General features: G+C 32.6%; 3 protein-coding genes across 3 annotated transcripts in view; 2 read left to right on the forward strand and 1 right to left on the reverse strand.

The window, feature by feature from the left end:
* LOC127736393 (C-type lectin domain family 4 member F-like) overlaps positions 1–8,566 on the forward strand; it is a 12,447-nt gene extending 3,881 nt beyond the window's left edge. The window contains exons 2-4 of the mRNA XM_052246911.1: positions 3,434–3,531; positions 4,395–4,485; positions 8,253–8,566. Coding sequence (XP_052102871.1) covers positions 3,434–3,531; positions 4,395–4,485; positions 8,253–8,485 — 422 coding nt within the window. The 3' untranslated portion in view covers positions 8,486–8,566. The remainder of the gene's footprint in view (positions 1–3,433; positions 3,532–4,394; positions 4,486–8,252) is intronic.
* A 12,524-nt stretch (positions 8,567–21,090) lies between these two features.
* On the forward strand, positions 21,091–34,866 carry LOC127736428 (endoglucanase G-like). Its single transcript, XM_052246973.1, has 10 exons — positions 21,091–21,289; positions 22,481–22,651; positions 23,776–23,960; positions 26,254–26,413; positions 28,350–28,461; positions 28,802–28,952; positions 31,169–31,325; positions 31,893–32,058; positions 33,520–33,710; positions 34,797–34,866. The coding sequence occupies exons 1-10, from the start codon at positions 21,091–21,093 to the stop codon at positions 34,835–34,837; spliced, it is 1,533 nt and encodes a 510-aa protein (XP_052102933.1). The 3' UTR covers positions 34,838–34,866.
* A 5,300-nt stretch (positions 34,867–40,166) lies between these two features.
* Positions 40,167–53,378, reverse strand: LOC127736394 (endoglucanase E-4-like). Its single transcript, XM_052246912.1, has 11 exons — positions 53,197–53,378; positions 51,171–51,375; positions 50,281–50,451; positions 48,857–49,041; positions 47,276–47,435; positions 46,138–46,249; positions 43,872–44,022; positions 42,979–43,135; positions 41,719–41,884; positions 41,030–41,220; positions 40,167–40,207 (listed from the first exon to the last, which is right to left on the reverse strand). Exons 1-11 carry the CDS (start codon positions 53,305–53,307, stop codon positions 40,167–40,169), a joined length of 1,650 nt encoding a protein of 549 aa, XP_052102872.1. The 5' UTR covers positions 53,308–53,378.
* Positions 53,379–72,089: the final 18,711 nt, after the last annotated feature.

Here is a 72,089-nt window from a genome sequence, read left to right on the forward strand (position 1 = left end):
CGCTCGCCTCGACAGTAATCCCTCAAGGGTGATCGGGGAATAGAAAAATGGTCATTATTGGTCTTGTTCCGATTCGCAGTTAAACCATTACAAAAGTGGGTAGTCCGTTAGGCTGTGCGGGATGTACAAGTATGCAGTCCAGTCCGGTCAGAATGGGGACGTTAAATCCGATGCCTCTTGTAGAGAGAATGCCACGCTCTCAACACGTTAGTTATACATTAAAATATTTGCAACTGTACGTTAAGCAACCAACTATCAATCAATCGACAGTAGCGTAACTTGAATTTTATTTCTGGCGAGGCAAATGATTTGAATCTTGGCAGTCAAAGCCTCATCTTGGTTTAAAGACCAAAAGGGAGTGAACGGTTTATTGAAAATATGAATTGAAAAATAGGTGTAGGTGATCATACTGTTGATAGTCACACACACTAGCAAAAAGATCATGTCTATGAAAAATCCAGATTTGTTGAATTTTATCATGAAATAATATTTCTAGTGCGCATTAAGGTGGTACCCAACACCTTGACTAATATTAATTTGGCTCGTTTAATTTTCCTAAAATTTTGACAAAATGTTTACTTTGACCCTTTGACAAAAATATAAAAATTTCAAATAATTTGAACCAACCACTTTATCAGAAAAATTTCACTGGTTATATAGCAGTTTGACAAACACTAATTTTGATCACTGAGAAGCTTAATATTTCCTTAACAATACAACGTGATTAAAACGTTTAATTGATTTTTACAGAGTTATCTCCCTGTAGTGTTAGGTACCACCTTAAATCAATATATTTCAATGAAACTGCTGTTTGAAGGTTTAAGTATCAGTATTCAGTTACAGACAGGTCCTGATCAAAACAAAAATAATTGACAAAAATTATATGTTTGACCTCCTCTAAAATGCTTTTGAAAGATTTGGGAATATTGAATTTAAGATCCACTATGTCTTAACTTAATACGCTTAGCTTTTGTCAAAATGTATGGATGATAATAACTGGGTGAACTATGAAGTCTTGCTTATATTAACCAAGGTAGAAGAGTACTACATAGAATGTAGGAATGCCATGTGTCTACCAAAAGTTCGTTGTCAAAAAAGAAAAAAAAAAAAAAACACATTATATCAGTTTCACATTTATGACCTCTTGTTTGAATCAGTTTTTTGCGAGGTATACTTTGTTACTTAAAAATGATATTTGCCAATTCCTTGTTTATTTTATTAAAGAAAGTTTTCAAGACGTTAATAATGAGAAATGAGTGAGTAAAGAGTAAAACAGTCAGCGTTTTGAACTGTCGTCACTCAGTATAATTTATACTATGAGATACACGGTATATAATTATTTATCTCGCTTTTTTAAAGGTTATTAATTTACGTCAATGAATGCTACACCACTGCTCGAGTGCGGGACGTCTCTGGCTCGATCCTCGCTCGTTTCAAATCGAAGATTAGCTGCCTTTCTGCCAAGCACGCAATATCTAGGAGCTAGAGCAAAGATTGGTCGGTCCGGAGTCAAAATAATGTGTCCGATAGGATCACATGTCTTCCTGCGGTAAAACATAAAGTCTGGTTCATACTCATCTACTCGTCCTAAATATTCATATGTAAAATACATGCAGCGAACACTTATATTTATGGCCCTACATCCTGTTAATACTTATATTTTATTTTCTACTTCTAATGTGCCTATATCCCCTCGATTTTCAAAATCCTAGATCCGCATCTGGCAACACCATCTTATTATATCATGTTGTTCAATGTTACTTACCTTACACATTTCCGTTAATGATTTATCCGGTAAAATGAATTTGGTGACCCCCTTTTAACTGTTAATCAATAAAATGGATAAATACTATAAGTTATTTTACTTCAAGGGATATACAAAAAAACATTGCCTGGATATGTCTTTTGTATTTGGACTATAAACGATAGCATTCCCGTTAAACAAAACAATACAGAACAATCCCTAATCAAACACACCTTCTAAAAAACAACCTTTATCGGGATTTTTTATATCAATACATTTTATTATAAATGAAAAATATTTTTTTGTTCAGAAATTAAATGGAAGCGATAGTTTTATCACAAATTTCAACTTTTATAAAGAGACAGATTCTGACAAACTATGGTTTTGATATTTCTGAAGTTGTCAGAAAAATGTCTTTCTAAATAATTTCCCGCAACAAATATAATAAAAAGATAGATAAAGAAAGACAGAAAAAAAGTATAATGGGGCGTTCATCTGCAAAGTATATTGAAAAATAATTTTCATAATCAAAACCATGTAAGATAACTCAAATTGTACGTATGATAGGTATGGGATACGTGTGATTATACTTGATCTTATTACAGTGAAAAGAAAGGCGGGAATCTGGAAAACCACGTAAAAATATAAATTATATTTTTTATGGACGAAAATTCCAGTGTGTGATTTAAGAAGTCTTGGAATACTTTGTTTAAACTTGAGCGATGTATTTAATCAAATTCAATTGTTGGCAATAACCAGTCCCATTAGGTCCGTACGTCGAGTTACGTACGCATGTCATTTTGTTGGAAATCTCTATTAACACGAACGATACGTAACCAATTGTGCTGCATCAGATTCGCTTTTTTACAACTGATGATATTCCAGTGATGCTCATGGCCAAAGCATTCAAAACTATGTACAAATAATGCAGAGATGATAAAAGGAAAAAAAGGACCTAGGAATAGCAAAACTCTGGTCAAGGAATAAAAGTACATGGTAGTCATCTTTCTTTAAGATAAGTCAAGGTACATCAATATCAAAGCATTGATTACCGGTTGGATGGTTTCCTGGAAATATTATAAAGCTGTGCCGTCCATGATAGAGCATGAAGGATATCAATGGTTAAGAAGCATTTTCCGGCAAAGTTTCCATTAAGAAAGCGTCGAGAACTAAAAGTGTTGGTAACAAAATACTGAAAATGTTTGTGAGCATGAAAGCTAAATGTCTCCAAACAATGCTGTATCAATTACGTGACGAGACCTATGGTATTTGGTGCGTCTGGTATTTGCATGCATGATGTACATAATACAATTACGGAATACTCACAAATCTGAATTTATTTCATGTTTTTATTCAAAATACAATCTAAAGGTTGACAAATATATCTACCAAAATTACCAAAATAATATATTTCTGATGAACCAGCTCTCTAGCAAATTTCATTCAACAGTCTAACTGCCTAGAACTCGTAAATCAGAGTTATTTTTTAATTTCATTATCTATTGACGTGTTTATTCGAGATTTAACGCAAAATACAAAAAAAAAAAAACGCGTATATACATGAAATTCAATTTAAGCAAAGACTGGTCTATTGATTTAATATTAAATTTAAACACAAAATATACTAACCATACATTTTTCTAATTAAACAATTTGTTTTTTTTTTTGTGTTTTTCATTATACATACAGGTGATGAACAAGAATGCCCTTTGGATTGGATAAGACGTGTCGACTTTGGTGCATGTTATTTCTTTAGTAATGAAAGTATGTCTTGGAACGATTCACAGGTGATTATGGAAGAGCTCATGTTCAGTATTTTCATCATATGTCATTAGAGCTTTAAATCTATTAGTAGCAGACCTGATGTCTGTCCATTCTTATGTTACAAATCATGATGGTGAAGGTCAATTTGTATATTTAACTCTACACACTATAAATTGACCTTCCAAAATGTATCTATATTCGCTCATATTTAGAATACCATGTGTAGCTGAAAAAATATTGTTTTGATAAATCGTTCCCACCACTAGAATGAGCAGCCAATAACGTTGAGATCTGTCACGGTTATAGTTATTGTTATACACCGTAAATGTTATAGACTCTAGTTTAATGATAACCAAAAGAAAGAAAAAATTAAATTTGAGTGTACAATTTATTCCGTGGATTGTGAGAACATCATGAAGTTATATGACTATATTCTGTTAATTTTTCACAGCATCCAAAACTCTATCTTTGACGTCACAATCAGAAGCAGTTTTCGATACTTTGCATGCGAATGTCGTATTCCTTTTGTTCTTCTTATAAAATTGGTCATGTCTAGGTCCGCTTATTTTTTTTTATTTTTTTGAAGATAACATACTTTTCAAAAGTCGAGTATGAAGAAAATAATAACACTGTTAAAGGCACAAGTTTTTGGGAAAGTCTTTACTCCAAACTTATAAGTGCACCAGACTCACTTTTCATCTAAATGAGACTTATCAGTGTTGGTCAAATCAAAACAGTTGAAAGGTCAAATCAATAAAAAAAATTAGAAAGCATTTACTATGAGACTTTCAAAACACGAGGGGGAATAACTAAGCTCAATGATATTTTACGTCAGCAAGATGCACCCAAATAAAGTCTCAAAATTTAAATAATCAATGTTTTGAAGAGGCAATGCAGAAAACATAACGGATCCCTTACAGATATCTATTCTGAAAATGAAGCCGTGTGGCTGGCTGAATACAGTCGTAATCATACAGGTTTGTATTTATAAAGCACTCTTTATCCAATATACATCAAGAAAGAAATATTCAACTTATCTTTAAATTACGAAATTTCATGCAATCTTGTAGTATATTAACGACCTACCAATCAATTAATTGTCTATCTACTTTAATAATTACACACACACATATTTGTAACAAAATCGATGCCAGTTAAGCGATCATTACGTCAGGACTACGTTTAGAAATTTTCTAAAGAAATTTAAAAATGTGATTTGCGTTCTACTAGTCAAATGTTAGTCACGACATTTCAAATCAAATGTCATGAACTGAATATGTAAATATTAGCACGGACGGAGATACAACATGTAAATAAAACATGCCACTCTATTAATTTAAGAAAGGGTGGCAACATTGATTAAGTCATTGCAAGTTCTCTGGTATGCCACGTTAGACAATATATGATTCTAAGAGTTTAACATGAAACAAAAACCATATTTCTTACATATTTACATGTTGTATAACAAATGATGTCGGCGATCAAAAAGCCATGTTTCTGGATTAGAAATTAAAGTAGTGCATACAGAGTCGACAGGGTATATAAGCGTTTACTGCTATCCACATATCTCGCCATTCGAATCCACATTCAAATTGACATAGTTAATAAATTTTAAATCAAAAGATTTCGTTAGATTTTGTACATAATCATAAACGTGGGTAGGACACACTCAAAGACCGCGAAAAACATTTTGCACGTGAGTTGAGACACGGACACAATCGCATTGATTAACCATGGCGATGGGGGCGTGCCCGGGTAGTCTTAATTATTCATCCACAGTGGCCATTAGCCTGTCGTTGGTGAGGTTGCAAGTTCGAGCTCCACTAGCGGAAAGGTGCGTTCGAAACCAATGTTAATTGATTAGGATATCAAGTTGTTCTGCCAATGGCTGCTAGTTCTCTCCATGTACTCCTGCTTCCCACCAATCAAAACTGGCCGCCATGATATAACAAAGATTTTTGAAAGTGGCACCAACAATAAATTGATCTATTGTGATGGTGACCATGAAGCGTATGTAATATCGACCTCAGTTGTGCCTCCTGATAGCTCAGTTGGAGCATTGTATGTGTCAGCACCACAATCCTGTTAATGATATTCTTATACTGCGAATATGCACGATCGTGTTGAATCAATTGAGAAAGCTTTGTTAGTGTGATGCCATTGGCAGATGATATGGTACTGTTTAGAATAGGGAAGTTGCTGATTTGAGAGTTGAATACACACGTATGGCAAAAGTTCCAGTTTTAATTTGTTAATATCAAGGAATCGATGGAGATATGGAGTGTATCTCCTAGTTTTTGTTGTATCCTTAGTTAAAGTTCTCTATGCAATATTTAATGCAAGTTATCACTGATAAGTGTTTTATTGAGTGATAAGACATCATCAACATATCTGAAAGTGAAATAAAAAAAAAATTGGCATGACTCTTGGTTTCATATGAGAATAAAAATGTAATGGTCAATTGTTGAATACAATAAATATCCATTTATACACTGACTGTTTGTTGAAATATCAATCAACCTTACTCAACAAGATGTTTTCGATCAAAGGGTCCGGTATTTTGATATTATCTTCTGTAAATTTGTTGCTTGAATTAGTACGTTTCTTCACAAAATAACTTTAAACAAGGATTTTTTTTATTCCAATTTAAAAACAAAGTTCTGTTTAATGAGGCAATGTAGACGATCTATAAATTGTGCACTGGGAACACTATATATATATATATAGTGTCTAAAAATAGCAACAATCAACATTCAATCGATCTAGGCGTGGATCAGTTTGTAAATAAACTGATGCAGTTACTACATTCTTCTTCTTCTTCCATATACTGCCCACATTCAACTTTCTGAATATACTGGCAAATTGGTTCTGCATGGTTAAAAACAGGATAAAAAAAAATGTTCATCTTATTTTGTAAGGTTGGTCATTTGAGATTTGAATGTCTCAAATGACTGTGCTGTGGCGATCTCCGGGGGAAGCTTGTTCCAGTCTTTGGTGGTGTTCACAAAGAAGGACCATTTCCTGCAGTCTTTGGTTGCTGTTTGTACCATGTATCCATGCTGTTGTGTATGTCTGGATACTCTGGTTGGTCTTTGGAGGTACATGTCTTTGTTGATGGCTACTTTGTCGTTGACGATCTTGTACATCATTGTGAGCCTGGCCTCTCTGCGTCGTTCTTGGAGACTTTTCCAACCCAATTCATTGATCATGTCCGTGATACTTGATCTGTTTCTGTGGCGCTTGGTGACGTATCGCGCAGCCCTCCTTTGAACTTTTTCAATTTGGTCAATATGTTTCTGATGATATGGGTCCCATACTGTTGTGGCATATTCTAGTTGGGGCCTTACTAGAGTTTTGTAAGCTTGCTCTTTGATGTTTTTAGAGCCGATGTGTAGATTTCTGTGGAGGAAACCAAGGCTTCTGCTGGCTTTGCTGGTAATGTTGTTGATGTGTTCTCCCCAGTCTAGTTTGTTTGTGATGGTGCAGCCCAGGTACTTAATTGATGTTTCATGTTTTAGTACATGATCATGTAATACATAGTCCCATTTGATTTATTGATGTTCTATAAAAAATATATGTTTGTAAATTGTCTTGAAAAATATTTTTGCCGCTTATTGTACATAGCAATTCTTAAATCAAAACAAATAGTTGTTTTAGTTAAATAGAATAAAGTTCAGGATTTATTCCTTTGGTTTTGGGTAGAACTGTTTTTCATCTCTCTCATTAAGTCCATCAGGTTCAAGAGTACGTAGCTGATGCATCCAGAACCTTTCTCTCTGTTTTCTCCTTTGGGAGTCCCAATTTTGGTTTACCTCAATTATTTGAAAGGTGATATTTTCAAAAGTATGCCCTGTTCTTAAGAGGTGTCTCGTAATTGGACAGTTTCTTCCTTTTGTATAAAAAGACCGGTGATTGTTAAGTCTGATGTTGAATTTCGTTTCTGTTTCACCAACATACTGCAGCTTGCAAGTTCCACAAGTAAGAATATAAATACTTTTTTCCGTTTTGCAATTAGATGTAACATAGATGTTGTATCGCTGCTTTGTTACTGTGCTGCTGAAAGAGTGGTCAGTGTTGGCGACTTTACAGCACTTACAATTGGTTCTTCCGCATTGTTTGTAACACCCAATTATAGAAGTCTCTTGTTTCTTTACTTTAGATGTGACAAGTATGCCTTTGAGATTTTTGGGTCTGCGATAGGCAATAACAGGAGGTGATGGGAAAATTTCTTTTAAGGAAGAGTCATTTTCGATAAGACGCCAGTGCTTGCGATTGTCGTCACTACAATATCGTCCTCCTTTTCCGCGAATTTGACCTACTGAATTAGACTTAACACAACGGGTGTAACATGTGGTTCCAGCTCTGCTTACCCTTCTGGAGCACATGAGGTTACACGCCGTTTTTTGGTGGGTTCGTATTGCGCAGATTTCTATGTTGTGTTTTGTGTACTGTTGTTTGTCTTTTGGTCTTTATTTTTTTTGTCATGGTGCCATATTTTCGACTTCTTAGTTGTGTTAGAATGTCCCTTTGGTTTCTTTTGCCTTTCTTTAACTGTAGAACGAATGATCGTTAGAACATGTAGAACTTTAGAAAGATGACTTACATATCGACGACTCCTGTTTTAGGTTTAATAAGCTTTTGAGGTTAAGACAATTAGCTTACTGTAGGTCTTCTGTCAAAATCCGTACAAAAAATGTAAATTATGAAATTATTGTTTAAAGTGCCTTGCTCTTTTTTGTTGCAGCAACAATTTTCTGGATCGGTGGGAAAACTGACCATGGAGTATTTAAATGGTTTACTTCCGATGGAGAAACCAAACATATGAATTACACACGTTGGGGAATAGGAGGTTCATGGTCAAAATCTCAAACTAATCGTTGTGCCTTCCTAATAGAGTATCTTCAGTATGAATGGTATGCATACGATTGTGATTTAAATTATCATTTTATCTGCAAAACTATCGAAAACAACATATGATTAATAAGGATAGGAGGAGTAACAAACGGCATGGCACAGAAAAAAGGAAGTAAAAAAGCATTAAATGTATACCAAAACTTCTGTGAATTTTGTAATTATGTCTTTTTTGTGATAACCCAATTTTTCCATGCATAAATTTGAGTCATGGTGTATATATCTCTCGGTTGCTACAATATTTCAGGGATTGCCTTCATTATCATTATTCGTTGAAAAAGGGTAACTGCTTCAAGGAAATTATTACATCAAGGGTTCCACGTGAAAAATCGAAGTCATCCCTTCGGAAGTGTTATGCCACCATGCTTTGATTGTCCGTTATGAAATATTTGTGTCACAGATAACCCTAGATATGTACCACTTATCTTATTTACCATCCGATCCTTTTTCATCGATTCTGAATTAACCAAAAGTGACTTATCACTTTATTTTTTACTTGTTTTAGAACACAAAACGGGAGCCATATATGGATCAGACATTGTGTATCCTTCAGGAGCACGTGAGATTTACACACGGTTTTGGTGGGGCTCGTACTGCACAACATGTCCCCACACGGGACAATAATATTAAAGCTATAATAATGGGAGAGAAAAGGACAATCGGATTTTTTGCTACCAACACCGAGCACCACCCAATGTCTATATAAATAAACTCATCAAAGATACCAGGCTTATGATTTTGTATGATAGACGCGCGTTCCGTCTTCAAAAGACTCACAAGTGACACTCGAATCAATAAAGTTAAAAATTCAAATCAAGTTCGAAGTTGAAGAGCATTAAGGACCCACAAATTCCAGAATATTTGCCAAATACAGCTAAGGTAATCTATTCCTTGAGGTAGACAATCCTTAGTTCTCGAAAAATTCAAAGTTTTGTTAACTGTTGATTTATAATATACATGTATGACCAAATCAATTATATGTTATGTCAACACATAGGTGCTGACTACTAGGCTGGTGATACCCTCTGGGGAGAAAAAACCCATAAGCAGTGGCATCGACCCAGTGGTTGTAACAAAACTCATCAAAGATACCAGGCTTATAATTGTGTACGCCAGACGCGCGTTTTGTCAACAAAAGAATCACCAGTGACGCTGGAATCAATAATTTTAAAAAGCCAAATCAAGAGTGAAGTTAAATAGCATTGAGGACCATACCTTTACCGATGTGAATTTGACAATTGCGTAAACAATGACTGACTTAGAAAAATCCGGTTCCAGCTGTTACACACATATGAAGATTTCCAGAACATAGGCCTGTGCTAGTTTTTTGCACTCTCTAAATCTAACAAGCCATACCATATAGTGGGCATTAAATGGCCCCAACATAAACAATGTGAACAATTCAAATGAGAAAACTAACGGCCTAATTCATAACAAAACAATTTACGAAAAACAAATATGACAGACATGAACTAACGACAACCACTGCACAATCTCAATTATAAATAAGAAGATGTGGTATGAGTGCCAATGAGACAACTAACAATCCAAGTCACAATATTTAAGTAAACAATTATAGGTCAAAGTACGGCTTTCAACACGGAGCCTTGGCTCACACCGAACAGCAAGATATAAAGGGCCCAAAAAAAGACTAGTGTAAAACAATTCAAACAGGAAAACCAACGATCTAATCTATATAAAAAATGAGAAACGAGAAACACTTATGAACCACACCAACAAACGACAAACACTGAACAACAGGCTCCTGACTTAGGACAGGTGCATAAAAATGCAGCGGGTTTAAACGTTTTAACAGGCGCCAACCTTTACCCTAACCTGAAACAGTGGTATAACATTACAACATAAAAAGAAACACAATAAAATATCAATTGAAATGGCTTAACTCGATCAAAAAAGACAATAAACAAAAACAAGTAAATATACACTGAACGAATAAGTTTGATCTATGACACAATGTAAATAAAAAAGATGTTTCAATGTCAAAAAGACAACTTTAACCTAGGACAAAATGGATTACCTTAAGACCTATATTGGACATGTCTGAAGTTGTAATTCAATGAAATTGAAATTGTTTAATTCATTGTGTCGCATTTTACCCGAACAAGTACTAACAACAGATTTTGTTGTACAATGTATATTGAAACGGCCATTTTGTTCTAAACTGCTCTTGTAAGACTGAACATTGCAAGTAAGTTATTTCCGTCTTTCAGTCAATTTCTAAGCTTATTCATCTGATAAATTCAATAATGTTTAGACCATTCGCATGCAGTAAATTAAGATCTGGCCACCGTTTCACAAAGCCTTCTTAACTTATGATCATCGTATCATTTTACGATCCTTTTACGTGTGGTTCTACGTTCCCGTTACGTGTGTTTCACAAAGGCATCGTAAAGGACTACTAAATTGATCGCAAGTTACGCACTGTGTATCATCGTAAGTGTGTCGTAAAAAGGAACTCTCTAAACAGGAGGTGTGAATCGTAGTTTATTTACATCGGAATATGGCGCACTCTTCTTTCACAGTGACAGGAATATTGCAGACCATCATCTGCGCGTGTAAGTATTCATTAGAATAAGCTGGAAAAATGGAGAAGATTAAAAAAGAGGGACAGCCTAACTTTACACATGAGGAAACAGTTCAATGACCAGATATGGAGTTGACTTGAATTATATGATTTGCATGACTCACAAACTGTTATACTATGGTGTGGTGCTGTCGACACTGGTGTCATTTTCTGTCTCTACTTGAATATATGTGTGTTAATTATTGATCTTTTTGATGCACCAGAATGAAGTTTGAAATGATTTCAAACTTTTGGTTCAAACATCAAAAAGACTTTTAACAATACATGGATAAAAATGATTACTCATATTGATATGTACCATTAGTTTAAGAAAATCTGTTTTGAATTAAACTTCGTCCTGTCATCAAACCATCACCTAGTGGTCCATTATATAAATGTTCCTGTTGATTAGCATCTTCCTCCTCCATTTCTACATCCTCAGCCATAGGAAGACCCTTATTAATGCATAAGTTGTGAAGAATACATGTTGCAGTAATCACTTGGTAGCATTTTCCAGGCGAGAACATCATACAACCAGTTGATTTATGTAGGCACCTACAGGTATATAAAACATTCTTTTTAATGTGTCACCTTGCGCAGATACCACAAATTCATGTATCAATGTTTTGATTGTTGCCATAGTTTTGACTATTTGAGTATTAGTACATTAAAGTTATATGAAACGAGTTACTGGAGAAAAACAATTGCTCAACAAAAACATGTATATATATATATATATACGCCTCTAACAAGAAATTTGTTTTGCGTCCACACGTATAAAAATTGCGGTTTTTATCCAACGCAATCATAGTTTTAAACCGCATTTTTTATACGTGTGCATGCAAAACAAATTTCTTGGTAGAGGGGTCTAAATACAGCACAAACAACATTTTCCAAAAGACCAAAAATGTGAAAAAGTATATTTCAACAAAACGCATTTGACTACCAGGTCGAACAACTGATGTTCTTAAACCCTGCTGACTGCCATTGGCGATTGCCAAATAAACGGATCACAAGATGTAACAAAATGGATCTTGTTATTAATTTATTACCAAACAGAAAACAATAAACTTGCGGACAAGATGGTATACCGCAAACATGAGGTGCAAACATTTGTACACCATATCCGGATTTCGACAATTAATGTCTCTTCAGTGATGTTTGGAATCGAAATGGTATTTGGAAGGTCATATAGTTTACCTCAAATTAGGATACCTTCAAGAGTCTATCCAAATACCGTTTCGTTTCCTAACATCACTGAAGAAACCACATATTCATATTTATAATGTTCAGAAGTATTTATAATTATTTGTGAATTTTTTTTCAAACTTATTTCAAATTATATATACATGTGCGAACTAATACAGTAGGGTTTAAGTGTGGCATGAATATAGGAGAATGATACCTTTTTATAAATTAACGATAACGGTGTTCGAATCCATTTCGCAATACCATAAATGGGAAAATTTTGAATAAATAAAGGAAATGAGACTTCTCAATCCCTGAATAAATTTGCCAAAAATCAAGGTCGCCAAACGTCATATCATTATCGGACTAGGAATAGCCTAATGATTTGTTTTCCTTAAAAATGTTAATTCGATTTTTCAGTATTATAATGATCCCTATCAATACTCCCAGTTCACAAATTCCCGGATTTAATTAAATTTTACCCCGAAATCCAGAAGTTTACTTTTGTAAATGGCACGACTATTCCAAGAGCAAAGAAAGTTTGACCTAAATTTCTAGGAAAGCTGTTATACTCATTTCACCTTAAATGTATTCTTATATTAAAGAAAGTACCTCGGCCAGCGACGTTTTATTAATGTATTTCATAATCGTTATATTAAAAAATAGAAGTGTGCCTGTCCATAGGATTTGGATTTTTTGGTACTAGCTGCATAAAGAGGGCTTAATTTCTCCTCTTACAGTTTTTAAACTACAGCTTTAATATTCTGTAGGTTGTTAATACACATAATAGGGGCATGCCTGTCCACAAGAGTTAAAAAAACATATATATATAGAAAATGATAGGTAGTTTGACTAGCTCATTTTTTTCATTCAAGCTGCATAAGGTAAGTTAACTTCCTTTTGTTAAAGCTTCGAAGAACAACATAATGGCATACTTTATAGCATTAATCAACTATGGCAGGGGATCAAACCTGAGGTGTCTTACGTGTATACACAATCAGTTTACGTTTTACTTTTGTATTACTGTTTGTTAAATATAATGTATGCAAACCTATCTTCATGCATGTAGACGGGCCACGGGGGCATATTCAATATGTACTTTTTATTTAATTTTCTCTGCTGTAGATGAGTGCCAAAGACGAAGTTATTTACTTCCAAAAAAGTAGATACAAAAAATATTATCTACAAGTGTAGTTTTAATTTTTGAAAACTGCGGCGTTTTAATGTATATACTATTGTAGCTTTGTATATTATTTTGGTGTATTATTTGTAAAAAATAATGATATAGAATCTACATTGTATTAATATGTTCATTGTGAGCTCTTTTAATGGGAATAAAACATCCTCCTTTAAACGTTTTGTCGATTACCACAGTGCCTGTAGTGATATAATTATAAATAGATATCAGAACGCGGACGAGATAGAAAGCCTATTTAGTACATTGTTTAGACGGAAGCCGGGAAGAAAATAAGATGAGTTAAAAGTGATTTATACCTAAGATTTGCATCACATACTGCTTGCACATTCAAGGCATGGAACTGCTTGCGACAAACAAATGCTGGCTCGTCATCCTTTAGGGCTATTATTGGTATTAATGTTCCATCTATGGCACCAACAACATTGGGCATTCCAGCAATGTCATGAAACTCTTCCTTAGTTTTTTTGTATTCTTGAACAGGAAAATTTATCAAATGGCCCATCCTCCTGACTATGGAAGTGCTAACGGATGTAATGCATCTACTAGCACTTGCCCTTCTAACGCCATGTAAGTCGGCCAGTTCTGATAGGAACCCCTCCTTTAGCGTAGTAGAGCAAAACTAACAAAATCTGCGTTTCAGGAGTAAGTGCATGGGACCTATTTGTATCATGTTTTATATCTGGTTCTATTGCCAATGATATTTTATTGATACTGTGTCTATCCAGTCTGTATCTGGATATAATATCCGTTTCATTTTCAAAATGATCAAACGAAGAAAGTGTGGTTCTAAGATTCTTCTTTGTCTTCTAACATTTGCGGCATCTTGATCGAGAATAAAGAAAGCTGCATCCATCTTAGATATGGTTTAACTCATATTCACGGAAAAAATTCGATCGAGATACGACTTGGTAAGTTACGCCAGAATTTACGTATTATTTACGATCATCTTTACTTACTACGGCTTTGTGAAACGGCTGTAAAACCTACGATTTATTTACGATGGACGTACGATGACACGTAGACTTCCGAAGGCTTTGTGAAACGGAGGCCTGTTCAGCCTATTTTCCAACTCATCAGTGTTGTGAATTCCATATACAAAATAACAAAATCCATGTACTGAATTGTCGGAAAAGCTAATGAGCCTGTACGTCCTTGGTTCGAATTGTCTAAACAGTATCGAATTTACAATAAAAAAATATCTGTTAACAAACTTAAAATCTTATAGTAGAGTGACATTGACCATACAATTGATATTTTGATACACCCAATAAACACACGGTTTCCATTCGAAAATATATCATCTGTTATATGTTTATGCCCGGTCTACATGAAGGGAAAAACAGAAAATGCATCCAAAATTTATGCAGATCAAGAAATTTAAAGTATTGTTAATAACATAAGTACTTTACTTTCAATAGCTCAGTTTTCATTAAAAAAGAAACATTTATTCAAAATTGAAAAAAACAGTTTATAAACTGTATGCGTCCGAATCACTTTTTTTATTAACCTTCATCGGGAACGCTCATTGACAAATACAATTATTTGTAATACAAGGATGCATAAGAACCGAAATCCGATAAGAGCTATATGACCAAAAAGAAAATACCTTCAGCTTGAAAAAGCTAATTATAGCAGCCAAATTTGTCAATGATTTGACACACTACTGTATTGGTAATATATAGTCGAAAAAATTGAAACAAACTTATTCGACAAAAGAGACTATTTCAACTTTGCCATCAAAGACTTCTTTTCTTTGAAAGGTAAGGAAATACATAAATACATAATTTTTTTTGAAAATCAGCATAGGTGTGCAATATAGCGAATAAAAATGCACTGGGTTGTTACACTATTGATGGCCGATCAGTCCCCGAGGATATATTCAGCTCAGTAGCCAGTACTTCGGTACTGGCATGACTTATAACAAACCTTCTAAAATTGTCCGTTTATAAATGTTCATAATATAAAGAAACTAAGGTTTAAACTCCCTCATGCAAAGTTGACCTTCGATTGATTTTGGCATTTGTTTTAGGTTCTTTTTTGGTCATATATATAGCTCTTCAACTGTTTCGGTTCTTTTACATCTTTGACTTTCAAATATTCGGCTTTCTGATGAAGGTAAATCCCAAAAAAGCGCTTCGGACGCAAGAAATTTATAACGTGTTGTTTTCATCATTTACAGCACTGGGTTGTGACTTTTGCTAGTGGACTATCATTCCACGATAGTATCATCAGCTCATTAGTACCGTGCACTGACATGATTTATAATAAACCTTTCTGAAATTGTCTGTTTACAAATTTAGAAATGATTAAGAAACTAAGGTCCCAAGTCCTTCAGGCAAAGTTGACGTTATACGGATTTGGCTATTTCTTTTTTATGTCCTTTTTTGATCATATAGCTTTACACTAGTTTCGGTTCTTATACATCCTAGGCTTTCGAATATTCGGCTTTGAGCGTTCCTGATGAAGGCAAACCCAGAAAGGAGCTTCAAACAAAACAATTTAAAAACGACATGAAAAAATAAGCAAAGCATAGTTAATACCCATGTGGAAAGAGCACCTCTGAACACTGACTCAGGGTACTAACGAAGCATTCAAATATCACAAAAGTACTAACCAAGCAAAAAGGTTAAGCAAGGACAAGGACGGTGTTTGATACCGTTTCACATGGCATATACATTTCACGACAAGTGTACGGTTTGTTAGAATAAGTTCTAATAAAGTTGATGCATCCACGGCTCCAGTAAAATCCTCAGAAATGCCGTCAGACGTCATAGCAAACTCGGACTAATTCAAAGGTTACGCATGGAGCAACTGACTCTACAAAAAAAACCTTAGTAATTGAAGACATTAAGTTAATGAATAGTTGTTTGATTTAAAATAAAGTTATTTATAACAATGTACTATTCTTTACGAAAAGATCGACAATTCGAATGCTTGTATTTTGCCGCCAGTTTGATATAACAGTGGACAAAGGAAGAAAGTTCTGATAACAATAGAACCTGTATTGAAAAAAAGCCAGAATATGTTAGATATTATACAATTATGGCCCGTAGAAAAGGTGAATATCCAAAATTGTCAACATGAAGAGGTTATTTCACTGAGGGCTGCGCCCTCAGTGAAATAATTTTTTAGGGTTGAAAATTTTGGATATTCGTCGCTTGTTAGGGGCCACACTTGTTTTATTATACCGAACTAACAGTGGTAAGGCCTTTTGAACCATTAAAAAAGTACTTAACTTTAGTAACGAACACAAATTAACGTTCGAAAATAAAGTTGTGTCTTTGAATTTCGCGTATGTACAACAAAGGTAGAATCTTTTTGTAGGATTTGTGGTGTAAATTTTTAGGGTTATTCGTCCTTCCTTGCAATTAAATGAAAATTAACTGAATTATTCCATGTCACGTGATAACGTGTTACCCAATAGAATTGCTTATATCATATGTAAGGTATAATTACAGTAATTATTAATTACACATTACGCATTTAAGGGTCTGGTATAGGTAAATTTGCATACCATACATATGTTATGTACGACTGATGCCTTCTTTGCATCTAAGTTCCTAGCGTGAATAATTGTGACTATTAAAATCGAAGAAAGTTTGTGTCAAATAAGTGTTAAGTATGTGAAAAGATGCAAATTTGAGAACAACATGTACACACTAAACTAATTCTCTTTCAGTTTGAACCTTCGCTCCCAAAAATACGCAAATTTGTTTGATAAGTATTACTAATGGATTTTTCTGGCGATTGACTAGCAATTTTGATACTTACCGGCCTCTTACAAATACTACGGAATGTTGTTTCTGAAGTTTTTCTTGTGTGGGAGTATCCAACCAAAAGTTGAAGCTACCTTTTCTAGCTTTCTATGGTGTCGAGCACATTTTGACCATGTTTTCGAAATAATGGGTTAATTTTTATCTCCTTCAAACTATAGGTGGTTACCCAGTTTGTTGCTGTATTGTGCAAGATTTTTGTTGAGTTTTCTAGATTAACGTCTTTTTATCTGGAATGACAAAGGGGTAAATTTGTGCGGATCTAAAATTGTTTTCACCCCATCATATGTTGTGTTTGTACCCAGTCAGGTTATCTTGACAATGTGTTATCCGATTCGTTTTTGTTAATATTTGTTTGAACGTCTATTGTTTTGGAGTTGGGTTTAAGTAGTTGTTGTCCCATATTGAACTGTCTGGTATTTTTGGTGATATCTGTTATCCTTGTTTTAATTACTAGTATTCAGATCATACCAAAGGCTACCAAAATGCGCAAAGGGTTGTCAATATATCAAATATTTAAAGAATACCAAAGCCAGTAACAGAACGAACAAAATCATCTAAGGTCACCTTTGTTGTTGGGAATTGCAAACTTTTTTAAGCTTTAAACTGAATATTTATCGTTAGAATGTGACATTAAACTCATTCAAGTACTTTTGGGAGCTGACAGTCAACCAGAGTGCAACTGACCTATTGATAGAAATATACAGGTATATACCACTGATAACTAAAATGTGTTTGCTAAAAGATGCAATTGGCACATCCCCATTTAATGTCAATCAACAGTTTTGCCGTGTACATAGAAGTTTTCCTTGCCGTCCCTCAGTTCATAATATATATTGAAAGTAATAATCATAGTATCTGAGACAAGGTCATAGATCGTCTCTTTGAGGACTCTCACGGTATAGATAACAGAATTATGCAGACATGAAGTCAGGTAGTAGCATATGTTACACTTATTTGTTAATTTATTTATTAATATATTTATCGGTATTCTTATTCGATTATTCTATTTTTTTCAATAATGTTAATTTTAAACGTATATATAGGTATATCAGTTGGTACATGTTTTCAAATTTAATGGTATTTTAGACTGTTTAAAAGTTGTTATAACCAGTCAAAATTTGACTTGTGTTTTTCAATCATTTTGCATTTTTTCATGTATTAGTTTTTTGTTTTACTTTCCTTTTATGCATTCTGTTGACTTTTTAAATTAATGAAAACAAATTTAAAAATGTATAATGCATTTAAACGATAACATGAATTACCAAAAACTATTAGACAAGACAACTGACCACACCTACCACCAGACTCTTTCAATACATGATTTTTTAAGGATGTACTTAGGTCAGGTTTAGGAATTTTTGTCAGATGTTCGGACTCCTTGGTTTTTTCCTACGATACAAGGTAAAATATTTTGCCCCATAGCACCCATTTTTCTGTTCATATAAGCCTTCAATAGCTCATAAAAGGTCATTTACCAAAATTTAAGCAGATTCTAGTTTTCTTTTCTTTCGATTTGAGACCCAAATAATACTAATGCAAATATAAGGTAAAAGTCACAGTCAGCCATTTCCCGCCATTTTTTAAAGATTAAATATCTCGAAAAGGAGCAATATTTAAAGCTTATTTTGTTCCTTAACTAATGCTTTTCTGACTTATAGTATCAATTTTAAATTCTAGATTTTTTTAATTTCACCTAAGTACATTCTTAAAATGCGTTACAAGTTAACAATCTATCACCCTATTGTGCTTCTCGATAATGACATTTGTAAAAATTTTAATCCTGGTATCTATGATAAGTTTATCTACAATACGTACCTCTAATTCAAACAACACTATTTACAATATTGGCATTTGGAATATCTTTTAGCTCGCCGTTGTGACATATTTCATATCACCATGCTGGAGCTACTTACATTGCTGATAATTTTGCCGGCTGTTGCAATTGCTGCAGATATATCGGTACCTATGACTCAAATTCGCGACCAAGGTAATGGACAATTCGAAGGTCACTTAACCTTTGCCCTCACGGAAGAAGTAGTGGGATGGGAAGTCGTAGTAACATTTTCTGCTCCAGTCACAGGTCTATCTGTAAGTACCTTGTTAAATCATCATAAATCTTTTGGTAAGGCATAGACCATTCATTTTTGTTATGGTGGGCATCTATTTCCCCCTAATCTGTGATCGAGACAAACTATTTTTTCACATCCCGTCTGAAACAAATTTAAAAAAAATAATATTCAGGAAATTTAGAATCAAACAATGTATTAAATAACAAAATTTGACCCTCGCAAAAGATGAATGAGCGGTGCCTATGTATCATAAAAAGTAAAATAACAAAAATACCGAACTCCAAGGAAAGTTCAAATCGGAAAATCCCTTATCAAGTGGCAAAATCAAAAGCTCAAATACGTCAAACGAATGGAAAACAACTGTCATATTCCTGAATTGGTGCAGGCATTTCCTTATGTAGAAAATGGTGGATAAACCTGGTTTCATTGTTTTACTTTTGTGTGATGAAAGTCGCTAAAGAGTGAGTAATTGGTACTGTTTCCAATGCCAGCGTCGTCAAAAATTGTTTCAGTTATAATAATGTCACATATGTGATAGCATAATTCTGTGTCAACAGTTTATTAAGTCGCATGTCTATATCATGTATATCAGCTTTCTTATTTGGCCAAGGATCAGTTTGAAAATACTAGCTAGTTTCTTCTTTTAAAACAATATTTCAATTGGAAAAACCGTAAAGTTGAATCATCTGAAGATGTTTCATATTATACCTCCACTTTAAAAGTTAATACTATATCGAATTTGTCTTGTTCGTCCGTACATACTTCTGTTCGTCTAACATATATTTCCGTCACACTTTTCTCCAATCCTTCTGAAAAGAAAGATTATAAACAGCTCAAAATGTTGAGTTGTAATCGGTTGGCTCTTTCTCGAACAGTTGGATACATAATTTCTGTTTTCCGATAGTTTGAATACGTATGGATGTATGCTAAGAACGACAACACGTGTATTCTTGTGGATTTAAGTGACGATATTGTGTTTTTTGGGCCAGCATGAATTTCCAATATTCTATTTTGACTACCAACGGAAGTCAAATTTCGAAATGCGACTATGGTTCCTAATATATTAAAGGTAAGATTGGAACTGAAATAATTTGGAGGTTTGGCTTAAAATCTGTGTCATCCAACAGCTTAATTTTTAAAGTTTGTGTACCAAGTTAGGACCAAGACGTTCATTGATTTAAATTTTCAAATAATAACCTTTAGAGGCGATTTTGATTACAAAGATCTGCCAGTATATGACTTTATTTTTATGTACTTTCTACTTTAATAAACTTGTTATTTGCTACTTATTCTATGTCTTATATATTGTTATTTTGTACAGTTCATATAATTGACTTGTTGCTTGCGGTTAAGGCACAGACCATTGGTCATTCGTGGGGGTCATTGGTTTCGTATTCTCAAGAACCAAAATATACTGGTTTGTTAATATCATTGATCGGTCGACTTAGGGAGAAAATAGATAGGTTTGTTATTGTTACATTGTCTATGTAAGAAGGACGGTTAACAAGAAAGCAATCATTTCTACCATCTTAAAATGTTCCGCAAGCACAGTGCTGATATATTTACAAGTAAACAAATCCACTTACAATGATTGCTTTTGTCTAACCAGAACCGGAAACGTAGGAAATGTGAATCATCGTAGCGTATGACAACTATAAAGTAACAAAAAGTTTGATTTGGCGAATTTTTGTCAAATTTAATGGGTATAGTTTCCACCTGATAAAGACCTATATATTAAAGGGTACCGTTTGAGTTTTTCTTCGATAATAGATTGGAGTTGATATTCTTTTACATTTGTATTTTTTTTTTCATATTTCCAAACTTTTTCTCCAGATTAATTTTCGTTTTAGCAATGGATGGGAACGGAAATTCGTCATTCAGCCGACAACAAAGTCCATTACATAGTAAACCTAGATTACAATGGAATTCAACATGCCGGAACTACATTTGATTTAACAGTTCGAGGAACTGCTGCAGGTGGAAGTGCACCTACTGCAACGGCAGTTTTGAAAAATATGGGAATTGATGGGTTTACAGTTCCACCAATAATCAACAGTAAGATACTGAACAAAACCTGTCTACCACTGCATCAACGTCCTTTTCTGGCAGTGAAGATTTGAAATTTAAAGCACGAGCCCTTGCGATTCGTTTAAATATTAAAACATTGCTGTCGAGAGGGGGTATGGTATCACACGAGATACGTTGATGGTTTAATTCTTTCTCTCTTTTGTTTTTTTAGATCATATGTAGGCAAATTTTTATTGTCCTTTTTCAATAACATGCAAAAAAGAGTGTTCTTATTGTTGTGTGTAAACAGAAAATAGATCGAAAATTTATGAATACCTCTCCAAAAGTATCCCCGAGGGTATCATCAGCTCAGTAGTCAGTACTTCGGTACTGACATGATTTGTAACAAACCGTTCTAAAATTGTCCGTTAATAAATTTTGAAATTATTAGAAACTAAGGTTTCAACTCCCTCAGGCAAAGTTGACCTTATATTTAAGTCCTATATGGTAATATAGCTATTCAACTGTTTAGATTCTTATACATCCTTGCCTTTCAAATATTCGGCAGAATTTTGTAATACAATATAAGAAGATACTTCTAGATAGGAAAATGTGGTTACCATACACCACCTCTTGCTACATTACAAAATAGAGATGCTATAACGAAATTTAGATTTCAGATTTAGCTCCCTATAAAAAGAATAGTTTTGATATTTATTGTATCTAATAAGAACATTTTATTTATTTAAAGAACAAAATATTACTTTCAGATAAAATGATATGAAAAATCTAATAAATGCAAATGAATAGATCTCACATGAAACTTACGTTTCGATGACATTCCAATTGCAAAGTCAGAAAAAGGCAAACAAATTCGACATCAAAATTGAATTTACCAAGGAAGAAATGGAAACAACTGACCCACATATTTATCATTCGTGTATTTGGAAAGTTGTTGCAAAACGTATTTCTTTGGTTGTAACTCAGCATTTATTTTATAGGCTAATTGATCGTAGAAGTTAAAAATTGGTTTTAAAAATAGCAAAAAGTAAAATAACAAAAATACCGAACTCCGAGGAAAATTTAAAACGAAAAGTCCCTAATCAGAGAGAGAGAGAGAGAGAGAGAGAATCAAGAAAACCAAAACTCTACACAGAAAACTAAAGATCAGGGGACATTGTATAATATATTACGTTTTATATATATATGTATCTAATTTTCCTTGTTGTGGTATTTCAGGTGACGGAACTCCTTATAATTATGATGAAGTTATCAAAAAATCTATTTTATTCTATGCCGCACAGAGATCTGGAAAACTTCCGGCAGACAACCCTATACCATGGCGAATGGATTCTGCATTACATGACAGTGGAGACAATGGCGAGGATTTAACTGGTGGATGGTATGATGGTATGATCTGTTTATTTATTTACCTACTTTCGGAATTTATTTTTCTTTCAATGCCCCACAATTTCAAATTTGATTTTCATGGCCTTCCAAATGTTTTGATTCGATCACCAATGATGAGTTTTATGAAGACGAATCGTTCATCTGGCGTAACAAATTATATGTCTGGTATTTTTGGTGAATTTTTTTTATTTATTCATTTATTCATTTGTTTATTTATTCATTTTCATTATGATTTATTTATCTATCTATCTTTCTATGTGGAATATGCGTCAGTTAGACTGCAGAAAGTTATATTTCTTATCCGATTTTAATTGATACATAATTATTTTGCTTGTAAATCTCCAGTTCAACATATTGTGTAAGTATGCTAAATCATGGCGACTGTTGATTACCAATGTTCAAAATTCGTTTATCGATTAGAAAAACACACTTCCAGGTAACAAACAAAACTGAGGCAATCGCATGAACTACAAACGGAGCAAGACTGGATGCGTCGACATGGTAAGCATCTCCTGGTATGCATAAATCATGCGCCATGCGCATTCACATGTCAAGAACGGGAATAGGAAACAGTCGTTAAAAGTATATATCAGACGACTATAATTGCATCTAAAAATCAAAGATGCAAACATGTCGCCAGTGAGTTGAGACACCGACACGTCCTTTAGGTCAAACAATTCGTGATGGTGACGGTTACACTTATGTAGTGTCAATTTCAGTCGTTCTTCCTTATAATTCTGTTCGAGAAGTTTTGTGTAAGGGAGAATCTGGCTTTGCAACACCTTCAGCGAAAATTGACCTTAAACGGTATAGTTTGTATTTTTTATGGATCGTTTAGGTTTTATGCACTCAAATGATTTGTATTTTTGACTTTCAAAACCTTTCCCGGGCGAACGTGATAAAGCAGGTAACACGCCCTATGCGCATTCAAATCTTATTAATTATGCCCCCGCCGCTAGATTAAGGAGGCATTAAGTGTTACCCTTGACCTTCCGTCCTTCCGTCATTCCGTCCGTCTTTTTGTCTTTACCTCCGTCCTTCCCAAAAGTATTTTCACATATTATAAGCAAGCTTTAGTGGGGGCATTCATGTCCTCAGACACATTCTTCTTTTATTTATTTTAGCTGGAGATAATGTTAAATTTGGATTTCCAATGGCAGCATCAACCACGTTGCTTTCATGGAGTCTTCTACAATACAAAGATGCTTACCAGGCCAGTGGACAACTTGATGCTATGTACGACTGTATAAGATGGCCTCTAGAATGGTTGATTAAATGTCATACAGGAACAAACGAACTTTATGTTCAGGTATATAAGTTAAAAATTGTAAAATTGATATTTTAAGAAATATGTGAAATATGATATATAATACACTAGCGAGATTTGGAAAAAGAAACTGTTCATTTTGCAATTTAAAAAATATGTTACCAGCTTATACCTTAATAGGTTTATATTTTTGGTAAATTTAAAGAAAGTTTATGTAAGAATGTGTGTTATTCCTTTTTTCAAACCGCGTATACATACGTAATCGTTTATAAACACATGTTACTGTTCCATACGTTGTTCAATCATATTATCAATCAAATAACGCTTCGAATTCGTTCCTCATTCTTTATGACAAATGTTTTCATTTGTTGAACTCAATCAATATCATTTTCGGCCGAGCACTACCGGTATCGCTTGATTTTGACTTCCGGTAACAATAATAATCTGGATTATGTGACGTCACTAGAGTACGTCATTAAAATGAACAATATCCGATGAAACACTAAATAACACATTAACATAAAGACAAAACAATGTTTGGTTATTTGCGCACAGTGTCAGTGAAATAAGCGACAACTGTATAGTATCTTATTGACTGTCGTTTGAGGCACAGTTTTATGAAAGACAGTTTATTTTTCCGTAAATATAAAGCAGTAAAATTTCAGCACGATTTCTGTTTCTTTCTTCTTCTTTGGTAACATTTCGACTCATGCAATTACATTATTGAATGCTTTAATTTATTTATCTGCTGCTGATTGGTTTCGAGTCCATTGCCAATTAAGAAGTTTAATTTCATGTGTGTTTACGAATTTATCTGAAAATATATGAATTTTGTTCTGGTACAAGTTAGACGAAACGTAAGTAAAAATGATCCAACAACCATGGCAAATACCATACAAGTATGTCACAAATTTTTGATCCGTTTATGTATAAAAATAAGAAGATGTGGTATGATTTCCAATGAGACACCTCTCAACTTGAGACCAAGTGATATAGAAGTTAAGAACTATAGGTCACCTTATGACATTCAACAATTAGCAAAACCGCATAGTATGCTCTGAAAGGCCTCGAAATGACAAACGTTAAATCATTCAAACAGGGAAAGCAAAATGTGGCGGGATTAAACATGTTTGCGGGCGCCAAATCCTCCTCTAACCTGGGACTTATGAACAAACAATAAAAATCAGTATTATTTTCATAAACCATTCCGTTAACATTAATATAGTCATTGAAAGTTACTTTTCCATTGGAGGAGTTTCTATGTTACGCAATTGTTTGACAGAGGTTTTATGAAGATCGATTGTACATTGAAGTTTTTTTTAACTATTTTTTTTTAAAACAGTAGTAATCTTAATAAAAACGGAGTATATATCTCCCAATTGATACGATATTCCCGGGCTTGTATTTCCTATCATGATTTCCTTGATAGAGGATTGCTGCTTACAAGGAATCTATTAAACCAAGAGTTCCAAATGGTAAAGTTGAAATCATCCCTTCGTAAATATTACGGACGCCATCACGAGTTGGTTGACCGTTATGGAATAACCGTTTCACAGATGATATCGGATATGTTCCTTATGTCGTAACTACAATACCCTTCCCTTTTCACGAATGTGACCTACCGAAATAGACTATTTACCGGATTTCTAATAACATAAGCAACACGACGGGTGCCACATGTGGAGCAGGATCTGCTTACCCTTCCGGAGCACCTGAGATCATCCCCAGTTTATGGTGGGGTTCGTGTTGCTTAGTCTTTAGTTTTCTATGTTGTGTCACCTGTACTATTATTTGTCTTTTTGTCTTTTTATTTTTGGCCATGGCGTTGTCAGTTCGTTTTCGATCTATGAGTTTGCCTGTCCCTTTGGTATCTTTCGTCCCTATTTAATAAAAAGCTTTTTAAAACGCCTATATTTTACTTTCAACTTATCATGCTTTGCATATGAAGCAGTCCGTTTTTTCCGGTGTACAACCAGTCTACAAGTTATAAAGGGAACAACTTGTGTTTAAACTTTAAAGTGTGTAATAGTAAAATAAAATCTGTAATTGGCAAAATAACTATTGCAGGCAATAGTAACTCGTTAATTATCCTTTTTAGAAAGAGTTATGAAGATAACTACTTATATTGATTTTTAATTCGTCATTCCAGAATCTCAATGAATATGTGTAGTGTCAAAAAAAAAATGTAACGCCACGTCAGTGACTACATTTCAATTCTTAATTAGTTGTTATCAAGTCAAATCATTTCGGTGTATGTTTTTAAAACAAAAATATCAAAAATACATTAGATTCTGAAATGGCAATAATTATCTTACACTGGTATATTTTATTATAGGTAGGAGATGGTCAAAAGGATCATGGCGTTTGGGGCAGACCAGAAGATATGAAAATGGACAGACCAGCTTATAAAATCACCGCAAGCAAACCCGGAAGTGACGCAGCTGGAGAGTATGCTGCTGCTATGGCTGTTGGTTCTATACTGTTTAAAGACAAAGGTTTATATCGTACAAATATATCATTTACATTAGGAGTATTTGCGAGAAAAAAATCAAGTCCTTCTATGATGTCTAAAAGCAAATGTATGTATTAAACATATATATCATGTTCAAGAGGGGTATTTGCGAAAAATGCTAGTCGAAAGAAGGTAAAATACACCTATCGGTTTTTGTCCGTAAGTACTGAACATCCAACAGATTCCATTAAAAGTTTGACGTTATAAAAAACAGGACATTGTTATACGACTTCAATATTTCCAAATAACATTAACAGTTCCAATTTTACTGCACCAAATGCTCATGTCGACAATCAAAAACTAATACAAACATTGAACAGCTGATAAAGGCATTAAGAATCTAAAGTATAGCAAAATAAATCCGGACTAGAAATCAAGAGTTTTGCGTGTATCTCAAACTCACAGGTCAAGTGTCGCAAATTTCATATTGGTGATAAAGTCTGAAACATGAAACGTTAAGCGATGAAAATAGAGAATCCACCACTGCATCAAGTGTGTTACGATATTTTTCCCCTCGAGACAGTTAAATTTTATAATTTTATAATTTAAAGCGCGAGCCTTTGCCGAGCATTTTGAATAATTAGATTAAACTGTTGAGAGTGGAGAAATATTGTAATACACGAGTTATAGTGATGGAATCTGTTTCTCTTATGATTTTTAGACGATATATAAACAAAGTTTATCCTTCCTTTTCAAAGATTTGCAGAAAGTTGTGTTCTTTATATATGACGTCATAAGGCGTGATCGCATTTTTTCATGACGTCACAATAGGAAATTCAGAAGAAACCAAGAAAATTTGACGTCATAATTAAATTTCGACAAATCATTTGCCGTGAACAAAGTTTTCTCAAGAGATGAAAATTATTTTTTCCACACCAATCGAGAAATGTGAAAAAGCATGAAAATTGGAGAAATTGGTATTGTTCACACATGTTCCTCTGCAACACACTATATCTGTTTTACACCAAATATCAATTAAGATGGTTAAGTAAAAATAATCAAAAGTAATTTCATTATTCTTCCGTTATTAGACGATAGTAAAAACAACCGCTCAAAAACAGCACACGAATGACCAAGCGTCACCGTGAAGGGTACAAAAGACAAATCGATTTGGCCAATACCAAAGAAGAGAGAATAAAAAAAAACAAAAACGTTTTTGACATATACATCGGCGATGGTCAAATAGGAACAAAATTCATCTGATGAAGGGAAAATCCATGAAAATACACAAGGTATCACCCAATCAAAATCCAGGGTACTTACCTAACATGTATTTATAACAAAAATTTAAAATCAAAGACACAGAATGAAACAAACTGATCAAAATGAGTTTTACAAATATTTTGAAAAAAGAGGAATACAAAATTTAAACCTGCATGTTGTCTGCTCTATGGTCGGGTTGTTGTCTCTTTGACACATTCCCCATTTCAATTCTCAATTTTATGTATATGTTGGTCCCTAACAAACGATATAAAAATGTTTCCATTTTTTTATTTGAACTTCACAGTATAAAAATACATTTTTCTTAAAATATGTTTAGTAACAGGAAAAATGAACTGTTATGATTTCTTCAAAACCGTTTACTATTTGTGTTTTTCTTTTCTGTTTTCAAGATATTTCATGCTAAAAATATATAAACATACGGTAGGTTTTAAGACAGGTAGATGATCTCGATCGCATGTTGATTCAAAAAAGCAAAACTAAAGTCCACGTACCTTTATGTTGAATGGATAAGTTTGTTATGATTTAAATCTGACAGCTTCAACTAGACCCATATTAATTTATTATCAGAATATTTCCGATATATTCTAATATATTTATGCCCTTTTCCTTCCCTAATCCCCTAGTTTCAAAAATGTAGAAAGAGATGTTTTTGCAGTTCTACATTCAATAATCAGAAAATATCATTATTATTATAGATCCTGCTTTTTCTGCAAAACTCTTAACACACGCAAAACAAATTTATGATTTCGCAAAAACTTACCAAGGAAAATACAGTGTTAGTGTTACTGAAGCAGCTGCTTATTACAGGTAAGTGATACAAATATGCATGATTGAACTTATGATTGCTAAAAAGAACAGGATATAGGTATAAACTTAATTGACGTCGGTTATCTCTAAATTTCTCTGAATATTTTTAGACGAAAGTTTAAAATCGGTATGATATAACAGGATACTTGTGTATGCTATGGCATTGTGATTCTGAGCGATTTTGGCAATTTAAATATTCCTTGATACTGCCACAATTTTTCTAAATGGCACAGAAACCTCAAATCTATTTGAGACAGACAGAAAGACAAAGAAAATTCGCTTACATTGCTTTTTTTTTACATTCGACCTTTATCTATTAATCAGTGTACAATCTTTTTAGTTCCGATAACTTTGCTGATGAATTATCTTGGGCAGCTGTATGGCTTTACATGGCAACCAATGTGTCTCAATACCTGACTGATGCAGAAAGTTTTTACCTGCCAGGACCAGCATGGGGTCAATCATGGGATGACAAAAATGCGGGAAATATGGTAATCGTCCGTATAGTTATAAGCAAAATCTGCTCATCCTTCCGGAGCACCTGATTTCACCACCGATGTTTTGTTGGGAATCGTGTTTCTCAATCTTTGATAGAAAAAAAAATTAAAGGATAGGGGGTATCCATCCATGACACAAAATCAGTGCATGCTCAGCTGACACACATAAGAGAAGTTATCTCAAGAATCAATACACCATAAGTTTAAAAAAAAAAGTTTTCTATGTTGACTTTGTAGACTGTCGTTTGTTCTTCCGACCTTTTTTCGGTTTGCCAAGTCGCTTTCAGTTTCGTTTTCGATTTATTAATTTGAATATTCCTTTCTTGAATGCTGATTCTCTTTTATATTACGTTATTGTCTCTTTCTTCTTCTTCTTCTACGACTGCATGTGCTAAACTTCTAAAACATCAAATGAACAGATATATTGCACTTTCGAGTCTCTCGTATCTTTGATAACTATTGCACGGGACTAGAAATATTTCAAATGTTATACCAGACATATAAGGCAAATCATAGTCACGAATTTTAAATTACTTGATTCTGAAAAAATAAAAATTTGGCACTGGTACTTTTATAATTTGTTTAGTTTACTGATGTGTAAATATGTTCTTCTTCATTGTAGTTCATTACTATATAAGATTTATAGATTACAAAATATTTGATAGAATCATGATAGGTTTAATCTATAGATTACAAAACGTTTAATGAAAGCAAGGTAGGTTTAATATATAGATTACAAAACATTTAATAATATGATGGTAGGTTTAATCAGTAGATTACAAAACATTTAATAAAATCATGCTGGGTTTAATCTACAGATTACAAAATATTTAATAAAATCATGGAAGGTTTAATCTATAGGTTATAAAACATTTCATAAAATTATGGTAGGTTTAATCTATAAATTACAAAACATTTAATAAAATCATGGTAGGTTTAAATGAATTTATTATAATCTCTGAACAAAAGGAAAATCAAGATGGAAATCAGCATGAATGCGTATGTTAATAAGGCAGTAACTCATTTATACCAATAAAAAGCAACATAACACAGACCAAGAGGCCAAGATATCAATTTGAACAGTAATAAAATGTATATAAAACATTGTCAAGATCTCAGTCGCACCGAATCAAGAGTAGTTGTAGAGTATTTAAAGAGACCATCAAAAATCATGGTAGGTTTAATCTACAGGTTACAAAACATTTATTAAAATCCTGGTAGGTTTAATCTATAGATTACAAAACATTTAATAAAATCATGGTAGGTTTAATCTATAGAGTACAAAACATTTAATAAAATCGTGGTAAGTTGAATCAATAGGTTACAAAAAATTTAATCAAATCATGGTAAGTTTACTCTATAAGTTACAAAACATTTAATAAAATCGTGATAAGTTTAGTAAATAGGTTACAAAACATTTATTAAAATCATGGTTGGTTTAAATGAATTTGTCATAATCTATGAACAAAGGGGAAATCAAGATGGAAACTTGCATGAATGCGTATGTTAATAAGGCAGTAACTCATTAATACCAATAAAAAGCAACATAATTCAGACCAAGAGGTCACGATATCAATTTAAACAATAATAAAGTGTATATAAAATATTGTCAAGATCTCAGTCGCACCCAATCAAGATTAGTTGTGGCTTATTTAAAGAGACCATCAAAGATCTGCAATTGACATCCAATTCCCAAAATGTCATAAACATTTAAATATGTTTAAACCACATCGCGAACTATGGTCCTGAATTGGTCAGGGAACATTGACACATGACGATTTTATACTTGTTTCTGTCTGTTCTCAGTTGTCCCTAGTCTTTGCTTTTCTATGTTGTGTTTTGTACACTGTTGGTTGTACTTTGGTTTATTTTAGTTTTTTGTGATGATGTTGTCAGTTTGTTCTCATTCAGATAAGAAACGAAAGTTGCATGATCGTAAAAACCAACTCTTAAAATATTCCTATTTCAGTTAAAATGGAGTGCATGACTTGCAATATATATAATGACTTACATTATTCGAAAATTTAAGCTGTTATTTTATACTTTTGTAACCATATATTTTGGTTAATTACGATTTTTGATTTCGTATGTTCTTTTTTCAAATTTACAAACTTTACTTATTTTTTTTAAGAATATTTCATAATTTCAATATTGCCAATATGATAGCATTTCCTTTCTTTATTAAGAAATAATTGGAATTATTTATTTAGATATTGTTGTATAAAATAACAAGCAAAGACAAATATAAGCACGACATTGAAGCAACATTTACCAATTGGTTACCTGGTGCTACACTAGCAGGACGAATTCCCTACACTGCTAAAGGGCTGGCCTTCAGATCAGTATGGGGATCACTTAGATATGCTTGTAAGATTATATTATCATAATTCAAAAGTTGTCAGTTTAACTATGATCAGAGTCATTTTATTACCTTGAGTTTATTATTGAGGGTATAGATGGGGGTTTACAGAATAGAGAATAATTGGAAAATACTATAAAGAATAGAGAAAAATGGACAAAAAGTCTAAAAAAAATAGAGGAAATTGGCCGAAAAATTTTAAAAAATACAGATATGAAGGACCCCATATCAGTACCCTAAGTATTTAATTCATAATTAGACTTAAGCAGCATTAGAAAACTAAACCATTAAAATACTATTATCTCTTCTTCATTTTGAAAGTTATGAAGTTAATAAAATATATTTCTTTTCAAATTATCTTCACTTCAAAATAATTCATATATATATACGCTTTTAGCAAGTAAATGGTGTTCTTCTCAATGTCTAAATTAGTAGCATCTTACATGTATGTGCAATATTTTTTACAAGACGGTTATAGCCACAAAAGTTAAATTAAATTTTGCAGAAGTGCATTTGATTTTAATAGATTTATATATTATATCTATTATAAAGTTACTCTGTTATATTTTATAAAGCAAATATGGCTTTCATGGCATTGTTGGCTGCTGAAACAGGATTGCATCCAACAGAATATAGAAAATGGGCAAAAAGTCAAATTGGATATGCTCTAGGAGATACTGGAAGAAGTTTTGTAGTTGGGTTTGGTGTAAACCCACCTACACAGCCCCATCATAGAGCAAGGTAAAATTTTCATATACAAAAAACAATAATGTATTCCTTTTAATCTATCAATGTTCAGAAAGTATACAAAAATGCCGAATTTTAGGGTTAATTTAAAAAGTGGAAGTCCTTAAAAGCTGACAAAATCAAACGTTATCAACAAAGGAACTCGGTATAGGCATTTTTCGAAAAAAATCTTTGGTTAAACCTTGTTTTATAGCTAGCTAAACCTTCAAAGTAATCATAGTATGATAAATGTATAGGCCTAATATTGCACTCAAGGTTAAAGTTATTTAAGGATGCTCTCTACTCTGTGTCAAAATAACAAGCTTTTTAAAAGACTGTTATAAATTGATAGTATATAAATAACGGAACTAAAAAAGCAGAAAACAATTAAGAGTCCGTGTCCTTGTTTTCGAGATATAAGCCATGGACAATTTAGCGGGAAATGATTCTCTCTAGATTTTTCATACATTTATCATTGGTACATTTTTTCTTTGAAAAACTATGAAAAAATTACATGAATTTTATAAGATTTTCAAATATGACTTTTTAAACTATATGTTATAAAAATATGAAAAGAAAAGTAGGGGTTAGCGGTCAAAAATTTTAATGGCATTACATAGATAAATCCAGAGGATTCTGAATATCTGACGATAAGTCAAAAACAAGAGGAACAAACATCCTTAAGAAAGAATCTTTCTTTAAATAGCAACAGGGTATGTTGTTGTATACTTCAATGAAACTGTAACCCAGCATCATACAAAGCTAAAGAAATTTTGGTTACATATAGTCTTCAACAATAGACAGATCTCGAAACGTTGTTTCAAGCTCTTAATCGCCCCTTATCTAGAACAGTACCGAATAAGTTAAACAAAGACTATCAATCATTTTGCAATCAACACCAAATTATCCATCACATGTAAGGTACTGATAACTCATAAAGATGTGACAACATATACATGCTTCAATAATTGAAAAAGAGAGGTGAAAGATACCATAGGGACATTCAATCTCATAAGTCGAAAATAAACTGACAACGCCATGACTAGAGAAAATGATCAACAGATAAACAATAGTACACAAAACACAACATAGAAAACTTAAGACTGAGCAACACGAACTCCATTAAAAATTGGGGGTGATCTCAGGTGCTCCGGAAGGGTAAGCAAATTCTCACGCAACAACCCTTTGGTTAAAACAGTTAGGGGTTTATATTCATATTCCTTAACTTTCAGTTCATGTCCAACGATACACATTCAGATATGATACCGAATATATCTTTTATGTAACCAACCGAACTATTACACGTACATATCGATAGAATTGTCGACTGTCCCCTTTTGCTTTTGAAATTTAAAAAAAAATCCGCTATGATTTTGTACGCCAGTCGCACGCTTCGTCTTCATAAAACATATACGAGACGCTCGAATTAAAGGCAAAATAAGGAGTTTAGTAATACAAATCTTATAAAACTTTCAGTTCATGTCCAATGATCCCTGCTCCATGTTCATGGGCTAATCAACAGGAAAAAGGAGCAAATCCACACACATTATATGGCGCTTTGGTTGGTGGTCCTGATCAAAATGACAAGTATACAGATAGCAGGAACAATTATATCAATAACGAAGTGGCGTGTGATTACAATGCCGGTTTCCAGGGTGCTGTTGCAGGTACCAAACTTATCATCTTAGATAAGGATAAGGCTAAGTCTGATTATGTTGGTTTTCCATGAATTCAAATTATAAAAAAAACCTCATCAAATGTACCAAGCGTATAGGTTAAGGTGACCATAGGCGCGATTACTCTTCATAACTACATACGTTATTATTGTGACTTGCATCTTTCTCATTTACAAATAAATACAATTCAACACATACACATACACTCAATACACATCCAGAATACATACTGAATAGGAACTGCATTAAATATCATTCTCATGAGGGCTTACATACAGTACATACAGTTGTCTGTTTCTTAATGTCGATCATTGTTAGCATCCTTTCTGACTTAATAGTCTAGTTATACACACTCACTTGCTGCTACTTTAAATTGCTTGTTTTTAATCATAATGATACTAAATAAATCAATTTTGAAAAATTATTGATTAATCGGTTGTTTGATTGGTCGGGAAATGCAATGTAATACTTTTTACCTTTGTAATGCACAAGTTTCGAGGATAACATTGATTTATAACATTAAAAACTAGAAGACAGCTAAATAAATCAAATGCACAGGAACAATAACACAAAGAGCCTAGATACAATTTAAACAAATCCTTCCTCGTAACTTTTGTTAAAAGTAGTTTCCAATTAATTGAACACACTACATATTCTATGAAAAAGTAAAATAACAAAAATACCGAGCTCGAAGGGAAATTCAAAACGGAAAGTCCTTTATAAAATGGCAAAATCAAAAGCTCAAACACATCTAACGAATGGAAATGTCACATTCTGGTACAGGCATTTCCTTAAATAAATCAATTTTGAAAAATAGAAAATGGTGGATTAAACCTAAACAATTATAATCAAATTTGAAGTGTGTCAGTATCGGACCACAATTTAGTACCCAAAGAATAACAACGGAAAGAAAAAAAAAACAAAAATTTTCAATCTTGTGTCTGTATAAGGTTTGCTTTTCCGAATCCGGTTATACAACAAACAAGAACGCACAAGAATATACTAGTATACAGATATGTATTTGATTAAGTTTTTTTGCATCACTCAACAATTTCATCATGTTCATCTTGTTTTCAGGTCTGAAATCGCTTCATCTGAGGAACATTCTAGACAAATAAGAAATAAAACAATAATAATAGTAAAACAAGTAAACTTTTTATTTCTTTTTATCTTATATAGATATAGGAAGATGTGGTATGAGTGCCAATGAGACAACTCTCCATCCAAGTTACAATTTATAAAAGTAAACCATTATAGGTCAAGGTACGGCCTTCAACACGGAGCATTGGCTCACACCGAACAGCAAGCTATAAAAGGCCCCAAAAAATTACTAGTGTAAAACCATTCAAACGGAAAAACCAACGGTCTAATCTATATAAAAACGAGAAACGAGAAACACGTATGAACTACATAAACAGACGACAACTACTGTAATCAGATTCCTGACTTAGGACAGGTGCAAACATTTGCAGCGGGATTAAAAGTTTTAATGGTACCAAACCTTCTCCCTTTTCTGAAACAATAGTATAACATCACAACATAGAAAAACACACTATAAAATATCAATTGGAATGCTTAACTAAATCAAAAAACGTAAATTAACACACAATGAACGAATGAATTTGACCTGTGACACCTGCATGAATGCAAATACACAGTTAATAAAAAATTACAAGAGATAAATAATTAAAGTCAAAAGTAAATAAACAGGTTTAAACAAAGTTAAAGTATGATATTACTGTGAAATTTCAAACAATTTATAGAAAATCATCACTTTTGAAGAAACCTGCGTCATATTATACACAGGTAAATGAAAATAATTTTGTTGTTAAGTATACTTCTTCTTCTGTGTGTATAAAATCTTCCGTTTAGGAATACCAAGAAATTTCTTTAATATCAATAAAACTAATCTAACACTTGGTACATATGGGGTGAATATCAACAATAAAAATATACAATTAGTGCTAGATAAAACTTCCTGTACAGGTCCAAGAACAGCATCTAAGGAAAAATGAAATAATTTTGATGTTCATAGTACGAAGAAGTGAAAATTTGTAGTAATTAAATACCAAATAATCAAAGCTGGTATATAGACAAGATCCATGTTAACATTAAATATATATATATATATATATATATATATATATATATATATATATATATATGTTGGAATAGGTGTAACATTTGTGAAATGATTGTTTTAGAAGATCATATTGGAAAAGAAATAAACATGGCAAAAAAACACATGCTCTAAAAATATCATTATACTACTCATTTGAATGATTTCATTATTTTTTTCAAGGTGATAATGTACTGTTCGCTTACTGTTTCATACTGAAAACTTATCAGTGAAGCTCGAATCAAATTATTTATATTGCAAGAGATCGATGGGTCTCTCAAGGTTCTCCATCTTCGCTAGCCAAGGGTTACGATCCACTTCCCTCCTCTCCACCCTTGGCAGATTAAGGCAACATTTGTGATAACAATGTTGCGCCATCTATCGGTAGATTAAAGTCACGCCCATTCCTAATACATTATTCTTGACCAGTGGTAGCACTTGAACTCTTCAATTTGGAGGTAAAAACACGGTAGCGTCTAGATTCTACACACTTGGTAAAGCAGGAAACGAAAATATACGTTGACATTTATGCATTTGACTGTGCAAGAAACATACACAGGAACTTCTATTTGTTGATTAAAAACATTCAAATTGTCACTAAATATAGTCGTATGTTTAGGAATGTAAAGACTTGTTGCACAATAAGCACGTGGCAAATGTTTACATACACTTTCTACATTTACACGTGATCATGTTATAGGCGCTTTTTGATTGGATGCAGTGAGTTTCGACTGCAACCAATTGAAATCATTACCTTGTGTCTACGAAATTCTATCTCAATCCGCCAAGGGTCGAGAGGAGGGAAGTGGATCGTAACCCTTGGCTAGCGAAGATGAAGGTTCTCCGACTTCTTTGAACAATACAAACTTGCCACCATGATGTAGCAGATAGTGCTGAAAGTGGCGCTAAAAACCTACATTCAATCATTAATCATATTACAAGAAACCAGCCATAAAATATCACACGTAAGGGTAACCTAAGACTCTTATTAAACCGCAAAAGACGAAAATGAGATCAGAGATACAACTTGAACATTTGTAATCCGACTATTATGTTTCTAACTTAGAATTTTGTGTGGTAAAAAATCTTATTGAAAGGTGACATTCCATTAACTGTTATAATCTCTGTACTATACAATAGAAGTAAAAATAGATCTAAAGAGCTTTTGTGTACACCTGCATATTTCACCAGTCCTGTGCATTAGATGTGGATTCTGAAAGAGTCTACACATGTATTGGAATGTTATAAATCTGAAGACTACCACTTTTGCAGTATTGTCCATTTGATTTCAATGAATAATAAAAATAAATTATCAAAATTTTAAAATACATGTCTGGTTGTTAGTTTCTTTTCATTGAGTGCGAGGGGCTGTTGCCAGAGCACTTAATTTTATATTATATACCTTTCCATTGACTATCCAATTTACCGCATGTTTAAATCTCAGTAATCTTATAATCGGTCCATTGATAGTTGATATTTGCTGACTACTTTGTTCAAATATTTTTTTAAAAGGAGTTTACTTAGTAGTTTTATGTTGTAAATTCTCTCCCTGATGGCATAGCTGTTGGAATTGTTCATTTTGTGACAGTGATTTATCCATGTTATCACCTCTTAAGTTTAAAAATGCAGCAAACACGAAATAGAAACCTGGCGGTTTATATGTCAAAAAAACTTAAGAATAATTAGGTGATTTTAAAAGGCCATTGACTCCAGAATGAATTAGATTGTGGCTGCTGATATATATACTGAGACAAAGAAATGTGTACTTCGTTACAAGTTAAGATGACAAAATAAATAAACCAAAACCAGACATAGATAGTTTAGTTGCAGTAGGCGTTCTTCATGGTTTGAAAACATTTTGTTTAAATTTTACAATAGAACTAAAGCTGTGGTTTTAACTCAAAATATAGATGTATGTATCCCATGGATGGTTTAGCGGATAGACATTAAAATAACTACAATGTTTCAATCATGTCAATAGATCAATTATCATGTCATATAACAGGTTTTAAAAAATAAACATTTTTTTTATTTCAAAGTATATCAAATCTATGTTATTTTATCAAAATGTAGGTAAAGATGGCGCATTTCCTCCAGACATCATCACAGTGCACTTAGGATTGGATGACAGGATAAAGTTTCGTAGAAAAAAAGATCGCCATCATCTTCATTTTATGTGACATTATCATTTTTTTTCTCTCACATATGTTTACAACTCATCATCCATTTGCTTGAATTTTCGTTTGACACTAATAGTATAAATTGCCCTAGAATGGGGTTTTCGTGCCTTTTTATGTGCAAGGCAAAGAGAATAGACTATAAAGAGAATGTAAAAAACGTTAATATTATAAGTCACTTATAGAAGTTATTGCCCTTGAATGACGATATTTATCCATTTTTGTACTTTGGAAAACACTACAATAGGTAGAAAGAAACTGAAAATTAATAATAAAATATTAACAACAAGAGATCTTAGGAATGACTTATGTTCTAGTCTTCAATGTTGCAATTGCACATACAACCAAGTGAGAGTATTTGCCAAAATACTCTTGATATCCTATATTCTCCTGTTGTGCACTTAAAGGACTTCAATCATTTCTTAAAACATAGTTTCCGATCTGTTGACGACGTTTCTTCTTCAAATAATACATTTGATGAATATATAGATTTCGTCTTAATGATTCATCTAAAAATTTAGATCGTCAACAGAAAAAAAAAGGATCTATGTCATAACTGGGATTATACTATAGTGTTATTAACTAGCTGTTTTTGTATTGGCCCTGTTATAGATTCGAGGTTAGCTGTATTGGACCTCGTCTTAATGATTCATCTAAAAATTTAGATCGTCAACAGAAAAAAAAGGATCTATGTCATAACTGGGATTATACTATAGTGTTATTAACTAGCTGTTTTTGTATTGGCCCTGTTATAGATTCGAGGTTAGCTGTATTGGACCCGCGACTCGAAGAGTCGAGGGCCAATACAGCTGATCAAGAATCTATAACAAGGCCAATACAGAAACAGCCAGTTCAGAACACTTTTATTAAATGATTTTAATTCTTCAATTAAATAAGCAACTTACCTTAAAGTAGGAGAAGATACAGAAATTCATATCTGAACTTGTCGTTTCGCATTCACGATGGATTTTTTTTCAACATTGTCAGATGTAATTTCTGATTTCTTGTCCAAGTACTTAATCGTATGCTATTACAAATTATTTTATCTAGCAAATATTAAGAAGCTGGGAAGAATTAATCAGACTGTTTAACTTTTCTTATTCTAGAAGTCGTACCCGAAAAGGCTGAGAAATATTTTCGTTTCAAGACGTTACAAAACACTGAACATCATTTAAACTTTTTTATGATATTTAGTTCAAATATATGAATACAAATGTATTTTATGCATAACGCTACGTCCAAAGTTAACTGTTAAGTAAGCTTAGGGGTAAGACAATTAAAACCGGAAGTGAACGTTCCGTATTAGCCCGTGGGCTTATACGGGGCCAATACGGCTTTTTCCGTATTGGCCCTCGTATTGGCCCTGTCCGAAAACCAGTATTAACTCCGGATTTATATCGACAGGACAACGTCACCAGTATTGCACATGCTGATTTATCCGTATTAGGGCTGATTTGCTCATATCATTTAATAATAAACATTAGATACCAAAGGATGTATGAAAACAAAGCTGCATGACAGATAATAGTTTCTATGAAATAATTATAAATAACCATTTCTACCTAGAAATATTTCGTAAGTCCCTCTTGTTGACTTATCTGGATGGACATTTACGATATTTGATAAATTACAATATTGATGAGCAACTTATCAACGCAAGTGTCATATAACAAGTATATTTGCTTACTCTTTCAACGCCACTTAATAACAGTCCTGTTTGTGAAGGGATGATTGTAGTTTTATCATTCATTGTGTGAGTGTGGATTTGATGGTTATAAAAATTCCATTGTGTGCGTTTTGAAGTTAGTGAAAGCTGAAGATTTCGTAGTCCAGACAAACACCATATATCGGCTATCGGTACAGAAGATAAAATAGAATCTGCGTTTCCAATTGCTTTTAAATCAATTTTGCTATCGTGTACAGCAGATTTTGTCTGAATGTTCGGTTGCCAATGCAATACAATGAATTTGCAATCGTGCACAGCAGATTTTGAACTGTATTACCTTTTGCATCTGCCAAAACGATAGCAGGAAATAGGGTGTGAGGAAGATTGCATAAACAGACAAAAAGGATATACGTTGTTGCAAGTTAATGCAAGCACCGCTTATGAAATATGGCTTTTTCAGATTACATTTATTGATCAAAAATAAATTATCTGTCCAAAATATGTCGAACATGTAGAGACTTCAGTCCTGAAAAGAAAGAAAACAGTAGCAAGAAATAAAATGAGTTAATGCTTGAGGCTTAAAACTGGCAGTGTAAGAGTTCCCATTAAAGCTTCAATTTTCTGTCAGTTATATTAAGTTGAAAAGCATTGAGAATCAACAGTTCTAAAACAAATTTTACAAAATATATGCGATAGATACCTTAATTCTTTAAAAGTCAGTTGAACGTTTAAATCACATACTTTTAGTATAGAGAAATCAAGCCTCTCAATGATCAAAATTAGTGTTTGTCAAACTGCTATATATCCAATGAATTTTTCCTGTAAATTGGTAGGTTAAAATTTCTTGAATTTTTTTTTTATTATTTTTTTGTCATCAGGTCAAAGTATATCTTTTGTCACAATGTTTACTTAAATTAAACGAGCCAAATGTATTTTAGTCAAAGTGTTTGGTACCCCCTTAAACAGCAGATATTTTAGTTCCTTTTTATTATTTCAATCTATCATACGCTACACCAAAACAAATAGGAAGAGAAAGAATGTTTGTATTGTATAAAAATGCGGTATTCCGTTTTGATACCATTGGCTACTGCCGTAGTACATTTTCTTATTTTGATCGATGATGCAAACTTCTAACGTCTTTTCCCTAATATATTACCAAACTTCATGTGAAATTTTCACTTTGTACCATCGTATATAAATTGCAAGGGTATCCGGATGCGAATTACGATAAGCCATTTCAGCCCTTTGAAAACGGCGGTGTATTTGTAATCATAAATTCTAATCAATTTTAGAAACATAAAGTCTAAATATTACTGTATAAATATAAGCGATCGATTTTTAAGCATACCTGCAACAGCTCCTTGGAATCCAGCGTTGTAGTCACAAGCCACTTCGTTACTAACATAGTCAGTCCTGACGTCTGTGTATTTGTCGGTCTGATCTGGTCCTCCTACCAGAGCACCGTACAGGGTATGTGGATTAGGCCCTTTCTGTTGTTGCTGGTCCCAGGAACAAGGTGCTGGGATCATTGGACATGAGCTGAAATTAAAGGTTAGTTTATGAAATGTCTAAAAAAAAAACAACAATCACCATATGTTTGTAGTTATCTAAAATATCGATGCGTTTTTGGATTCATATTTTTAAAACTATTAAACTAAACTAATTCACCCATAAGTGTGAGATTAATACGTGTAATGATTGCTTGATGACTTGTATCTTAAAAGTTTTAATGGAGAAAAGCTACAGAGACCATTTATTTTAGCTTCTAATTAGTACAAAAATGGGCTCAAATAGATATATATTCAACAATCATGTAACCTGGTTGCAGATGGCGTTGGCATCCACTAATTTTCCGAAACCACTGAATTTTCAACGAATTGTTTTAATATTCTTTATCTCACATTATGTTGCAGGATTCGTTCAAATTCGATAGATAAAGTATGAATCTGTCATCTCTGTTTTGAATTCTCGTTAATCAGCATACTTCTCTTTATTACTTAGTGCACTCTATATTTTGGAATCAATGAAAACAGTTACCTTCCCCTGTGATGTGGTTGTGTAGGAGGATTAACTCCGAATCCAACAACAAAACTTCTTCCAGTGTCTCCAAGAGCGTACCCAATCTGACTTTTAGCCCATTTTCGGTACTCTGTTGGATGTATTCCTAGCTCAGCAGTAAGAAGAGCCATAAAGGCCATGTTAGCTACAAAATAACAAACAAGTCTTAGTAAGATAATAACACGATGTGTTATTACGTCCTTTTCTTCAAATTATCAGGAAAATAATTGAAAATGAGTTTGCGAATTCTCCCTTCAAAGGTCAAAGTATGTAAAATATGAAATTATTCTACCAATTTCAGTTATATAATCTGGACATACCCAAAATTTAACATTCTATAATTGAAAGGGAACCAGTTATACATATTTCTTATGTCATGAACTTATCATACCGTGAACTTGTAACAAATGAAATGAAAAAGGTGAAACACGCATAATTTGCATAGCAATCACATTCCTGCAATGTTGGGTAAATATATTAAATATAAAATCAAACAAACGCAGAAATGAATAAAACGCTTGACATTTAAACTGCTAGATGACAGTTAAAATCGATAGTCAAGAAAGTTCTGCTATACATTGTAAATCCCCGTCTTTCGTTGTCTAGTCAATGAACATGAGACATCTTGACAATTTCATATAACACCCCTAATCTATTCATCATGAATTATTGATTAAAGGTTGCACTTCTTTAAATATAGACAATGCAATTTCTCATAGAAACTCCTTTTACGGCTAAAACTGTGCTACTTTCACTATGAAGTTTCGTAAAAGAATTATATCCTAGAATAGCAAGTTCATATGCGCTACTATTTTTTTCTAAGGTAAGAAAATAGGGCTGTGCGGCATATTTTCAACATTTATATGCCCCGAACTTCTTAGAGTTTAAACTTGTACTAAAATTCTGTACTACCCCTCCATTCACTTTGGGTCTTCCTCAGAATTCAATTTGGCCGTTATCCATTAGTATTTTTACTGGTAACATTTCCAAGTTATGTCTCTATGAGATGAAACATAAAGATCATATCTTAGAACCAGTATGTAAACAAAAGAAAATATCCATGAATATCACATATCTCCCCAAAAGAGGAGTGGTTTGTGAAACAGCTGTATTTACTAAGTGCAACCTATACTGATAAAAAGTATTAACAAAAAAAACGAATTCCAAGATAAATTAGAAAAAGGAGAAGTCCATAAATCCTGACAACACGTTCATTTATTCTATAAATATCATTCATACAGGCATATCTGAGAGATCCCCATTGCAGTCTAAATGCCAGTCCTTTTGGAGAATAGGGCAATGCAGCAGTACTAGTTCCACCAGGTAACCAATCAGTAAACGTGGCTTCTAGATCTTGTTTGTAAATATCCTTCTTTGTCATGTTGTACAACAGAACCTACCAAAAAATATCAGAAATGTGAAATCGATAGTAAATGAAATGTAGAACACAATGATCCATTTCCACCAATTTTCAACTTCATGTTTGATAAGACCTTCCAACTGTATTGATTCCAGCGTCATAATGGATCTGATGTAGACGTAGCCTGGTATCTTAGATGAGTTTGTCCACTGTGAATACGATTAACTTTCTTTTATGAACGTTTGCGAGTTTTGAAAAAAAAATAGTAAACTTTAATTAGTTTGCAACAACATCACGTCTTTGAATACTGTTTTACCATATGATTCCTTTTGTTACAAGCATTTCAAATTATACACATTATATACTTTTAAAATTTTGGTTATTCGTTGTGCAGAAAATGTTTTGGTGAAAAATGTAATGCAAATTTCAACGTTACGACGAGGTACATGACGAGGTCTGTTCTAGTTCTAAGGAGGTTGGTCAATGTTAAGGGACATTACTCGTATAATAACGATGATTTTTATCGATGTGATATCATGAATATATCTCGATGAATTGAACATATCAGTGTTGTATGATACAAAGTGGTTGATATCAAGTTACATAAAGGAGATAGATTAAATAGGCTTTTAATGAAACATCAAACTTAACTAGAAAAGTTGTGGATAATTTAAAAAATGTTAGATACGTAATCAATATGTGCAATTGATAGAGTTGAACCTGTATTTAGATGAAAGTACATTCTGCAAAAATATGAGCTCAAGAACAATACCATGTTTCCTGTATTTTTCTCATCCCACGACTGGCCCCACGCTGCACCGGTTTCATAATGTTTTTCAGCATCAGCTAAATATGAAGCTTCTCCAGTAGCTCTATACAACCATGCTCCTCCCCATGTTAGCTCGTCTTCAAACTCACTGGATCTAGATTGAACACATATACATAATATCAGTAAACAGCTGTTTTGTGTCAATTACGGCAAACATAAATACATGTGTTAAGGCTTCCCCCTGGACTATTGTATTGTAATTCTTTAAATGCCTATCTTTATTTATTTTTTTTTTTGCATTTTGATAGTGAATTGTGACACAATTGTAAGTCTCCACATGTAATCAAGGTAAACGAAAAACGAGCAAAATAAAACAAATCGTACATACCTTTTTAAATTGTTTAAGGTGGTACCAAACACCTTGACTAAAATTAATTTAGCGTGCTTAATTTTCATAAAATTTTGATAAAATTTTACTTTGACCCTTTGAAAAAAATTAAAAAAATTTAAAAAATTGAACCACATACTTATCGGAAAAATTTCATTGGATATGTAGCAATTTGACAACCACTAATTTAGATCATTGAGAAGCTTAATATTTCCTTAACAATAGAACGTGATTAAAACGTTCAGCTGATTTTTACAGAGTTGTCTTCTTGTAGTGTTATGTACCACCTTAAGGAGGAATTCAATATTATTGTTTGGCATTAATAGTTTGATGAACAACCTCTTTTATAAAACATCTTTGTATTCCTATTTTCGCGCATACTTTATTTCGCGTTAAGATCTTTCTAGCCATTTACGCGGCGATTTATTTTCGCGATCTACTTATTTTCGTTATATATTTTCATATAAGTGAAGATCTAAGTTTTATATATTCGCGAAAATAAATCGCTCGCGAATATAAGTTAGTTTAAAACGGATTCAACGTGTCAACACAAATATGTAAGAAAATAAGTATATTGATAATATTCAAAACTCCAGTTGTTCACTTGAAAATATACTGTTTTACATGTATGCATGTCATTACGGCTCTGACGATTTTTTTTAATAACGATTTGGTATAAAGTAAAATAACAAAAATACCGAACTCCAAGGAAAATTCAAATCGGAAAGTTCCTTATCATATGGCAAAATCAAAAGCTCAAACACATCAAACGAATGGAAAACAACTGTCATATTCCTGACTTGGAACAGGCATTTCCTTATGTAAAAAATGGTGGATTAAACCTGGTATTATAATAATAATATAATAATAATAATAAATTCTTTATTTAAAGAGGGTAAACACAGTAAGTTACAATTACTAATCTTCCCTGAGGCCCTCATATATAATACAAGTAAAAAAATAATAATAAGAGAGAAAAAGCAAACATACAACATATTAACACATAGTCAGTTCACAATCGTATAGTCATGATAGTTCAGTGTACATGTACCATTAGAACATATAAAACAGTTACAGAGTGCATGTAGTAAATGGATATTATATACAAATCAAAATCATACATTCTAAAAAAGTAATAGTTTTATAACTAGCTGAACCTCTCACTTGTATGACAGTCGCATAAAATTCCTTGATATTGACAACAATGTGTTGACAAAACAAACAGACATAATAGGTAAAAATGTCAAAAATAGGGGTATCTTTGAAAGTTACTTAAATAACTTGACTCACTTTCAAAGTAAGGTTACTACAGAACTTTCATGTTTGAACATTGTTTGGCAACTCTTTTGGGTTCAGCTACTTTTGGTCAATTACAATGAACAATACATTGTCAAAATTAACGTTTCAAACTATTCAACATAAATCTATCTGTAGTCTTTTTTGTTTCACAACTTCTGAGAACGATATGAAGGATTAACATTTCACCAAACAAACGTAGCACTATGTAATCTGATTATTTTCAGTAAAGTTGTAATAAAAGACAACAGGTATTCGGTATGAAATTGCATTTTGGTACAAAAATTAACAAAATGTATTAACTCCAACCGTTCGAGTCTCGGTGACTATACAACAACCTCTAGTATATTCAACAACAAACACTAAAGGAGCCAGTTATTAATATAACACTTTAGTAATACAGAGAGCCTTTCGCGATGATCCTAGCGTGCGCCAAATATGTTCAGTCGCCATTAAAATACTATGTCTTTCAGTAAAATATAATATGAACATTACTATGTTTTTTAGGGGGAAAGAGAGTAAAAAAGTACTTTTATAACTTTTTATTGAATATGCCTTTAAATTTAGCTCAAAATGGGCTTTTACCTATAATAAGCAGCTGCAGCGTTCACGCTGTCACTATACTTTCCAGTGTGAGTTTTAGCAAAGGTGTACAACTGTTTTGCGTGTGTCAATAGTTTGGCTGAAAAAGCTGGATCTGAAATGTATTTAATGATATTGTAATAGAACTAATAAATCGATCGAATAAGAGTTCTAATTTTAATATCTTTATTGTGTAGTTTTGGTCAAATTACAATCCATTCAGCGGTCAGTCTTATTCATATTATAGAGGTGATTCACAGCTTCATAATCTAATACATTCTGGGTAACTTTTCCAAAAGCGTATATCAAAATTTTTTAATTGGTTAATGTTGTTTATAACGATGGATATCCAACCAATAGTGTGAAGTAATTTTTATTTTGATGCATGAACAATGAAATTTAACCCTTTAGATTCGGAAACATTTATGCCGAAACAATAGGCGCGGATTTAGGTAGACGGGTCTATGGAGCTTCATTTATAATTTTTTACAAATCAAACCTCTGAAGTTGTCTTGTTGTTGCCCTACTTTTTCAAAATCTTAGATCCAGATCTGATAATGGTTTTGTTTCTCTTTTAATCATGAATGATATTCCACAAATCCTATAAATAATGTATATCAATTTTCAAAAGTGAACGGTCTTGATTTAATAATATACACCCTAATATGGCTATATTAGAGTTGTCTTTACTGTTTTGTTTGGGCTTTATGTTGTAGTTCTGTGATTTTGTTAAAAAAGAATTGAGTTGGCGTAAAATGATTGTTTGAAAGAAACACACTTCTTAGTGAGAAATATAATAGATTCCCTTAATAGAAAGCTGTAGTAAGAATTGTGTGCTATATTTGCTTTATATATTTTGTGTAAAAACGTGAAGTTATGTAATGTACGTCTAGATAAACTTTATTATAGCGCCGCTATAAATAAGTATTGGGTGCAGAAAAAAAGCAATTTTACATCTACTTTTCATTATTGGTAAACAAATACATACGTCATATTAAGACGGATATCTCTTTCAAAATATAATTTTTACTTTACAGCATAACTTTGGCTTTGACACAAATAAATATGATTTAACGAGTATTATGTTTTTTGCTTTAAAATAATTTCCCATGTATCAGTAGGCGCAAAACAGATAACAAACCTTTGTCTTTAAAAATCAAAGATCCTACGGTCATGGCGGCTGCGTATTCTGCTGCTACGTCACTTCCGGGATTGCTGGCAGTAATTTTAAATGCCGGTCTGTCTAAACTCATATCTTCCGGTCTTGTCCAGCTTCCGTGGTCTTTGCCACCATCTCCTACCTTGGTTCGGAGAAATTGTATTGGTAAATCACACGTGTAACCTGATATTTTATCAACATTTAAGATAATAAGCAGATAACGTCAAATTAAAAATCAAATATAGGATTATTTCCAAAGGTCATATTGTTAGCTTTCTACTTTGATAATGTCTATCTCTTCTGGGGGATATTTATAACTCTAACACAAGAGGCGATCGATACATTTATAACAATATTAGTTGCGTTGCAAGTTAAGAAATATCCTGCAATTGGCTGCAATACCTTACAAATACAATTATTTTACAATTAAACAATCTTACAGCAGATGTCATGAATATGTAATTATACAACATCACCTATACCAAATTAAATACGTACCGTTTGCTCTCCCGCATGAAATATTTAAAGAAAAAGTTGTTAAGGACCCTTACCATTATCCACGCCCTACTGGTTCTGATGGCCATTTGAATAAAGTAAAACATACCTTTATAAACCGGATCCCGTTTTCCAGTTTATATTTCTTCCATAAAATGTGGAAGGAGTGCATTTTTTAAAACTCTTTTGGATATATCATTAATAAAATTTAGAATGGAAATGGGGAATGTGTCAAAGAGACAACAACCCGACCATAGAGCAGACAACAGCCGAAGGCCACCAATGGGTCATTAACTTTGTTTACTTATGGTTAATACTTTTATAAAATGATTTATAACTTAAATTTATGGTTTCAACAAACACTTGTCATACAGTTTCTTCATATGCGTGCAATTTAATAAACAGATCAGTGATTATTACTAAATATAGCCATATCTAAATAGAAATATTTATTTCTGAATTCCGAATGAAAATTGACCTAGTTTGTAATCAAGTTCAATTTGAAATATGTATTAAAGATATTGATTTGATAAATAATGCAATAATATAGAATTTTATTTGAACGAAAGAATGACACATGGAAATGGTTTATGTGACTAATAAAAATGACAAAAATAGCTCTTTTCATTAGGAAATTATTGTTTGCAAAGGGAAGTAACTGTTATCGTTCTAAATCAAGAATATACTTATTCAAATATCTCCATAAGTATATTCACATTTGAGGGGTAACTGATATTTTCACAATATATTTAAATGCAAACAAATTCGTATTATTTGTTTAAATACATATAATTTGATGGTTCATAATTTTAAGGTTGTGTTAAGCAATAATTGGGTACCTATGTAAACTAATAACACACTAGGACTCATTTTTTCAATTTTAATTTATAATGTTAGCACTCTAAGGTTAAAGGATGTGTTAGATATAAGGTAATTTTCATTTTTGTTTTAATTGAAAGATGTACTTTTCTTGTTTTTATTATTTATTTTTTAAAGGGAAGCATTGTTCCTAACGGGTAAATTTTTAAAAATTACGATAGTTATTTTAAATACATTTTTTCTATTTACCTGAACATAAAGCTCATTAGTTCCGGTATGACATTTCAATAGCCACTCCAAAGGCCATCTAATGCAGTCATACATTTCTCCTAGCTGACCACTAGCAAGATAAGCGTCTCTGTACTCCAAAAGACTCCAGCCGAGCAGTGTTGCAGTGGCAGCCATTGGGAAACCAAATTTTACATTATCGCCAGCTTGAAATGACAATATTTAAACTCATCTAATTTATAAACTGTTAACCTTGGCAACCTTCAGCATCACAACGCCAAATTTACTCAAAAGGATTTGACAGATATGGCCGTGTTTATATTACAAAATATAAATAAAGACAAACCTATGTATCTAGGAAAGTATTTGAGCATGGTAGAATAAGATATATATGTATAAAAGGTTGTCCTGTAGTATTTTGATTAAAAAATATATTTTGATTAAAAACATATTTGGAATGTTTGGTGACCTTTAATAAATTATAAAAAATAGGAGATGGGGTATGATTGCTTATGAGATAACTATCCACCAAAGTTCAAATGAGGTAAATGTAAGCAATCATACCGTAGAGTTGGCTATAAAATGCCCCAACATGAAAAATATGAAACAAATCAATTGAGGAAACTAACGGCTTAATTTATAACAAAACAATTTACGAAAAAACAAATATGACAGACATGAACCAACGACAACCACTGAACTACAGGCTCTTCATTTGGGACAGGCATATAAAGAATGTGGTGGGGTTAAATATGTTTGTGAGCGCTCAACCCTCCCCCTAACCTGGGACAGTGATGTTACAGCACAACGTAAGAACATACTATAAAAATCAGTTGAAAAGGGATCAGATTGATACAAAGAATAAAAACATCTAAAAAGAACACAAGTAGATATCTGCATTTTATTTGTATCACAATTTATTTTAACTTAGTTTAATTCTTGAAAATGTTTAAAACAAAACTTACTTAAACCATTTAAATTTTACCAGAAGGGAAGCATTCGCCACTATATGAGATTACAACAACATTATTACATGTATATTTTCTTCTTGATGTTTGTTAATTTTCATTGCATACATTTCTAGTTTAAAAGCTATATTTGTCTGATGAGTTGAAAGTCAAAATATTTTATGGATCTAGTATGACGTGATCAGTAGTTTGCATTGCATAACAGGATATATTCCTGGGTCATTCTGAAATATTTCGTCACAATGATCTTGCAGTAACTATGAATATCAATTATCCTGTCCATGAAAGGCTCGTATCCTTTTTTCAAATTTTATTACATAATTTATCAATTAAGGTATTCGATATTTTCAATTTCACAACATTTTGTTGACCATGTTTTCAGACGTAGGTGGAAAAAAAACTGATACAAGAATTGAAAAGTAAAATAGAGATTTGAAATCACGCGAGTATTTAATTCTATTTAAACAATTTGCCTACCATCATACCATCCACCAGTTAAGTCTTCACCATTAGCTCCCTGATCAGTTAGTGCGGAATCTGCACGCCATGGAATTGGGTTGTCAGCCGGTAGTTTCCCAGATCTCTGCGCATCGTAGAACAAAATCGATTTTTCAAGTACTTCGTCATAGTTATATTTAGTCCCATCAGCTGAAAAAGATGCATTATTAACTCACCGATACATGATTTTTCTTAGTTTAACGTGGACAAAGTCATCATAGATACCACGCTTAAAATTGTGTACGCCAGACGTATGTTTCGTCTACAAAAGACTCATTAGTGACGCTCGAATAAAAAAAAGTTTAAAAAGCCAAATGAAGTTGAAGAGCATTCAGGACAAAAAATGTTGAAATGTATTGACAAATACAGCTTAGGAAAATTCTTAGTGTAAAGACAATATATAAACTTAACTCATTGTAGCTGATGTTTTATTTATAACTATTCTGGGATAGAAAATCATTAGTGGAAAGACAGTATAAAAATTTGATGAAATTCATTAGAAATATACGATCGCATTGTTGCTGATATTTTAAACAGCAAAATGATGGGGAAATGTGGCTTCACCTTCAAAACTGAAAAACTTTTCCAAAGTTTACATTTGCAATTGGTTTTTCGAAATCGTATCTAGTGAATGCAAAAAACAGATTTGAAAAGAAAAAGAGAAATATAATTAGTCATTTCTATTGAAAAGCTTCTCTCGTCACTAGACAGAATAAAAGTCATCGACAGACAGTCAGAAATCTTGAGACAATCGTGAACATAAACAATAAGAGATTTCCCTATCTAATGCATCAATAATACATAATCATTCGGACGCATGAAATTATTAAACGTGTTGTTTTCAATTTTTTATTTAATGCAGCTCTTACTGTTAGGAACTGGAGGCACAGTGAAACCATCATCACCAAAGTTTTTCAAAACTGCCGTGGCCGTTGGTGGATTACTTCCGCTGAATTTACCGCCAATTTTGAAGTCCAGTGAACCTCCAGTGTGGGCAATAGCAGTATGTGGTTTGTTGACAAATGTCCATACTTTTTTGTCTGCTGAGTGAGTTACCTCGTCCGCCATGTATTGCTGTTGAAATAATCATTTAAGAGACATATTGAGAATCCAAGATATATGTGACTTAATGATCGAACATATCAGAAATAATATAAATGCATCTATAATAGAGACTGGTGCACGTTTTCCAATTGAAATATATGATTCTACGATGTTTTGATAACCGGGAACCAACCAAATTTGAAATTGGTTTCATTGTCAATATTACAAATGCATAAATAATATTAGATTATAGGAATGTCTGTTAAGTCCTATACTTAAATCAAGTATTAACGGTATCAATTTTTTTTTTCTGCACCAGATGCGCATTTCGACAATAATTGCCTCTTCAGTTATGCTTGAGGCCAAATCATTTGAAAATCCAAAGCTTTTTTTAAAACAAAAAGGACAAAAAAATGTATTAAGGATGTACTAAAGTGAAATTAAAAAAATCTAGAATTTAAAATTTACACTATAAGTCAGAAGAGCATTAGTTAATGATCAAAATAAGCTAAAATATTGATAGGTCACGGAGCTCCTTTTTGAGATTTAAAAGTTTTTTTTGAAATGGCGGGAAAAGGCTGACTCGGACTTTTACCTTATATTTGCATTGGTATTATTTGGATCTCAAATCGAGAAAAAAAACTAGAATCTGCTTAAATTTTGGTAAATGACCTTTTATGTGCTATTGCAGTCCGATATGAAAAGAAAAATGGGTGTTATGGGGCACAATATTTTACCCTGTATCGTAGGAAAAAAACCAAGGAGCCCGAACAGCTGACAAAAAATCCTAAACCTGATCTAAGTACATCCTTTAGGGAATAATAATTCACCAATGTTCAAATCTCGTTAATCGATAAGGAATAGACAAATCAAGGTAACAAACAAGGTCCGAGGTCGGGTGCATCAACAAGAAAAGCTTTTTTGTCTATGTATGCCTCATTATTATGTCATGCGAATTCACAATCATTCAAAATGTCACAATAGAGAATATGATACAATCGATTAAATTACAGATCAGACGACTATACTTGTATCTAAATATCTTAGTGAGTTGAAACGCTGACACATTGTGTCATTCAACGTAATAGTATGTTTAACTAATGATGCTATTCTTGACGCCCGTATTTTGCATTTATTTAAGGTCCCATAGCGGCAAATGCTTCAGCTTATCCGTGAAAAAAAACTCTCGCCAGAGCACATTTCGAATCCTAATTAACACAACACTACAATAAAATGAATGAAATGAGAAGCGTGTAAAATGTCAATGATACTGCAACCTACGAAAAATCTCTAGATTATCCTGTTAAAACTACACAATCCCGTCCTCTTTCCCTCGATTATGACATTACTGAACGACTTATTACCGTATATGTACTTCAATGAGTAACACGACGGGTTCTTCTAGTGACGCAGGAACTGCCTATCATACCAGAGCATATTAATAACCCTCAATTTTTTTTTTCATTCGTTTTGCTCAATCTTTCATTTTCCTTTGTCGTGTTTTACTATGGTATTTTGTTTTTTCGCTGGTTTTTTTTGCCATGGGTTTGTCTGCCTTTATTGGAAATCTGATTTTTTTTATTGTTCCTTTGATATCTTTTGTCATTCTTTCATGAGATATGTGTTTTATAATCATACTTACCATTATGATTCAATATATATATATAAAAAAAAACTAGATACAATATAGCAAATTAAAACCTCTCATAGACTTTTGATATTTCGTCTTATGACGTGCTCTTGCTGAAGTTAGCTTCAATTTTGTTTTATCAAATTGTGTTCTATAACATTTCATTTGTTTATCATGTATATATATTCTAAGAATATTTAGTATAAGTATATATATCATACCGTTATACTTGGTATTGGTTGATCAAAAGTAATAATTGCCTCCCAACCGTTCAATTCTTCCTGAAGATTCCAAATGAGATGTGCCTCAAAATTATCATCCCAGTTGTGCATTTTGGTAAGTGTCGTAGTCAGGGTTGACACAGCTGCCGTAAATGACGGAAATACTAGTAACCAAGGCAACAACATGGTTTCTATTAGAAATATTTATAAATATGTATCATGCATTATGGTTAATCAACTCTGTTTTCAAATAAATTGTTTTTTCTGGAGTTCAGAATTGAACAAGATTCAAGAAATCATATTATTTGATATTTTATATAAAAAGTTTAATAGTGGTGAATCTATTGTGATCTACTATGAGCTACGTCTGCTATCAACAAACTTTTATATATTTACACATAACATGCAACATACATTGTTTTTTTCAAAAAGTTAACGATTTTAGCATCAATGTTTAATTTCTGAATACAAACAATACATTTACAATATGTTCAAAGTAACCACATTGATGTGTACTCTTGATTAAACAGGATAAAATGCTCAGTGGGACTTGCTGTTCATCCTGTTTTTAAAACTTCCATAGATATTTATGTTATTTTCCGTTTATGCACGTATCTATATATAAACAGAATATTATAAAGTTTTTTTTTATTGCTACTATTGCCAGTGAATGATTGTCTTCTGGAGATAACAGTTCTACAAAAAAAGCTACAGTCATCTGTCATCTAAATTTTTCACTTTTCAGTGTCTTCGCAAATATAACACTGACCAAGCACTTACGTTCAAAGCAACTATGTTCCTATAATGCCATTTCTATTTTTAAATACTGTATTGATTATTTTATATGTGTGATGATCATGGTCATGAAATGACACAATGAATACTAAATTATTTGTTAAAAAACACATTTTTATTCAGCCTACTTTATAAACATTACACTAGTGATAATTTTGATAGCTGGTAACGTGAAGCAACATTTTTTAAATTCCAAACTATAAAGTAATATTTGGACAAGACATTTACTTATCTTTGCCGTGTTTATAATTATATGTCAGCACGCTTCAATTCGTTATACTTAATTTAGTTTGGACTAGTATGAAAGATAAGATTTCACATTTCTAACCTGATTTCTGAGGCATGTTGAATTGACTAATAAGTACAAGTGAACTTGCTAGAAGAACGAATATGAGCATGCATTTGACAATTCCACAAAATATATAGCCAGTGTATGCAATACTGGTGAAAAGATCATTATTGGAGTTCATAGTTTGCATACTGAATAATACATTTGCATGAAAAAGAGATCATTGCCCGTAATAAGACTTTAATTTTGGAGACGTTTGTATATTATAAAGTGTGACATTTTACAACATAATTTCTTTGCTAGATCCAATTAGGTAATCTGTTAATTCTGTATGTTATTATTCGTGTTATCGTCGGATTTATATTTCCATTAGTTGAGCTGAAACTACTGATTACTTTTTCTTCGACAATTTGCTCTTTTGTATCTTTTCTATCAAAATAAATTTTGATTGAATCCAACTTGGCTTAAGTTTTAAGAGTACATACATGTTTGGATCATTTACAGTGATACTTTATCATGAGTTTTTGTTAGAAAGCCATAAAAAGATACCATTTTGAAATCCTATAAAATCTATACAGACCTGAGATGGTTATTACAATGAAATAAACACACTGTTATTTAATAACATGAACATTACCAATTTTACTGCACAATATCCGCATTCGGACAATAAATGTCTCTTAGGTAGTGGTTGAGGCCAAAAATATTTCAAAATCCTACATTAATTCAGAAATTGAAGAATTGATGTTACAAAAAGGACAAAAATTATAGCCTAAGCTGGGTGCATCGATATAAAAGAGATATATAACCTACAATTTTAAACTTGCCTGAAGCCGATTATAAATTTTAAATTTCATGCGTCCGAATGTAAAGCTTTATTTGCCGACCCTGAATCAAAACAAATAGTTTCACAGCATCCACCAGAACACTATGATTGGATAACAACATCTTACACAATGGATTCAACCAATGACATGACGTTATTCTTATATTGGGGTACGAACTATGAAATTACCCACAATACCAAAGATTTTGAAATAGCGAAATATAAGCAATGGAAAAGATTCTGAATGTTTTATCGGTACAAGACACTTACCTAAATCTACCGTGCTTACAGCTAATTTTCAGTACAATAAAAGTCGTGTAATTTAATTCGATATAGGTTATCAGATAAGACGACATATTTCTTATCCTTGACCTTTTGAAGCATCACGTTCAATTGACTTGGTACACCTAAGAGCATAAGAATGAATATACTTTCATAAGGTGTTGGTGAACATAACACAGTTTGACTCAACATATAGCAACACTGAGTAATGCATATCAATAGAAGAGATGATATTTTATTTCACTACAACAGTTGACCTAAATTTTGACTTTTCCAAATTTATATATGGAACAGTCGTAAAAATAGTACTTCATGTAAATTGTATAATCTGTGAATTCTATATATAACTATTCATGTGATTTCTATATTAATTTATATACAAGACAATCAATGCGTCATTCAAACCCATAAGTTGAAAAATACCGAACATCATGGCAAAATAAAAACAAAAGACAAACAACTTTAAAAATACCAAACATCATGACAAAAAAAGACAAAAGATATACAACATTCCAAAAAACACTACGCAAACAAAAACAACGAACCCAAACGATCAAATCAAGTGCCTATTATAAATAAACAGTTTCTGCACCACTCGTGGAACTTGTCGTATTACGCATGCTAACGGAAAATCCGATTATACGTCGTATTTCAATTCATCTATGAAATAAGATATATGTTACGTGTATGTTGGCCATTCATGTTGATGGAGGAAAGTGAATAATTCATTTTTTAAAATATATATCTTCGGTTGGTTGTTTTCGTCGGATACTGTGGCTTGTTTCACTAATAAAAACTGGTCGCTATAATATAGCCAAGGGCTCTTAAAGTTGAGTTTAACACCAAAATCAAAATGTATTAGGTTATCGTTCGTCTTGAATTACCACAAAAGTAACATTTAAAAGGTAACAGTTACCACAACACTTTCTAATATTTTTTAACATCTCATCTGTAAATATAATGTTCCTCATGAACATTAATATGAGACGGCATATATCACCGTACCTTTTACTGTAATACCTTAAATAGAACAAAACCAATTAGAATGATGACTCTTAACTCGGGCAAGTTCTTCCATCTTTCAACAATAATGGCTACAGGCGTGATACATATCAATTAATTTGGTTAGAAATGTTCTTTGGTCCGATGGTCTCCTGATTTTAAATGCTACGTGACCTCTCATAAATACTGCCGATTTCTGTAAAATTGTATGATGGGATTTATTGATAAGGATTGCCAGTTTTCCCGCCTGGAAAAACTCCTGGAACTCCGGCTTCCTCCACCAATAAAAACTTGTCGCCACACAATAGCCAATGGTACTGAGAGTGGCGTTAGACACCAAATAATAAATTATCAATCAATCATGAAACTGTTGGGATTGTTGTTTATTCTTTTTGTTTCTTGTGCACCAGTATTCAGTTTCCAGTTTACTTTAGCTAACTTCTTGAAGTAGCGAAAACATTTTGACCCGTCTGTTCAAATTTGGTTAAATCTTTTAAATCCTTCTTCAAGTACATAAGTCATGATCCAGTCACTAGCTGGACTAATCAGTAGTCAGGAATATGAAAGATGTTTTCCATTCGTTCGATGTGTTTGCGCTTTTGATTTTGCCATTTGATAAAGGACTTTCCGTTTTGAATTTTCCATGGAGTTCGGTATTTTTGTTATTTTACTTTATACAGGTTTGTGCTTTTAATTTACGACTTATGGTAAAGGCGGGGATTTGTGCGCATGTAAAACTGGTATAAACCCGCCACATTTTTGTCTGTACCACGGCAGATTATCTGAACAATGTGTTTTCCGTTGTTGTTTGTCTTTGCTGTACGTTTTTATCTGAGGATGAGATCGATAGACCTAATCTAGTTTTTATATATATGCCAGAAACTTTTAGTGTAACTATTCTTGGCATGTTAGTTGAATGTTGAAATCGCCCGATACAGATTGTAAACTTCATTTCAGCAGACACTTAAAATTATGTTTGGTAACATTTGACTCGGAAGTTTTAGAGGAGAATATTTTTGAAAGGTTAACGACGACGGATGCCAAGTGATGACAATAGCTAAAATGGCTCACACGGGGGCGTTGAATAAGGTTGATTTTAAAATGTATTAACTATGATATCTTAAGATCACTTGAAAAAAATTCTATAATAACACTATAATAGACCCTCCATTGCAATAAATTAAAAAAATTAATTTCCGAATTCTCAATGTATTTTGTGGAAAGAATCTCCAACGATTTTTGGTAATTCTGCTTCAGCCATCTGCCATTTTAATTCCTTTTGCTAGTGGAATGAAATAGGGGGTCCGAAACATTTGGTCCTGCGATTCCCTGGTGAGTTCTATCATAGAACCAGGGCGTGCATGTGCACTGAAATCTGCAACAAACGTTCATATTTCTGATAGTCTCCCCTTATCGACTATTTCAAACTTATATGCCATTGTTCGTCTGCTAGAGTTAGTGGGTATTTGTATGATATTTATTATGCATGCAATTGCCACAAGATGCTAAGCAAGAAACAATCAATTAATCTTTTATGCATGCTTACGTCAAAATCATCCCTTCAGCTTCTAAACCATTCACCGCCTCGGTTCGCCTCGAGAGCGGAAGGTCGTGGGTTCGTACCCCGGCCGGGACAAACCAAAGACTTTAAAATTGGTATTTGATGCTTCTCCTCTAGCACGCAGCATTTAGGAGTAAGAGCAAAGACTGGTCGACTCGGATTCAGAATAATGTGTCCGGTTAAGCTGACATGTCTTCCTGCGTACTGCTACCTTCCGAACTAGCACGTTAAAAATCCGGCTCAACGTTTCGGTCTAGTACCAAGCAGGGTTAATATTCATATTACATTAACATGTTTTCGTCCTGAATATGCATATTAATTTGGCGCTGGATGTTAGCAGCCATTCATCATCGTCATATCTAAACAATTCATATTTTCAAGAAACTTTAATGATCATAAATTTCGCTTACAATCGTGACTAAAGTCCAATTTATGAGAAACACACATTTTTCAAAAGTCAAAAATTCTATAAAATATCAATCATTTTTCATACTAGTTTATTTCCAGAGTTTAGAAATAAAACTTTGAACAATTTACCTGAATACATTGTAAAAAATATCGTATCAAAATTACGTTTAATTCGAAGAAATATTTATTGTAGATATTAAACAAATTAGATATAATGCTGACAGATGTTTAGGTCTCTTCTGAATATCATACACTTAAGGATATGTTTTATATATCGCTCACAAATCGTGAATTTCGTCAATTTTATGACAAAAAAAAACATTTATTAATAGCCAATAATAGAGAATAAAAAAACTTTAAGACTATTACAAAATATTGTCATAAACATTTAATTCAATTAAAAGGAATGGTAAACAAATTAAATGTAATATTGGCATATGCTTACTTCTGCTTTGTATAGACTACATTTAAGGATACTTCATATATATCGCTCACAAATCGTGACTTTGGTCATTTTTATCATGTTTATGAGAAAAATTAATTATTTTTTAATAATCAATAATCCGTCAAAAGATAAATCCTCTAAGTTCTCTTAAAAAATCAGCACACTTAAGGATAAATATAGAGTATATTACCAAGTCATTGAAGATTACATCGTTATTGTTTAAATTTCTAACTTCTGAAGTGAATTTCAGTTTGTTGTTAAAATATGAATTCTACCACAATACCCTGTTGAATACGATATTTATCCACTTAACATAGATTGGATAAGTACCGTAGTCAACGGGGTAAAGAATCTGTTTTTGTAATGATTAAATTGAAAATGCCGAGTACATGGTTCCGAAAAGATGTGGTGGCAAATAAATCTAATCAAACTAGAGTTTATCAAAATTTATCAATATTGGTCAGATCCGGTTTAAATGCTCCAAGAATTGAAGAAAGTGTGTCAAAACACTAATTTTGATTAAATACACAACTGACAATTCGTTTCTGATTAGACATTACTTTACCTCAGATATCCTATTTTTTATCCGTTATAGTCTATTTGACAATTCCCGATAAGATTCTATTATTACACACTAATTCAAAGTTTCCCTTTGCTGATTGTAGACTGGTTCTAAAACGGACAAAGTTGGCTGCCGACCATTAAAACCATGATAAGTAAAGTTCAAAGTCATTGATAGGCGTTTTAACTAATATTTAATGAAGAATAACTATTGATATTAAAAGAATTTAAATGAAAAAAAGATTAAATGTAATTTAAAGATAAAAAAACCTTAAAGATAACACATAGTACGCACATATACATTTGTTCTTTTCGCTAGCTCTTCATTGACACTGAAAATGTAGGTCCTTCCTAAAAGACACTTTTAAGAATGTATCTCTCAATACAGGGTCAATTACGGAATAAGCATATAGCAAATAGACTATTGATTGGATAGGGGCCAGGTGACGTATTATTATTACTGTTCTTAATCTCAAAGTAAAAGTGATGCCTTTGTCATTTAACAAAAGGGCACATCTCACTGTAAGTTCAAGGCGGTCCTTGCACCGGTTTTAGCAGTATTATATGCTAGTTGTCCATAACAGGTGGAAGACACCAAATTGCTCGTCAAACTCATTAGTCGACAACGAACTGACAATGACATTGCAAAAATCGAAAAACAAACAAAAGATAAACAGTAGCCTACAAAACACAACATAGAAAACTAAAGCCTAAGCAACACGGGCCCCACCGAAACCGATTTGATCTCATATGATCCGAAAGGGGAAGCAGATACTACTCATACGGGGTACCCGTCGTTTTGCTTATGTAAGTACAGACCCGTTGGTGAGTCTAATTCGGTAGATCACAGTACGCTACATCTAGGAATTGAAGCACAATGATGCGGTTAAATGTTAACAAATTGCGAACTTAACTGGAAAACAATTTTACTATTTACTGTCATAATTTCCTGACGTTTTCATTTTAAGATACAAAAAAAATACAAAAATTAACATTTAAACAATCAAGAGGCAAGAATTAATGTTTGAATATGGCAAAGATTTCTAATGGACTGTATACCAATTAACAGGCAGTAAGAAAACAAAAAAAAGGTAAACATAACAGAAGCTATCAAAAGAATAATTGTATGATAACGGCAAAACTATAGGAGGACACACCTGAAGCATGGACGTGACAGCATTCACCAAGTACATAAGACAACGTCATAAGTATGTATCTGCAGAATCACAAGTGATACTTCAATGTTATTGTCGTTATAACGTTATTCTCTGTTGGCATATTACATAAATAAATGAACTGCGTTGTTTTTTTTTTTATTTTGTTTTAATGTTTTGGTTTATATTAAACATATGTTGTTGTCTAAATAGGATCGGACACATGACATGTTATACAACTTAGATTTAACATTAATATCATTACTTTATACCCGCAAAAAATGATTGAAGAAAGTATAGCAATGACATGGAAGTTATGTTTATATGATTGCAATGCACGATACTAGTAGCAAAATGTTTGTTCAATTAGTCGAGTTCACCGCAGTACCTTCTTACCACCACGGATGAAAACGTAAATGTCAGAAGGAAAGTTCAACAGTGTTTATGTGTTAAGTCATTTTTGTATATTATTCATTTTATTGGCTGCAACGTTTGATGTGAATTAAGAGTACTGTGTATCTTTAAAATTAAAAAGAACATGACTGTTCTATTTCTTAAACAGATCAAACAGTCACGTAGTTTTTGGAAAAATATAAGAAAAAAATATAAAAGGGTAAATTACATTTCAAGTCTAGAAAGCGATTTAGACACGAACGTGGGCGTTTAAGAAATCATTCGTTTCCCATTTTAAACTACACAATGGAAGGTTGCTGTGAACTCATAACAATTGAGCCATGTATGTCAAATTGTTAAATAAATGATTTAAACAATTTATCAATATAGAAAAACATGAGCAATATTTTTTGTTTAACTTGTGTATGAGAAATGCGGAGAAATGAGTTTATATCGGTGATCGCCTCCCGGATGTAGTGTGTACATTTCATTACAGATTTAAGAGTGGTAGGCTTGTCTTAATGCATTATACATGTATGTTTAGTGACTGTATATCACATAAAATTAGACAGTAAAAAAGTATAACAAAAACAACGAACTCGAAGGTAAATTCAAAAAGGGGAAGTCCATAAGCACTTTCAAAAACAAACGTTATCAAACAACTGAACGAATGAAAAACAACTGTATACAAATATTCACACATCAGCAGTAAAAAGGGTAAAAAACTGACGAATCCGAAAACGTTTTTATTATTTTCTTATTAGTTTCATTTATGAGAGTGAAAACTATCCATTTAGAATTACTTGCAATAAGTCGGTTAATTCTTCATCTTTCATCTGTCATATATTCAATTGGTTAAACATATCCTAAACATTAAAATTTTAAAAAAAATCGTTTCATATGACTTTAATAGATAATAATCCAACAAAATATTTTTCCTTAAAGTTCTCTTTAAAAAGGTATACACTTGAAATAAATATAGAGTATATAACCAAATCATCCAAGATTATCTTTATATTGTTTCTAGCTTCTGAGGTGAATTTCAGTTTGTTGTTAAAATATGAATTCTAACACATACCCTGTTGATTACGATATTTATCCATTTAAGATAGAGTAGACTTTTACCGTAGTCATCGAGGTAAAGTTGTAGAATCTGTTTCTCTAATGATTCAATGTTTCAAATAAATGTGGTGGGAAATAACGAGGGACAAATCTAATCAGGATATCGAAATCGATCAAATTGGAACGAACCGGTTGCTGATGAAGCTAAATCCAGAAAAGCGTTTCGAACGCACGAAATTTATAACGTGTTGTTTTCAATTTTTTTTTTAAATGCTCAAAGAATAAGAGAAATTATGTTTATACACTGTTTTTTAATATACTAATGGCAATTCTTTCTGATTAAAGATTACTTACACATTGTAATTTCACCTCATGTATCATATTCTATTATCCTTAATAGTTTTTATTGACAATTATCGATGTGATTCTATAAGAACACACTTCTAACACACGCTCACACTTTGCCAATATTGTAAACTGGTTCTGAACCGAAAAAAAGTGGGCTGCTGATCATACAAACAATAATAAGTTCAAAGTGATTTATGGGCTTTTGAACTAATTTTCAATTAAGAATTGCATGTTTCTTTGTGTAATTGTATTGGGTTGTAAAAGCGTTGACCGAAGCACATTTTTAATATTATACTAAAAATGTGCGCACGATCAAGTCTTTTACAACCCTTTTAAATTATGAAAAGAAACATTCAATTCTTATAACTACATTCTTATGACACAGCCATGAAATTAAGAGTTATATCAAGCTTTTTGTGTGTATTGTTTTATTATTGTCACGAATAGCACTTACAGTCAAAGATGTTGTATTTTAAACGGAAATAAAAAATGATATTGGAGTGCTTTTCGATTGTAGTCGGGCAATCAATATTTCGGATTCTAATGAAACATACATCTTCTAAATGTAGTGTAATTATTGAAAATCAGATTTCATACCAAATTAGTTAAATGTAACAAAAGATTAAATGTAATTAATGGATATAAGAAAATTAAAAGATAACACATGTTACGCACAATACAATTTTTATCTTTTTGATAACTCTTCATTGACACTTAACAAGTTAGTGGCCCTTGATAATGGATACAACTCATACTAATGTATCTCTTAATACAGGGTCTATTACGGAATAAGCAAATAGCAAATAAACTTTTAAATGGGATAAGGGATCATATTGTTATAACTGTTCTTCATTTCAAAGCCTTTGTTACGTAACAAAAAAGGCACATCTCACCGTAAGTTCGAAACGTTCCTCGTACTAGTTTTTGTGGATTTTTTTTTAGCTTAATGTCGATAAAAGAGAGGCGGAAGAAACCTTAGGGCCAGTCTAACTCTAAGGAAAATACGAGCAGACAATGTCATTGCAAAAAACGAAAAACGACAAAAACATAATCAGCAGTCTACAAAACACAATATACAAAACTAAAGAAAGACTGAGCAACACGAACCCAACCAAAAACCGGGTTCATCTCAGATGTTCCGGAAGAGTAAGCAGACGTTGTGTTGCCCAAGTAAGTACATACCAAGTATTGAGTCTAACTCGGTAAGTCACATTATGCTATATTGAAGCACAGGGGTGAGATTAAATATTAGCAAATTGCAAACTTTAACAATAGTACAAACATTTAAACGGAGCACGAATTAATGTATGAATATGGCAAATATTTCTGATTGACTGTAAAACAGTTAACAGGAAGTAAGATAAAAAGAAAAGTTTACAAAACTGAAATTACCGAAAGAATAATAATGCAATGACGTTAAAACTATAGAAGCACACACCTAAATCATGCACATGATAACTTTCTACAGCATTTACACAGTACGTGAGACAACATCATAAGTGTATGTCTGCAAAATCATAGTCAGAACTTAAATGTTATTGTCTCTTTTTGCATTGGTGGCATATTACATAAATGAACTATGTTCTTATATCTATGTGTTGTTTGTTTTTCTTCTTTTTTCTTCTTTTTTTAATGTTCCGTTTAAGCATATGCTATTGTCTAAATAGTATCGGACACCTGACAAGTTATACAACTAAGAATAATCGTCACCTTTTACACCCAAAAAATAATGAAAGAAAATTTTACAATGGCATTAAACTGATATTCATATGATCGCAATCCCCCATACTTGTTGAAAAAGGTTCATTCAATTAGTCGACTTCACCAAAATACCTACTGACTACCACGGAATGAAAATGTAAATGTCAGAAGGAAAATTCAACAGTGTTTATTTGATAAGTATTTTTTGTATATCATTCATTTTATTATCTGCAACATTTGATTTGAACAAAGAGTGCTGTGTATCCTTAGAATTAAATAAAGAGCATGTTCTCATTTCTTAGACAAATCAAATAGTCAAGTAGTTTTTGAAAAATATAAGAGGATAAAATTGCACTTCAATTCTGGAAATACATTTTAGACACGAACATGCTTATTAATTAGAGTGAAAACAGTCCACCTAACATTATTTGCACAAAGTCGGTTAATTCTTCATCGTTAATCTTTCTGTTTTGAAATCCATAACATGATTTTTCAACTATAATTGATTTTTAGCCTAGTAAAAGTACTTTTGTTATTTTTACTATTTCAATTCAATTTGAATTCATGTTATTATATATGAATTTAACATAAAGGTTATATACAATTATATAAAAAATTTTAACGTATGCCATACGGACCTAGGGCCTTTTTTATTTTAAGTCCTTGGCCCATAGCTTGAAATTGAGACCAAAGGCCAAGATAGTGGTTGGTCTTAAGGTTGACATTTCCTCATCATCGCATTTACTCTGAAACTATAAAAGATAGAAACAAAAAGACTGAGATGTTGATTTGTCTCATTTGGTCCGAACATATCCTTTGGCTACCTAAAGACGTTATTTACCTTTAAATGGTTAAATTAAATAGGGTAAAACATTAAAATATTGAAAATATTACCCCTACCGCAACTGAAAACTCTGACTTCAAACACTGAACACCTTTAAACATTCAACTAAACAATGATTTGTCATAAATCAGCAGTATTAACATAGTTTTTACAACAGATGTATATTCAACCGTCTGGCTCGCTTCGTACCATTTCTGTAGCTTCAGTTTTGAAAAAGAAGAATCTTTTGAATTTACATATGAAGTGTATGGTGTTGTATTCCCAGTACCTTATTTTGGTCATCCTTAATATGGCGGACAATTAAGATTTTTTTCGTGGCTACATATTTGAAATTTGTCTATGTCATTTAATCTTTCTCTATGCCAAGTTTCATGCTTTTACCATAAAGTGAACAATTGTTCTGATATCCGCTGGATTATCGTAGGTTCGATCCTCGACTGGATCAAACGAAAACTTGGTATGTTCTGCTTCTCCGCCAAACATGGACATTTAAGAGCAAGGTATGGTTGACTCGGATTCAAAAAATGTGTATGTCTATGGTGACAAGTAATCACGTGGACTTTTACCTTGTGAACAAGCACGCTAAAAATAAGGATCATCATGTCGGTCTAGTACAAAGAAGATTTCATATCTTTATCCAAATAACATGTTCTCGTCTTGATAGCCATGTTATATTTAGCACCGGACGTAAAACACCAATCCATCACCGTCATCGTGTTTATTCTTTCGGTTTTGAATGTATCATGTAACATCCACTCACACAATTCTTTAATTTTCTTTTTATAAGATTTTTTTCCTTTTATGAGGGTCTGGATGGGGTTTTCAGAATAGAGAACAATGGGCAAAACGTACAGAATAAATGATTTAAAAAATAAAGAATAGAGAAAAATGGGACAAAACAAAAATACAGAATAGAGAAAAATGGGGTGCTGGCATATAAAGAATAAAGAATAATGGACAAAATAAAGAAAGAATAGAGATGAATATAAAAATTAAAGAATGAAGAAATGAAGGACCCCACATCCAGACCCTCTTTTATGCTGCTTTTACTTTTTGGCTGTTTTAAGGTGGTACCTAACACTACAGGGAGATAACTCTGTAAAAATCAGCTAAACGTTTTAATCACGTTGTTTTGTTAAGGAAATATTACGCTTCTCAATGATCAAAATTAGTGTTTGTCAAACTGCTATATACCCAACGAAATTTTTCTGATAAAGTGGTTTGTTCAAATTCTTTGAAATTTTTATATTTTTGTCAAAGGGTCAAAGTAAACATTATGTCAAAAATTTATGAAAGTTAAACGAGCCAAATTAATTTTAGTCAAGGTGTTGGGTACCACCTTAAATCATTTTTAATTTATTGAATGTGATGTCTCCCTTTTATTTCGTATTCTACTCATAATCCATTAATCTCACTCCTGTTCTTAAAAGTACTTTATTTCCGTGTTGTAACCTGTAAATAAAAGAAGAAAAAATGCATTGGAGTTTATAATTTTTTTAATTTATTTTTATTTAAAAGCAGTCAACGAACGTTCTAGGACAAACATGTTATCTCATGATACAAAAACAGAAATAGTTTTTTTAAATTGTTTAGAAAGCTATTTATCATTATTTTACATGATATAAGTTTATAATATGTGTGTCTTATGCAAATGTTTTAAAGGTATGGCATAGAGAAAATTATTTCTTATTTAAATTGCATAAACGAATTTCCGAAGCAAATGTTTATGAAATTTATGAACGTCTAACATGTCTAAAGGTACTTTTGTCTTTAAAACAATGCGTGCTTCAATTTACCACTTTTCGACTTTGCTTCGAATTTTAGAATTTTTTGCAAAAGTTATGACACACTGTATTCCTGCCTATACAAACCTTAAGGAGAGAGCATGTTTTAATGAGTTTTAATTTAGTAATCACATATTTTCCAATCGTGTTTTTGCAAGTATGTGTAATGCACATACAAAGTATAAATAGAATGGCTAGATCTCGCACAATACACAATGCACGTTCTGTTTGCTTTGAATATTCAGAAATACAGTCTATCATACCCTTAACAAAATATCTAAAATTGGAAACAAAGTCTTACTGATTTGGGCATCGTAACTCCCGCATCAACTGCAGCAACGAACGAAAGGCGCTGCATACTTGTTAAAAATACGGTAATGACCGTTTCCGTATAATACAAAGTGAGGGATAATTTATCGACCAGTTGCTTTTCCTGGATGTAATAAATGTGCAAAAAAATAAGATGAAAATATGTAGATTGGGCATGAAAAAGGCACACAACAAAAGGACACAGAACAGATATAAACAACACTTTTTTAACTTGATATTTTTCAAAATATAAATAAACTAAAGTACTTAGATAACACACATAATCTGCAGAGAGGTATTTTGATAACACAAACGTTTTGAGTGCAAACGTAATATATCCAGCTCTGCTAGATGGCGTAGTACAAATGTACAGTACTATACGTTTGATTCAAATCAATTATTAATTATTTATCTGCAGATAGGTATTTTGATAACACAAACTTTTTGAGTGCGAACGTAAAATATTCAACTCTGCTATATGGCCTAGTACAAATGTACTATACGTTTGATTCATATCAATTTCCTGCTCTCTCCTTAAGGTTTGTATAGACAGGAATACAGTGTGTCATAACTTTTGCTAACAATTCTGAATTATGTGTGTTATCAAAGTACTTTAAAAATTATTGTTATCTTCAGGTGGAAAGTGAAAGATGCAACTGATTTATTTGTCGTGTATAGACGTCGTAATGGCTATATAGCTGAGATAGAAACAATTAATGAATCAATATCGTGGGAGTCTTGTCTAAATACGCTTCATTCCAACCGTTTTTTTACCATTTGTCTTTAAACGACGTTATATTACGTCATTTGTGCGACATTAAATTTAATACAGTACGTTTAGCCTAGGAATAAATGTCTAGAATCGGATAGTTTTTCTATCGCAGCTAAGATAAATTATTAAATGAATGTATGTATAAACGTTGGCTTAAATGATGTATAGAAGGATACAGACGTAATCTGGAAAATGTCAAGCGGGCACAATAACCTTGTCAATTCAAGGATGCAGGAATTTAGTTTGCCCATAAAAAAATTTAATGTCGTCATAATCAGCGTATTGTAAAAGAGTTCTTCTACTGATAAAATTGATATGAATCAAACGTAAAGTACATTTGTACTAGACCATCTAGCAGAGCTGGATATTTTACGTTCTCACTCAAATGTATAAATAGTTCACAGGAGACATACCACTGCAACCGGACATATTATTCTGACTTAGATCCAGTAATATTTGCTATCAATTTTAGCTATAGCTCTGTACATACAATCAAAGTCTCTTGCCTATTGCAATAGTATTAAAACATTCATCTTTTCTACCCTTTACACAAGAAAATTCTCATTCCAAACTTAAAAACAAATTGAAAGAATTGGTCCTGCTTTGTTTCATAAAAAAAGAATTTCTAACGTAGGGAAAGGTATCTTGTCTCAGGGAGGGGAAAATCGTACTTTGTAAAAAAATAACTCTGATTTAAACAAAATTTCTCCTAAACTGACATTATCAAGATGCTTGATTTCTTGATTGACTACATATTTGTTGCGTTGTTAGAGGACGTTGTTTCTCAAAAAACAAACATGGGAACCAACTGCGCTCCTCTTATTATCGACTTGTTCCATTATTCACATAAGACTAATTTCATACATGAGCTTCTAAGGAAGAATTAAAAGTTCGGTCAAAAGTTAATTGATAAAGGAAAACTAAGTTTCTGATGATTTAGTGAAGTCCTGCGATGCCCATCACGATCAATATAATGCTTAGTCTGCAAGAGCAATTATGGTTGAAAATTAACAAAATTCCTCTCATTTCTTGAATAATTGGAATCTTTCCCAATAAAACACAGTTATCACTTTACTGTACTATTTGACACAGTAACGATTTAGTTTCATATGTGGCATTATCTATTGGAATGGAATTCAGAACGTATTCTATTTTTCTAACAGACTCAAATAGAGATATCTGTCGCATTTTGTGTTTTCTTAAAATGTATTTCAATTCTTTATATCTTAATGGGTAGTATTTTTTACTGATAACTATCATTTTGACAGATATATTTTGTTTTTGTTCGATAGTCCCCGCCTTTTGATAATACAGTGGTTTTTTTTACAGATTTTGAAGGCGAACTGAACTAATTTCCTTCACGATTCGATCTTAATACTTGACCACCGTTACTTTCACGATCATGTGTTTCGAAATACCGAATGAAGGCCGTGTTGTCATTCCATTTTAATGTTTCGTCTAGTGTTTGAGGTGAAATTTCAGATGTTTCCGGTTTTACTCCAAACTGTATGCTATTGTATTATGGTCTGTTCGGAGTTTGAATTCGACTTTAAGAGGTACGTTATTTCAGTACAAACATTATCGGTTAAAGATGAAGTGAAAGCAGCCGGAATCTCATTAAATTCACATTGGGAAACCGCTTGGTGTCTACAGAGTAAACATCTCCTGCTATTCGTGCACCACCCGTCTTGCGTAAAAATGTTTTTAAGGATGTTCGCTCCACTTGTTTTTAAATTTTTGCCAGATATTCGGAATTCTCTGGTTTTATCCATGTAGTGCCATTAACAATTTTGCCCACTAACCCCTACTTTTCACACCATAATTTTATCACATAAAGTTTTAAATGTCATCCTTGAAAATCTTATAAAATCCTTGTTATTTTTTCATAGTTTTTGAAAGAAAAAAGGTGCCAATGTTAAAGGTATGAACAATCTAGAGAGAATTATTTCCCGCCAAATTTTCAGTGGCTTATATCTCGAAAACAAGCACATGGACCCTTCATTTTTTTTTTTGCTTTTTTAGTTTCTTTATTTATATACTATAAACTTATAACAGTCTTTTAAAAAGCTTGTTATTTTGAAACAGAGGAGCGAACATCCTTAAACAATTAATATCACTCCTGTTCTTAAAAGTACTTTATTTCCGTGTTATAAAAAATTAATAACGAAGAAATAATGCGTCGGAGTTTATATTTTTTATTAAAAAAAAGCAGTCAACGAACGTTAGGACAAAAATTTTATCTCATCATACGAAAACGGAAATACATTGTAGATTTTATATTGTTCAGAGAGTTATATTAGTTATCATCATTTTACATGATAAACGTTTAAAATATGTTGTTGAATACGAATCTTTTAAAGGTATGGCATGGCGAAAATTGAACCTTCAAATGCAAACAAGTAATTATGTTTTCTTTAAATTGCACAAATTGCATAAACGAATCTCAAAGCTTCGTCATTTCAAAATTTCTATGATAATCTATATGTACATGTATACCCAATTAAAGAAAAGAACCAAGGCCGTGTTCACATTGAGCTAAACTCGGTGTGGTGTAAGTGTACTCGACACTTAAACTAAACTCTATTACGTTCTCATTGATAAAAATCAATGTTTACATGTAGTTTAAAACAGGTTTTCACTACATGCAGTCGATAGTCAATGTAGACCTTGTTTGGATTAAGTGTCCCACTAAACTAGATATTGTGAACTTGAATTTTATTATGAATATTTAAGGAAGTTACATATATTGAATAAAATGATTGTAATAATATAATGAATTAAGTTATTTACCTATCTATATGACAAAAAATCAAAAGTTGCTCAGTTAAAAACATTAAATTAAAAGCCTTGTGGACCATTTGATTTCAGTGCGAGGGTGGATTGTTTGCTGATAGAATATTCATTTTACACCGGTTTTTAGTAGTATTTAGCGTGAAAATTATTTTCACTTTTTGTACATAACTATTTCTTGCAAAGTTCTGCATTTCGTAAGACAAAATATTTATGTTCATTATGCCTTGGACAAATTATTTTTCACAGTTAGTTCCAGTCCAGACAACTCACTTTGGTCTTCTTTCGACCGGCCGTAAAACTCTCCCTATAGTGGGCCGTCCGTTTGGCTGTGCGGAATGTACAAGTACTCAGCCACGTCTGGTCAGAATAGGTACATTAAGTACGATACCTCGTGTAGAGTGCGCGCCACGCTGTCTGCACGTTAAGAACTTATGCAACAACTCTTTGAGGGTTCCATAGGTGGCCTGTTGCAAGGCAAAATGTCTGTCCCTATCCAATGTACTGTCATTTTCCAATGGCACTGCACATTTCCCCAATGCTCATCTCGGACGGCCGCTATTACAGGACCTACCTTTTGTATTTATTGTGAATTTATTATCCATAAAACGCATGAATTATTTGTCACTGGACGTTAAGCAACCAACAATCAATCAATCAATCATTTTCAAAATCCCTTTTTCTGCCTATTGTTACACTATTTGAGCTTGCGTTATCGTGACATTATTAGAACTTTCAAAGTTCTCTAAATCAATAAGGTAACGACAATTCATCTTCGTGGGACAAACCATTTTTTTTTATTACATTAATAAAAAAAAACCAATTGTTCCCAATAACATACAGGAACATTTTTAAACTCTAGGTTAAACCCCAGCTCTTTTTCCCTCATAAAAAAATGTATTTAAACAATTGATCTACCCGCCCCCTCATCTTTCAAAAAATAAAATATTGAAAAACTAAAAAAAAATTTGGTGCGCCAAAAAAAATGTTTACAGAGAAAATTTTAATTCAGTTCTATGTAATGTACATGTACATTACGTGTTCATGCTGTTTACTGGTGTCAACAATTGTCATGTACAGGTGAATAAAACCGATGTACAGATGAGAACAAATTAAATGAACTAATTGTAAACAGGTTTACAGTACGCGACGTTTGGTGTGAACACGGCCCGAGTTTATCAATTTATGAACGTCTAACATGGCTTAATGTACTTTTATCTTTTTAAAACATTGCATGTTTCAATAATCCATTTACCACTTGATTGCAAAAAAGTATACCAAAGATACCAACCTTCAAGGTAATTTCAAAAAGGGAAAGTCCATAAAATCTGAAAACATCAAACTTTATCAATATAAAAACAACTGTCATATTCCTGACTTTGTAAATGCATTTTCCGAAGAAAATAGTAGGTTAAACCTAGTTTTATAGCTCGCTTAACCTCCCACTACTTGTATGACGGTTAATTTAGTTCCGTTATATTGACAAAATTGGGTGAGCAACCAAAAAAGACATAATAGGTAAATGTGACAATAATTTGGATCCAGCAGCCACAACTGTGTAAAATAC

Source organism: Mytilus californianus, unplaced genomic scaffold (genome assembly GCF_021869535.1).
Source record: "Mytilus californianus isolate M0D057914Y unplaced genomic scaffold, xbMytCali1.0.p SCAF_30, whole genome shotgun sequence".
Classification (NCBI taxonomy): Eukaryota; Metazoa; Mollusca; class Bivalvia; order Mytilida; family Mytilidae; genus Mytilus; species Mytilus californianus.

What these genes read in the sequence shown, in the direction of transcription:
- LOC127736428 (XM_052246973.1), top strand. Translation starts at nt 21,091, where the DNA reads ATGGGAACGGAAATTCGTCATTCAGCCGACAACAAAGTCCATTACATA. An exon ending in AGTTCCACCAATAATCAACA is followed by an intron (nt 21,290 to 22,480) that starts GTAAGATACTGA and finishes GTGGTATTTCAG; the next exon opens with GTGACGGAACTCCTTATAAT. An exon ending in CAAACGAACTTTATGTTCAG is followed by an intron (nt 23,961 to 26,253) that starts GTATATAAGTTA and finishes ATTTTATTATAG; the next exon opens with GTAGGAGATGGTCAAAAGGA.
- LOC127736394 (XM_052246912.1), bottom strand. Translation starts at nt 53,307, where the DNA reads ATGCACAACTGGGATGATAATTTTGAGGCACATCTCATTTGGAATCTT. An exon ending in AACCAATACCAAGTATAACG is followed by an intron (nt 51,376 to 53,196) that starts GTATGATATATA and finishes TTATTTCAACAG; the next exon opens with CAATACATGGCGGACGAGGT. An exon ending in TGTGCCTCCAGTTCCTAACA is followed by an intron (nt 50,452 to 51,170) that starts GTAAGAGCTGCA and finishes CATCTTTTTCAG; the next exon opens with CTGATGGGACTAAATATAAC.